Source organism: Lolium rigidum, chromosome 2 (assembly GCF_022539505.1).
Source record: "Lolium rigidum isolate FL_2022 chromosome 2, APGP_CSIRO_Lrig_0.1, whole genome shotgun sequence".
Classification (NCBI taxonomy): domain Eukaryota; kingdom Viridiplantae; phylum Streptophyta; class Magnoliopsida; order Poales; family Poaceae; genus Lolium; species Lolium rigidum.
In genome coordinates, this window is record NC_061509.1 from 161819685 (window position 1) to 161891773 (window position 72089).

A 72089-nucleotide genomic window follows, 5' to 3' on the forward strand; every position below is an offset into this window, starting at 1 on the left:
CAAAATTCATGTCCAGATGATGCTCCTCTAGTTGGATACATAACCACAAATATGTCTAATGAGTAGCAAGAGAGAAAACCTGCAAAAGGAAAACATGTTTTGATTTATTAAAAATTAAGTCATTGTGATTATGCCATATTGTCCGTAAATACAAACTCTTGTCTGGCTTCTCACTCTCTTTCGAAGGCCATTTAGCCAACTTCCATACAGTTTGCAATATTTTTGGGAGGAGATATTCCGAATGACATGTGAACAGTCCACCAAATGACCTTGGCATGAGAACACTCAATAAATAAATGCTATATTGTTTCATCTTTGTCACCAAAATTAAATATGTTGTCCTTAGTACAAGCGGCGAATCCTAAGGTAATGATGCGGTACACGTACCGGCTTCTATCAAGGATGCGGCTAATTCTCAGTCGTTGAGAATAACTTATTTCTTAGTCAAATCCCGTCAACAAATTTCAATTGCAACCAATATTGCAACTCATGACTGACACGAACCATAAAGCAAATCTAGCAGTTCAGATTTTGCATCCTCACATAAAACTGAAAAAAAAAAATCTTATTTACAAACTCGTTTATAAGTGTGAAAAACTCAGTTTTAATCCAACTTGGAGCTCATATGCACGTATCATGACGCAAATGGAACCGTATATGACTTGACTGGAAACTACAGTAATTAGCAAATCCGTTCAATTGAAGCGGTGATCCTTTTCTCTGATACACCACACATGTACAGATCCATGTAATCGGTCGTGATCTCTGGGCAGATCTCGACCGCGCGCACGTCTCCTCCACGCCTCGCGAGCGACCCGACCTCCGCAGTGCAGGCATCTCCGGAGCTCCGACAGGGCCGCATAATGGCCGGGGACCCGGCCCGCGCGCGGCCGCCCGTGGTCCTTCCGATCCATCCATCCATCGTCTACTACTGCTGCTACTCGGATTCGCGCGGCGGCCCTTTCACGGGAAGCCGCGCGCCTAGCCAAAAGCGGCGCTCAGTGCCCGTGAGCCGTGAATCGATCCAGCTACCGACGTTTTTGCCGATGTCTCAAGCACTACGTAGCCACACGTACGTACGCACACCGATCTCACGCACTCGCCCACCTGCTCACCTAGTACGCCGTACTACTACGGCCGCCGGAGGAGGAGAGAGCGCGCCGGTCAGATCGGCGGCGGCGCTCTGGTCCCGGCGCTAGCCGAGAGATGTCGGGGGCAGACAGGTCCCGAAGCCGCCTGTGGCGTTCCGGGCACGCCGACGCCGAGTGGTCCTGGATCCTGGCAGCAGGAGCAGGCTGCGTGTCGTGCATGTGGGCGTATGATGTGGTCTTTGCGTGCCTGGGAGCGGCACGGCCTAGCTACCAGGAGCAGGGCATCGTTTCCCTTGCTTGCCACCTAGTGCCTAGCTAGCTAGATCTCTGTTGCGCTTTTAATCCCTTCTTTTTTCAGTTCGTTACACTGAACGAACGCTGTCTAATCAACGGTGAAAGCTTCGTTCGTCCGTCCCTCCGTCCTTATCCGGCCGTGTTCCTTTAAACAGCTTCTATTGTTAAGTGATTTATGCATATAAACTTTGGAAAATTTCAAAACATTAAGTGATTGAAATTCCACCAAAGGACTAGTTCATCAGGCCGAGTGTTAAAACTTTGAAACAAGCTTTCGTAAACATTCTAGTACTCCTTAAGTAAGAAATAACAATTTGATGCTTAACTTATTTTATCTAACCATAAATTAACATATGTGATGAATACTTCTCTAGCACATGATCAATCACCTAATCACTGTTATTCTTGCATTAGTCTATATCATCCACCTTACCTTATCTTGCCTTGTCTAAACATCCTAGTATCTATCATCACTTGAGCTAAATAACTTGTCATGTATTCAGTAAAACATCAAAGTCTATGACTCAAATCTCGACTTTCCAAATCACGATCCTTCTAAACTATGTTCTGCTTAGATATTTCTATCTAAAAAAACTATCAATCACGATGTTCCGAGGGAAGAGCTTCACTATTTCTAGTGTTACCCTCAACTCTATGATAAAGAATCCATTTAGAAGTTGGAAGAGGTGAAGCCTATCCTAATTTAACTACGAGTGTAAATCTTGAAGTTAAGGTTATACAAAAGGCAAGGATAGCAAAGCTTAGTCTCAGGAAGGAAAGCGGAAATAACCAATGAGTAGTTCTCTTAGTCAAACTGTCCTAGTACTAAGAGAATAGAGGTAGAATAAGTTTAACCACATGTTATATAAAGGACCATGATTATGTAAATGGAACTTAAGAGAATACGATCAAAGTATTATAATGATCGTTCTTAAGTCACATGTGATTTACACATAATATAAGGGTAACATTTATGGAGAGAATTTGATATAGTAATAATTAAGTAAACAACCTATCTTATGATAGCTAAGTATAGACAAGCTAGCATGAGTTCAAGTGGTGCATATGAACTCTTTGGAAGGGATACACAATCCTAGTACTCCCTCCGACCCATGAAGCATGTCGGAGGTTCGTCAAAATTTGGATTTATCTAGATGCTATTTAGTGTCTAGATACATCCAAATTTAGACAATTCTCCGACATATTTCGTGATGCCACTTAACATTAGGGTCTAGAGTCATGATCATTATGACTAAGTGATATATAAGAGCTGCAATGAATCCCATGATTTGTAGCTATCGTTATAGATGAAAGGACCAAAAGAGATATAATTCCTATGAGTGAGTACCCACAAATTGGTGGATACAACCAATCTTAGATCGGAAATTAAGTGAGCTGTCAATAGGCGAGACCATGAAAGAGTTTCCAACCTTGAAAGAAAGATTACAAAGGTGGAGTAATTAAATTGTTAGTGTAAACAAGAGGAAATAATAGTAGATACAGTCGAGGTGCAACTCGAAGAGATCAATGAGACCATTGAGAAAGTTGGAGGTAGTGTTTGTTTATCACGGAATCTTAAAATCTAGAATAATAAATAGATACCATTAGATTCTTATTATGATGTACTATATTTTATATCGTATATATTTGGTATTCTACTAGATGTAGATACTTTTCTGAATAATAATCTTGATCAAACGTTACTACATCTGTTGAACATTTTTCTTTAGAAAATGGATTATGGAATTTATGGAATTAGTAAGTGGATTGAACCAGAATGTGCGTCAAATTTTGGAGCGGCATACCGTTGGTAAAAGCCCTAGGTCCGATGGAGAGGTGAGGTCACATTGCAGAGGGTCGGAATGGTACTGCCATTTTACCAAGTTGGTTGGTTGTTTGTGCGGAGAGCCAAATGCAAGGAGATGAAGCTCCAAAAACACTACTATATAGTAGCAGAAGAAGCGAAGCGCAAACAATGGTACGTGCACCTGTAAAGCCAGAACAAGCGTACTAGGCGCAGAGCCGTGGATTGCAATCATCTCGTCACCCTGCCTGTCCGCGGAGGAAGAGGGACGGCGTCGTAAAAACTCGAGCAACACGGCTCCGATCCGAAACGGCGCGAGCGGCTGTCGTCGGGCCGGACGGAACAGAATTTACTCCGGCGGGGTTCTCGCTGGCTGGCAACCCGCGAGAACGCTTCGCCTTTGGGTGGCCTCCACCAGTTACCACCGGGGACTGTAGAAACCGGCAGGCGGCAGTAACGACACCGCCACCACCACCGTGGGCGCAGGCGACGGAGAGGACAGATTTACCGCGATGACATCCACGACGGCGACGCTCGCACCAACCAGCCAGCCTTAAGTAAGACGCGCGGGCGGAGGCAACAGCGGGTCGCGATTAAGCTGTCGCGCGCGGCCAAACTGCAACTGGTGGTGGTGGATCTGACGCCACTTGCTGCTACGACTCCACCATCCCCTTCCCCACTCGCCTCGCCCACGCCGCCCTTCTCCCCCCTCGGGCATCCCGCGCCCATCTCCGCGACGGCGGCCAATGCCGGCGGCGCCATGAGCGTGGAAGACGAGGTGGTCGGGGACGAGGAGGACTCGGAGGAGCTCTTCTACGAGTCGCTCGACCGCATCCTCTCCTCCTCCGCCTCCTCCACCTCCGCCTCCGCCTCCGACGACGACGCCCCGCGCCGCAGCAGCAGGCGCGGCGCCTACGATGCCGCAGCGCTCGACCTCTGGACCTCCCAGCCCGCGCCCATCCAGGAGCGCCGCCACCGCCTGCTCCACCTCATGGGCCTCGCCGGGGACCCCGCCCTCGCGCGCTTCGACACGCCCCGATCCGCCCACGATTCCAGATCGGACACGCCCGCGACCCTCTCCGACGCTGCCACGCCGGAGGAGGACCCGAGCTGCCTGATCAGGAACCTGGACGACGGCACGCAGTTCGCGGTGCGGGAGGAAGCCGGCCTCCGCGAGGTGGGCACCGGGCGGCAGCTCACCGTGGAGGAGTTCGAGCTCTTCATCGGCCGCTCCCCGCTCGTGCAGGAGCTCATGCGCCGGCAAACCAACTCCACCCCCAACTCCGCCCCCAACTCCAACTCCCAGAGCGGGGCCTCCACCCCGATGGAGCGGTCCAGCTCCGGGTCCAGCAACGGCGGGGCGCGCTCCAGGCGCCGCGGCAGCGGCTGGCTCCGCACCATCCGCTGCGTGGCCGCCTACGACGCGTCCTCCGACAGGGGCGGCCGCCGCTCCAGCTCCGCCACGGACGACAGCCAGGAGGGCGCCGCGCGCCACGGCCCCGACCGCGTCAAGGTGCGCCCCTACGGCAAGTCCGGCAAGGACTTCGGGGGCCTCTTCATGAACCAGGAGATTCACGGCCACAGAGGCTCCATCTGGACCATCAAGTTCAGCGCCGATGGCCGGTACCTTGCGACTGCTGGGGAGGATTGCGTCATCCATGTCTGGGAGGTGCTGCAGTCCGGGAGGATGAGCGAGCTCGAACATAATGGGACTTGCAATCCGCTTGTTACCATGGTATGCGATGATGAAGGAGAGGGCAGCCATTCGGAGAAGAAGGCTCTGAACAATGGGAGATCAGCGAGCTCAGAACAGTTGAGGGTGCCAGCCCATGTGTTTGCATTGTCGGAGAAGCCTGTGATAACTTTTGCTGGGCATTCAGACGATGTGCTTGATCTCTGCTGGTCCAAATCTCAGGTAATGTAGCCTTCCTTCAATACCTATGTGCAAATACTCCTAGTTTTGAGTTTAATCTCAACATCATGCAAACAGTGCTGCAAGTGGAATAGAATTCGGAAAGAATAACAGTCGTAGTATTTAATTACTTATTAAAATTTGTAATTACAAAAGAAAAAACTAGGCATAGTCATCAGATTAGGGACACCACCTTGTGTAACCTTGTCAAGCTGGCATCCTGATCTGGTATACTGCAGCACACTGATACTGAAAATGTAAAACTAGCTGGTTCAGGATTGGGCAATATGATGTTGAAGCAAAAGAATTATGAACTATGGCTTTGGAGAGAGGTAGAAGTTGTGCTGTTTTCTTGCTGGAATTCAATGGGTACACAATAGGTTCATTATATAGGACGTGTCACTTGATCCACAAGGCGGATAGGACTTGCATTCTCAATCTTGTTCTTACCATATATGTATTCTCCCTGATTTAACAGATATAAACTACCCCAGGCCTGTCATATTTGGGTTCTTTCTAATTTAAAAGATAACTACCAAATCGGGAATTAAGAGGATCTGTGGTGCTGTGTGATCCATATACTACACATACATAACAATGACATTGTCATGTTCAATTATTTGAAAATAAATATGGCCAGAGCTAGATGCAAGACTACACTATACAAATTTAACAAAGTTTGATAAATAACGGAAGCAGTTAACAAAGCTTGTTGTGTGTCATATCTTGTGTGTCAAGCCTGGATATGTCAATTTTGCAATGTTGGCCAGCTGTTTGCATTATTACTTGGACCTATCACATCAAGCCTTAATATAGCCTCAAGTACATGTAAACACCTCAAGCTCTAACAAATGGCATTATCTATTTTTTTTTTTCGTGTCGGTTCCATTTGTTGAAACACTTTATCCAGAGCAACTATTTCCACGACTTCATGGTTTGTTGTTCTTTGGTTCCATGCTCTGCTTGGCGTGGAGGTTCAGGGCTTCATAGATGCTCCATGTCAGATTGTATTGGCTAAGGCCAACACACTGGGATGAGAGGAGTGCGTTAGAATTTCTTGGATACAGAGTGACAGGAGAGGAGGCTGGTTCAGGGTTTCTTTGTTGCTGGGTCGTGAGAGGTGGCAGCGCGTGGAATCTCTAGGTGGTATGTGACCTCCCATGTGCAGATGAAGGGGTTCACTGCTGTGAGGCTAGGAGGGATGAGGGCTTTGTGGAATACTAGCTTCGAGTGCGGCTGATTTGGTGGGAATGGGTTTTTCAGTTGGACGGTATTGGATCCCATGACACCTGACTACAGCTCACTTGAAACAAACAAAAAGTACAGTATTCAGGTCACACTGTAATCAGACTACAGCACAAAATGACCAACCGGCACCTCCTATGTGCAAAGATTTCTTTATTTGTTAAAAACTAGGTATTGTGCACAACGTTTCTAAATAATGTAGTTGAGCATCATTTCCAATGGTCGCAACCTCTCTCTTTCTCTCTCTCTCTCACACACAAACTCTCTCTCTCTCTCTCTCTCTCTCTCTCTGCAAGTTATTGTTGTCAAACGCTCATCAGAGATATAAATTCAGATTCCGGAAAACTATTATGATTTTCTTTAAACAGTGAGCAGGTTCATATTATTTTGCCATACTGACCACGACACACTGTCACTCGCACACACATGTGGGGACTCACACAAAGAAGAGAAAAATGATAAATGGGGATTTTCTTGGAAGTACCATGAAATTACGTCTGGTTAATTACTGCATCAGTTCTCTACATAACTAAGGTTTCTTGACCATTTATACTTTCCTGACATCCCTAAATTTACATATATGGTGCCAATTCTATATTGTGTGTGATTTAACTGAACTTCAGCTTGCAGTGCGTTATAGTTTAGTAACTAGGACATTGGCCATCTCACCCAAAAACATTCTCTAGTTGAATTATCTGCTGCATTGTGCATACCGCATGCTCATATACAAGGAAGAGAAAGAAAAAAAATGCAATTAGGATTTTCCTGGAAATAACATTAAAGTACCTCTAGTTAATTACTCCATCACTCCATGGCGTGCCAATTTTAACTGAACTTTCTTGACATGTCTAAATATACATTTATAGTGCCAAATCTCCATGGCGTGCAATTTAAACTGAACTTCAGTTTGCAGTGTGTTATAGTTTAGTGCTAACTAGGACATCGTCCATCTCGGTCAAGAAATATTTGCAATTTTCATTAACTACCATGTTGTTCAAACTGCTGTGCATGGTAGGGTTTCTTCTGAGAATTCTAAAATGAAAATACAAAGAGCCTTCTGCTTTTGACTATATAACTATATTGCATTGTAGACTTTAGCACGCAGATAAATTTTATTTTGGTTCCGAAACTTCAAAGTTCGAAGTAGGTTGATAGGCCCGTAAATTCGAGCCATGGAGCAAAAGGTTGATTGGCTGCATTGAAGACAAACACCAAATTTTAAAATTAGCTGATTCCATCTACAGTGGTGGCTTATCGTTGAATTTAATGTATTCCAAGCTAATTCTGAAATTTGCGGACCTATGTCGAACTTGGGTGCAAGTTTAAGGAACCATAATGTAATTTACTCTTCGATTCTAAATCTGTAAATGTAGGAATATAGCAGTATAATTTGTTACGAATTTTTCCTTGTTGCCAGTTATTTCAGTCCCTGAGCTTTATTTTTAAACTGATATGCAGTACTTGCTTTCATCATCAATGGATAAAACTGTACGGCTGTGGCACATGTCAAGCACTTATTGTTTGAAAGCCTTCTCCCACAGTGACTATGGTAAGAACTATGCTTTCAGAAGATTACCTCTCCATGTGCGCATAAACGAACTGATAGCACTGCACTGAAATTTCTCATACCAATTTCTTGATTCAGTGACTTGCATCCAGTTCAACCCTGTTGACGATAGATACTTCATTAGTGGTTCCCTGGATGAAAAGGTTCGAATCTGGAGTATACCAAAACGTGAAATTGTTGATTGGGTTGATCTACATGAAATGATTACTGCTGCCTGCTATACTCCCGATGGACAGGTTTGAATTCATAGTTGTATAATTGGTCAACAAGGGTTATTGGCTTATTGCTTGTTCATCCTCACATTTATGCATTTTCTGCAGGGTGCACTCATTGGCTCGCACAAGGGCAGTTGCCATGTATATGACACGTCTGGTATTTCTCTTCCTCCCTCTCATTTAGTTGCACTATTTTACACTGCAACCTTTTATTCTGAGGACTCAGGCTAGTTCGGACTATTATCTAAAGAGTGCATTGTACTGGTGTTATCCTGTTCTACAAACTGAATTTATATGCTTTTCCGTGTCTTACAGGCCTTTCTTTTTTCTGTTTTCTGAGTAGATAATATGCTTCACTACAAGAAACAAATTGATCTGCAGCTGAAGAAAAAGAAATCCAGCCAGAAGAAAATCACAGGATTCCAGGTGTTTACTCTCAAGAACCATTTTAAATTTGATATGAATCATATCATACTGCACCTGACATACTTGTCCTCTCCCATAATGTACTGACACTGAATAATAGTTCCTCAATAGTTTGTCCCAGGGAGTTCTTCAAGGGTCATTATCACATCTGCAGATTCACGGATTCGAGTTGCTGATGGCTTCGAACTACTTCACAAGTTTAAAGGTAGGTGATACTGAGCTTATTGAAGTCCACATTGGTGCATATCATATTATCATGTTCATTCCACTTGCCTCCGATGGTTGGTTCTGTCCAATAACTCCCCACACACCCAACTCTTCTGCTGCTGAGGAGCCTGAGTTTCGCATAATTTTTTCCTTTGCATGACACTCTGTTATCTGTTTTTAAGAAAAAACAACTCTATTCTGCTTGTTGGTTACTGTTGTTACTTTTCAGGGTTTCGGAACACAAGCAGCCAAATCTCAGCCTGTTCAGCTGCAAATGGGAGGTACATAATTTCTGCAAGTGAGGATTCAAATGTATATATCTGGAGATACAGTGATGATTCCAAACCAAGCAGAAAGAAGAACATCATATCTGTCACAAATACCCACGAGCGCTTCCACTGTGAGAGCGTGACAGTTGCTGTTGCTTGGCCTTGTACCAGCGCCAGAATGACTTGGAGAGCTAACTCCTCGAAGCAAGATGACCTGGACTGCGTGTCTAGCAATGGCCATATACTTGATTCTGGACCTGCTAAAGAGGATGGTATCTCTGCTGTTCAGCAGCAGAGCAACAACTCAAATCACAATGGTGACAGGGCATATGCGACTTGGCCCGAAGAGCTCATGACAAAAACGAAACAGAGCCCCAAGTCTAATACCAGCCTTCCGGATGAGGTGGACCAAGCTCTGAGTGAGTCTGCCTGGGGCTTAGTGATCGTGACAGCAGGCCGTGATGGTCGAATCAGAACATTTCAAAACTTTGGTTTTCCAAGTATAACATCAATCTGAGTACTCGTATGACACCCATTGCATTGCAGGACCTTAGTTTTGTGTACATATAGGTGGAGATAATGGGTGAGTTGCACAGCATTCAAGGATTGAATTTGGTTGCTCCTTGGTGCGACTGCTTCGCAGTTCGGAATCTTCGACTAACATATTCTCAGGACTCAGCTACTTTGGTATGACATTCATTTACTCTAAATTGTACATGAAAGTGAAGCCCTAGAGTGACGCCTGTCAGCTGGTTGGAGTGAGATATTTCTCCCTCTCATCCAGTAGCTTCGACCTTTGTAGCATTTGTCTTTTGGCCTTTTCCGTTTTTCCTATCATTATATTATATATTCTTGTAAGAAAAATCTCAGTGCTACAGAAAAGAGAAAATCAAAAGAGTAACATACCTTCGTTATGCTAGCTTTGTTTTCCTTTGTATCTTTTATAGGTAGAAGTGGAAAGTGATCCTCTGAAGCTTTTAGATCATTCCATGAAACCCATTTCTTTTTTGTTGCTTTATCTGAACGACGAGTTTTCTGAATACTTGTTCGTTTCTATGATGTCTGAATTACCTACCGTGGTTAAAGTTTCAGGAAAAAAGAAATTTTGATTAACGGTCTGCTCTAGACATTACCGCAGTCTGCAGGGCATGCAACTCTCTAGGTCTTCCAGCCACGTGCCCTATGGGGCTCTTGTGTCGCAATATTTTTTTTAATAATATGATATTTTTTTGTTAATTTTGAATAATAATACAAGTTTTTAAGAAATTGCAAAACTATGACTCCACCGGCTGGCTGCCACCGAAGACGAAGCCGGAGGGGATGATAGAAGAAGAGTGGGACGCCATCCTCTTCTGGCAGAGGTACCCTCCAAAGGCAGCAGATCAAGTGTGGCATGAAAGAGGCGATGGATATGATGACCCCCAACATTTCCTTAATTCAAGGGTTCGCCATGGGCAATGCCTCTCCTGCCGCCACCGGAAGCCAAGGGATCACCACGTCAGTGAACCGTTTGAGGAGCATGTCCCGTCAACCCTGGCATACTTCCACGAAAGCGCCTAGTCGACGATCTTGTAAAGGTTTCCATAAAATAAAATAAAAGGATTCATGGGTATTTTGAGAGCATCCGCGTAATACCGAATAGCAGGTCGAACGACCAGGTTCCAGTAAGTGATTCTTTAAATTGTTTAGAGCAATTCCAATAGTGTAGCCTGCTGCCTGCTGCTGGCTATAAGAGCATCTCCAGTCGCGTCCCCCAAAGCGATTTGGGGCGCGCCGGACAAAAAAAGCGTTCCAGCCGCGTCCCCCAAAGCCCATTTTTATCCGGCGCGGCCCGATACGGTGTCCGGCGCCCCGAGCCCGTCCCCGTCCCACAGGGGACGCTCCGGGGACGCCGGACACAACGAAAAGCGAGGCGGGGAGTGGCGGGGCCGACGCGTCGGCGGCACGATTAATTTTAACCTAATCGTCGCCTACCTCGCAGCGGAAGTTAGTCGCGCGCAGTGACACACGCGGCATCTTTGCCTTAATGGCGACGGATGGGCAGGCGAGACGTCTCGTCGGTCGTCGCGCGGCCTCCACGCGTCGCCGGCGTTCGCACGCCACCGCCCGTTCCCGCGCGATCTTCCCGCCTCTTCTCGTCCGTTCCCCGCGCTTTCTTCCCGACGCCGGCGTCTATAAAAGGTCTCCCGGCTCATCAATGGTAGCCACCACACCCCGCCGGCAACAAACACAGCCCCTCGTCGCTCCACGGCCCGTCTCCTCCATCACCGGTGGCAATGGCGAACCGCCCCGCGATGGCCACTTCCTCCACCGCCGTCTCCTCCATTGACGAGCCGGCCGGCGGCGTGCGGCACTCGAGGAGGCACTCGAGGAGGAGGCCCGCCGGCGGCGTGAGGCGCGGCGGGCGGCGGATCTTGCGGCGTTCTCCGCCCTCGCCTCCGCGACCGAGGAGGCCGCGGCGGCGCAGCCGGCGTGGCGAGAGCAGCGATGCGACACCGTTGCGGCGTTCGACGCCTCGACGGGACAAGAGGCGCGACCGGCGCCGGTTCGGGAGGACATGGAGCGAGCGATGGGCCGACGAGCGCCGGCGCCGGCCGCGATGAGCGGCGGCGCCGTTCCGTGAACGGCGTGACTCGATCGAGCGCCGGCGGCGTGAGTCGATCGAGCTCCGCAGCAGAGCGACGGCGGAGGAGCGTCGGCCGGCGGGAGTCGGCGCTACGGCGCTATGGGGGATGCGGGCGGAGCGAGCTTGGCGGCGGCCGACGCGTTTGCGGCGGCGATGATGGAGGCGCCAACGGATGTGGAGGAGGAGGCGCCAATGGAGGAGGAGGCCGAGGCGGAGGAGACCGAGGTGGAGGACGACGACGACGACGACGAGTTCGGACCGGTCCGACGACGACGCCCCGCACCCGGACGAGACGGCCGATCAGCAACGCGCCCTCGTCGAGTCCTTCGAGTCGGAGAAGAAGCTCCGGGACGACGCCCGTGCCCGCGAAGAGGCGCGGATTCGTCGCGCCGTCGAGCTCTCCCTCCGTGCGCACGGCGGGGAGGGCGGAGGAGGACTATCGGCGGGAGCGGCACCGTCCGGCCACCGCCGAACGCAAGGAGAGGAGGCGCGCGCAGGAGGAGCTGCGGCGTAGGGGGAGGCGACGACGGGGCGGGGCCGTCGAACGCGCCGCCGGCGGTCGCTAGCCTAGGTTTAGATGAAATCTAGCCGTTTTCATTCAAACTTTGTAATATATAATCAAAATTGAATGAAAACCTTTATTTTCCTGCACAAATATTCATTTGGGGGCGGCGCTTGGGGGACGCGGCTGGGGAGCGACGTCCCCCAAACGCGGCACGAGCAAAACACGTCCCCCAAACGCTCAATCCGGCGCGGTTTGGGGGGCGGTTTGGGGGACGCGACTGGAGATGCTCTAAGCTCAGTGCCATGTCATCTATAGCCAATTTAGAGCTAACATATACAATAATGAGTTATAAAAATGTAGTACTTTATCAATGTATGACCCACCATTCATTCTCACAAAGTGACTAGGAGCACGTGCTAGAGCTGGCTCTTGTATAAGAGCCCACTCTCCTTCTCTCTCCTCCTCTCTCTTCTTCAACTCTTCTCCAACTAAGCAATAATATACTATTTTAGTCCTTATAGCCAGCTGATTAGAACTTATTTTACTTGCTTTTAACGCGAGCCTTCCCAAATAAATAAGTTTCCAAAACTCGAGATAATTTATGTAGCTATTTGCAGATGCCTTCAAATGAATGATCAGCCACCTCTTCCGGTCCTCCCCCTATCGGTAAGAGCATCTCCACTCGTCTCCCCGACGAGGCCCCAGGACCGCGTTTTGTCATCCGGACGGCGAAATTCGGCCCAGTTGCGTCCCCGGTTCCTCGATTTCGTCCGGATTTGGGCCTAAATTCATCCGGCGATCCCACGACATCCCCGGCCCCCCGGGGAGCGCTCGGGGAGACCGGACGAAACGAAAGCGCGGGAAACGCCGAGGAAACTTCCCGCGCGTCTGGTGGCTCCAACTTGTCGGCGAGAGACACCGATCGTCGTCCTCATCGCATCGTCTTCCGTGCGCTGTAAAAGCCTGCCGCCGGTCAGCATTCGCCGGCCGCGTAGCTTCCACGCGGCGAGTTAATGTCGTCGCATCGTCTTCCGCACACGCATCGTCTTCCGCGCTCAGTAGTCGGTCAGCTCGCCGCGGACGCGTCGCATTCCACGCGGCATTAATCCCCGGCGCCAACCGCGCCTATATAGGCCGCTCCGCTCACCGCGACGCGTACCCCTGCTCCCATCTCCCTCCACTCTCCCTCCACTCTCCCGATGGCGTTCTACGATGACGACGACGCATCCAACAACGGCTTCCCCCGCCGGTCGCTCCACGCGTGGGAGGGGCACCTCCTCCACCAGGCGGGGTACCCCTGCCCGCCGGACACGAGGCCTCCCGGCGGCGGGTGGCGGCTAAGTGCTGGCGGCGTACCAATCCCGCCGCCGCCTCGGGGTCACGCCCTCGACGTCGCCATCGAGGAGGCGCGGATGACGATGACGGACGAAGAGCGCGCCGACCCGCGCCACCACCCCGACAACTATACGAGTTGGAACTCGTACTTCCTCCGGCGGTGGGAGCGGGAGCGCGGCGGCCTACGACGGCCCGCCGCCTCCGCCTCCGCGCAACAATGCCGCGGGCCGCCGACGTTGGTGGAGCGCGCCGGACGAGACGCGCGGCGAACGTCCTCGAGCACATCGAGGGCGGCAACTTCCCAGTGCCGACGATACCCCTCCATTGAGGGCATCGGCGAGCCGCCGCCGGAAACATCCGGCAGCCACGCGCGCATGGCTGCCGGCTCGTCGTCTTCCTGGATCGGCGCCGAGGCCATCCTTGGCGCCGGTGGAAAGGAGGCGACGTCTCCGTCGACGCCGGCGCGCGTCAAGAAGGAGCCGTCGTCTCCACCGCCGACCGGAGGGCGCAGCAGCGGCGCCCTTGTCATCCGCGACCAACCCTCCTCCCCGCAGCGTGGGCGGAAGAGGAAGACGGCGAAGAAGGAGGACGCCGCCGCCGCCACCAACACCGCCGCAAACAGGCTCGCCGAGGAGGAGGCGAAGCGCGCGGAGGATGCCGCCGTGGCGGAGGCTATCGCCAGGTCGCTCAAGGACCTGGTGCCCGCCGACAACGCCCTCCCCGTGGACGCCGCCCTGGAGTGGTCGAGGCGCGACTGGGAGCGCGAGGAGGCGGAGCAGCAGCGGCGGCTGATGGACTCGGCCGCCGCGCGTCAACTCGCCGCCCGGCCGCCGCTCCAACCTCCGCCGACGACGTCGCTCGCTACCGCCGGCACTGCGACACCTCCATCCGGCGTCGTCTGTCCCCGTCGTCCACCTCGAAGCCTCCAGACGACGAATGGTACAAGCCATCGCCGTCCCCGCCTGCACCGGCGGCCGGTGGGAGACGCCGGCCAAGGCGGCAGCCGAGGCCGCGCCGCCGCAGCTTGACGACGACGGCTCCGACGACGATGGCGACGACGGCGGCGACTACACGGTGTTCTACCGCCATTTGGGCATGTAGAGCGCCGTGTTTTAAAATTTACTAGGTTGTATTCCCCTAGCCGAATTCGAAATATAGTCGAATTCGGTCTCTATGTATGAACTTCGCCCTCTATATAGTAAATATCATTAAATTTAGTCTAAATTCGCCCGTTTTAAGCCGTAGTTTGTCAAGTTTCCGTTTTTCAAATTTACATCGTCGTCTTCGCCCGAGCACGCGGCTGGGAAACTACTCCTCCCCACACCAAATTTACATCCAATCCGAACGTAAATTTTCCCGGATTTCGACGTGAAGAGGAAAAACGAGTGGAGATGCTCTAACCAGCATGGTAGCACCACTGCGTACAGCCCCGTTGCGGACGGACGGGCGAAGCTTCACCGTTGATTAGACAGCGTTCGTCCGGTTAACGAACTGAAAAGGAAAATGGATTAAAAGCGCAACAGAGATCTAGGCGCTAGGTACTGCCACTAGGTGTCAAGCATGGGATGATGCCTTGCTTGCTAGGCCGTGCCGGCCCCGAGCACGCAAAGACCACATCCTACGCCCACATGCACGACACGCAGCCTGCCGCCAGGATCCAGGACCACAGCGCCCCATCTAGTGATGACCTCTCGGCGTCGGCGTGCCCGGAACGCCACAGACGGCTTCGGATCTGTCTGTCCCCGACATCACTCCATCGAGCGAGCTAGCGAGCGTCGGGACCAGGCTGCCCAGCGCGCGCCGCCGCCGAACTGAACCGCGCACCCTCTCCTCCGGCCATCGTACGCCGTACAACGTGGGTGACTGTTATCGGTATACGCCGGCCGTCCGTTCCATGTCAGCGGGGCACTCGCGCCCGATTCCCGGAAGCATCAGTAGGCGATGGATGGATCGGAAGGAGGACCATAAGAGCATCTCCAGCTGTTGGAGACCCCCGGAGCACAATCCGGATGAAAATTGATCCGGATTGGATCTATTTTTGGTATGTGGAGCAACGATTTTCCAGCCGTCCTGTGGAATTTGCGCGGATCAGAGCGCGGAACCTTCACTGACGCGCGGGTCAGAGCGCGTAATTTGCTCCATCCGGAGTTCCCGGTAGCACCCCGGGAAACCGAGGATGGCCTGGGGAGTCCGAACGGATTTAACCTAAATCCGGACGGAAAAGAGAAGCTGGGGGTGTGACTGGCCGTTTTCGTTCGTCCGGATGAAAAAAAGAGAGGTCCTGGAGGTCTTCCCGGGGAGATGGCTGAAGATGCTCTAACAAGTGAACCCTAATCCAACATGTACAAGCCAGGGCAGGCCGTCCGTTCCATAACAAGAGAATTAATATGTCTGAAAAGTGAACTCTAATCGAACATGTACAAGCCAGGAGAGGCGACTACGAGGCGGCAGCAATGAAACATATCTATGGTTTAGGTTTTCTCTTCGGCGATGATGTTGGTCCACTTTATTTTCGGTGGGTTTGAGGTCTTGGAGGTGTGGCGGATCACGACCCATTACCGATGGCGAATTTTCTTTCTTCTTTTGAGATTGTTTTCAATGTATTCTTCGGTATGGTGAGACGACAACTACATTCCAAAGTCAGAATAAGATTGGTTCTCCCTCCTTTCCTCGCACCGGTGGTGCTTCTTGTCGCTTTTCGTGTTCGTTCGTGTGGTTTCATGTCGGTCTCTTCCATTCTACAGTCGTCATCATTGGTGATGGTTGCTGCTCTGGTATGCTGGTTCTTGAAGGCCTTAGCACTAGTACGAAAACTTTATCTGATTTTTTTTAGATGTTGTCTGATACTGTGATGGGGGATGAGGATGGCGGCGCGCCTTTCGCTTGTGCTAATGTCTATAGCTGTTGTTGTGTGCTCTAGGTACCTATTTACCTATTTTCCCCCTCCCCCCCCCCCCCCCCCCCCAAAAAAACAACTCTTGTTATTTATGTGTCATTCGGCCGAGGATTAAAAAACAGGCTCGGTCACCAGGATATATGTGGTCATCGCTTATGTCATCGGCACAACAGGTGCTACCTACATCTCAGTTCAGGATAGCCATGTGATCAACTACCGATTACAAAATACTAGCAACGCTCCAACTTGCACACGTCGACAGGAGGATGCTGATCAGATTAGTCCTAAAGCAGCTGCCGATGAGCTTAAGGGCATGAGCAATGGAGGCAGTTGTCCAACTAGGCTTGGAAAAAACTTTTGACATATGCACACCATGTTATGGTCCCATTAATATGTCTTTCTCTTAAAAGCTGATTTGGTTTTTCTCTCTCTCTCACATTTGCACTGAGTTTTCACTTTATGGTACGGAGAGGTTGCCTCCTGATGGAGAGGCTGCCTCCTTGTCCAAACCTAATTTGGACCACCCGAATCAAGATAAAGCTGCGAGACAACACCCCTGAGGCTATGCATTGGCCATGCCCTAAGATGCCCTTTTGGCTAGTCTGAATCTCGTGGCTGATATAGTATTTTTGTTGCACGTACAGGAGTTGTCAACCAAGAGGCCAAAATGCAAACGGGATTAGGGTGGGCACACACCGAAAAGTGTCTTTGGCTCTATTTAAAAAAATAGAAAATCATACATATTTGTTTTAAAAATATATAAAAATAAATCTGAACATAGTAAATAACGTAACCTACAAGCCTGTAAAATTTTAATATGAAATTCTTTATATTTTAGGCTACACAAAAAAAGACAAAATCTGTTGAGATTGGAGATTTAAAATATGCATACCTAGAGCCACACGTTTGTCATTTTTGTGTACCCAGAATATTTTGTGTTTAAAATTGAAAATTTGCATGTTTATGGGATAATTCATTGGCTAAACTATGATTTTTTTTTGAAACACATAAGTGTGATTTTTTATATTTTTGAAACGGCAGAAGCACAGGTGCCCAGGAGCCAAAAATCTATGTCCGGGCACACACCAACTTCAATCCAAACTAACAGGTGCTACCCCTAGAGTAACCCGTGATATCAAGGAGGTACTAGCGCTGCAATTTGCTTGTTTACGACGACTAGCAACCGGACTGATGGTGTTGATCTTTGTTGGTCTAGGATCTGGAAAGCTTAGTGCCTCCCAAGGTTAAGGTATTTGCCTGGAAGGCTGCAACAAACGCCTTAGCTACAAAAGTTAACAAGAGACAATGAAATATGAATGTAACTGGTATATGCAAAATTTGTTGTGCCGAGAATGAGGATATATATTGTCCATACGCTTACAAGATGCCCACATGCTTCTTCTGTGTGGGTTAAAATACGTGGAATATGGCATATTCCAGTGGCTTCTCAACATCAATTCAGTTCAATGAAGTGGATCCAATCAGCCTTGAACTTAATCCCAGCAAGTATGGTTGATATGTTTCTGTTGGTGGCGTGGCCTGCCTGGTATGCTCGGAATGAGGTAACTCATGCAAAACCTCTGCCCTTCACTGAAGGTTCTAAGCGGTTCCTTGTTGGATATTTGAATACACTGAGAAATATCAAACATCTGTCTACTGAGGAGATTATCAAAGGAAAAATCCCCATAGGAACCAGTGCGATTGCAGCAACTGTTCACCATCCGACACTATCCCCTGTGAAGCGGTGGCATACTCCAAGGCTGAGTTGGGTTAAACTGAACATTGACGGTTCTGGTATGGTCCTCCGAGATGAACTGGGTCAAGTTATCTTGTGTGCTTGCCGGCAAATCCGTGATTGAATCTGCGATTGTACTGACCCTTATGAATCAGAAGCTAGAGCATGTGAATAGGGACTCAGGCTGGCGCTACAACATAGCCACAAACCTGTAATCGTTGAGACCGATTGCTCAAACCTTATTGTGGCAGCTAAAATAACAACTCAAGATCGTTCTCCGTTGGTGCACTTAATCTCAGAGATTAGATTTTTAGTGAATGGGGTAGTAGACAAATTTCTTTTGTAAAATTTGATCGTTCACAGAATAGGGTAAATCACTGTCTTGCAAAATTTTGCAAGACCGGAGTTTCAAACTAGGATTTGGCTTGCTCGGGTAGAAAATCCCTTTTCATCTAAGGAAAAGCAAGGCCGAAAGGGAAAACGAGAAACATGTGTTGACTGGAGATCTTCTGATCTGGGGAAGGATACCCATTGGTCATGAACTTGAAACCCTTGATCTCCCAAGCCTCAATTTTGATCTTTACCACTCACACATTGTGTTGTGGTTGTGGCTGTATGCGTCAACCAGAAAGTGTCCGTAACCAGCACTTGCCGTCATGGGCGTGGCCCACCCTAAAATTTTGAAGTTGCACTTTTACCTGCTACTATCGTATGAATTGCTTTCATGGAACATCTCATCGGCTAGGATGGCTCGATCGAGCCCTCGTTTCCTCTCGTTTTTTTTTTCTCTCGCACTGGAGTACATGTTAGCCAGCTCACTTCCGTATGTACATTACTGAATATAGAAAATCACAACTACTCCGTACATGATATGTGCATGTTATATTTATTACTATAAATCCACATTACATCACCAAACAAACGTGAAAACTAAAGGACATACGAAAAAAGAGTTGTTCTGAAAACTTTGCAGAGAGATACCAAAAAACTAGAAAATTACGGATCCAATCCTAGGGTTTTAAGCCCTCACCAAAGCTAGCAGCCACTGCGAAACTCAAACACCGCCTAGATGCACGTTGGAAGAGACTTCAAGGTCCACCAGATCCATGTAAACACTATCTAAGTCGATGAATAGACTTGTTGCAAGTAGCTAGTTGTTCTATGTGTTCTTGAAATAAAGAATAATTTACCTTTGGCAAACCATAAAGTCTCTCCCGTGCGGTACAATGTGACATAGTTACCGATAACATAACAACACCAAAACATAACAAAACATATATAAATCGCCAAATAATCGCTCCAACAACCGCATCCAAGTGCGGCGTGCCTCCGTGTGCCTCCTCCTAGTTTGAAACATATGAATTAAACTACAATATTGTGAATCGACTGGCAGTTCATATTTTTATTTAGCCATTTTTTATGCACAACGGCTAGTGCAAAAAAATCGAGTATGACCACCCTCAAGTTTTTTCATGAGTCCGCCACTACTTGCTGTGTCAGGCTCTGCTCAATGTCACTGTGTCAACTTCAGTGGCTAGCCACGCACACGCACCAAAAGTTAAGCAGACTTTTTTGTTTATGGAGCATGCCGTTCTAGCCCACGGTACGCAGTACGCAGGCACAGGATGTGTACGTGGTGACCGGCAGGAACTAAACATCCGCGTGCTCGTGGTACGTAGATCGATGATCGACCGATCGATCGCCAATCGGCCTTAATAGATGGCAGCGCCATCTCCGATCGAGCTCTCGGCTTTTATTGTGTGTCATGTGCAGTTTGTTGGTGGGTCTCTGTACTATACTCCTGCTGTCAGCTTAATTGTCTGACAGTTCCGCATAAGGATGTCCTCTCCTGTCCATCCGATACGAGGAGAGACCATCATCACAGTGAGATCAAGCGTGACGCTGTCCTATATATTTCAGGCTTTCAGCTGGTGAAAACATATGTAATCTCCTCCAGGGGAAATCGTGGTACTCTCGTAGGCGATGGTGCGGACCGGCTGCGATGTGACGGGTGAAGATCGCCCTGTACCCGCCGATTCCGTGCCGGTGTCCGGCTCAGCAAACAGTACAAAGATCATGACCCGGAACAATCTCGCGCTGTCGTGCTACATATGTCCAGAAACCGAAACCGTTTTTCCTCTGCGCACTGTAACCACGGCTTGCTAACTGTACCAGGGGCAGCGCTGTGTTTAAATCCAGTGCCGGTTGGTTGGTTGGCTGCTGATCCTCGTTCCAATCTACTCCTCAATCGGTTCCAATGTGAGGAATGGAAAAAAAAAACCGATTGATACGAGGCTCAAGCTTATCTGATATCGTGTCATTTCAAGATGGTTGTGATCTTTTTTTTTTACGAAAAATTCACCGATATATTAATAATCATCAACACTAGTACAAATGTCTTAAAAAGAAAGAAAATTACAAATTGGTATTCGGACCACCTAGCGATGGCGATAGACACTAGCACGAGCCGAAGGCGCGCCGCTGTCCTCGCCCCTCCATTGCCAGAGTCGAACAAAACTTGTCGTAATAGAGTTTGTTGTAGTAGACAGACGATAAGTCATCGTGCTAAGGTTCCGAAGAACCAGCGCACAGACCCAGCCCTGGGGGGTCCAGCGGGGCGGCCGCCCCGGGCCCAAAAAATTTAGGGGCCCAAATTTTTTACATAGGCTTACTATAAGTTGCAAAAAAAATTAACGTTTTTAAATGGGCTTTCTATACTTTGGGCCTTTCTTTTTTTTTCTTTCAGTTGCCGATCCGGTCGGCCGGCCATGAATACGTGTTCTAAATTTTGATTAGTAGTTGTTGTTCTTATTTGTAGGAGCTAGGTTAACTGATCATGGAGCCCGAATTCGGTGCTAAAAAAAGAAGAAGGAAAAAACAAGAAGAAAAATTAATTGAATCACAGAGATTGATATTGATTCCATCGTCAGTGACTTTGCATCTAGGAATTGGCGCAGAAAATTTTAAGGTATCATGTAAACATTATTATTTTTATATGAATATTGCAATTAGATATACTTAAAGTATTTATTTTTCATCAACTCATACATGTGGGTAAAAAAGTTATAGTAATTAGTAAGAGGGGCCCAAAATTTTAGTTCCGCCCCGGGCCTTCGAAATCTCAGGACCGGCCCTGACAGCGCACCAGAGCAGTAACCATCGCCAATGATGACAACCGTAGATCAAAAGAGACTGACATGCAAGTTTCGGGCCGGGTAGGGCCGAACCGTTCAGGCCGGGCTGCCCATGCCCAGCTGTACATTAAACCACACCAACAAATACGAAAACCGACCGGATCCCAGGAGATCCGATGGGCACACAACTCCACACGTCCTCCGTCAGTGCTAGAGCACCATCAGAGCGAGGATAGGACGGAGAGAACCTTATTCTGACTTCAGGATGTAGCTGCCACCTCACCATCGTTCCAAGAAAGACACTGAAAAGCAAACTAAATTAAGAACATAAACTCCCCCACCTGCGAGGGACCGTGGTCCGTGGCACCTCCAAGGCCCCAAGGCCACCGGAGGTGAAGCGGACCGACGGTATCGCCGGTGAGGAGGACTGAACCCTAGATGAGTTTTGTGTCTTCCCGCCGCCTCCTGCTTGTCTCTCCTTACAGGTACCGGTTCGGTAGCCAATTCATGGGCGCTTTCTGCCTACACTTCTGGTTGTGGTCCTTGTCGAGTGATCTTTTTTTTTGAAACGGAGGCAAAAGCTTTGCCTCATCTATTAATTAAGAAGAAGGTGCCCGGTTTTTAGGAGAAAATCGGGCAAAAACCTACAACAACCAAGTCAAGCCCACAGAAACAACACACCCACATCGTTCTATCTTTTCCGCGTCTTATCCAGCTCCAATATTTTACCATCGCATGGCATCCATGGATTTGTACCCGTTAGATCGAGCCACTGTTCCGCCGATGACGACCGCACTCTTCAGTTCTCCACGCTCGACTCATCAGCCGTACCTTTACACAACCACCGGTGGACCCAACTGTCCCTAAGCCCGCCCAGGTTTTCGGCCAGCATCGCAGTTTAGTTTGATCAAATTTTAATGAAAATTTTGTTAAAAATTTAACAGAGTTTACAGGGTGTCCAGGCTTGATAAAAATCTTAGATTCACCACTGTTCACAACAAAAACAGCTACAGACGAGGATGGATGTCGATCTGCCCGCGCGCGTTTGTAGATGGATGTACATACCACCACGTGATCGATCGACGCCGCGATTCAAGTGGCACCGGCGTACGCACGTAACCCATCCCAGATCCGTTCCCGTGCGCCGGAACTGAACACGTCTAGCTAGCACTCTAGCAGATCGATTGGCACATCCAGGTAGGCATGCACGCACAAGGGGATGGTCGACGTGGGTGACAAGCTGAGGAAACAGGCACGTGCATGGTGTGCATCCATCATCTCCGCCACTCATCCATGTCCTATATGCATGATCGATGCACCCACTCATCTTCCGATCTATGGCTAGCTAGCTACATTATTCGCTTCCGTTGCTGGTGGCTTGAGTAGTGATTGTTGCGAGCATAGCAAGTGCACAGAGATGCCGCCGGCCACGCGCGGAGCCCGTTGCATAAAACCTCACATCCAACTGATTGATCACCGGCACGTCTGCCACTGTGCGCTGGATCTCATCTAATCTAAGCATGATGATGCTGCATGCTCCGTTGACGTTACAAGCTGCTGCTATCGTGGTCACGTGGTGGGGATACAACGATCAATGATGAACCGAATCAACCGATGCGTCTTCAGTTGTGCAGCGCGTGTAAGTCGAGTTGTTCTCGGCCAGGGTACGTAGCGATCAGTTCCCTACTGCTTTTTCTCCGATCCTCACTTGCTTGCCTGTCTCTCAATACGCGCGAAAGCTGCTACTACGCAAGTAGCTCAGGGTGTGTTTGGATTGCTACCAAACCATGCCTTACCAATTTTTTGTCATGATCAAAAGATTGGTTGTTGTTTAAATAGTTGCTAATTTTTTGGCTTGCCAATATTTCACTACCAACTCTAGTTCAAATTTTAACCAATGTTAACTAACTTGTAGGCAAGGAATAGCTCACCCAAAATATTGGCTAGCCAAAATTTTGGTAGAGCAATCTTGAACACAAAACAAACACACCCTCAACTACCTCGCCTTCCGTGCACGCTGCGTCGCTGCCCCGGCGCGCTAAGTCCAACGGCCGGTCCGGGCCTTCCTCGATCGGTCGCGTGCAGCTCTGGACACGTTGCCGGTGCGCACTCTGTTTTGTTTTTCAGTTTACTCGTCAGGACATCTCCAGCGGCGCGACGTATTTTAGTGTCCGAAAATGTTCGCACGCGTCCGTTTGCGTCGGTCGAAATGGTCGAAATCGACCGTGCGTCCGTTTGCGTCGCCAGCTGCACGACGCATTTTTTGGCAGAAACATTTTTTTAAACATGAAAACATAATTTACATAGTTTAAACATGAAAAAAAAACCCTAACGCCTACTGCTGCTCGTCGTCGCTGTCGAGCATGATGAGCTCCGGTATCGCCCACGGCCAGTTGCCATCCGGGGGAGCGTACGCCGGGCGCGCCGGCGGTCTCGGAGGTGGAGGCGCCCAGGGATGCGGCTGTGGCGGCGGTGGAGGCGCCCAGGGATGCGGCTGTGGCGGCGGTGGAGGAGCCCAGGGATGCGGCTGTGGCGGCGGTGGAGGAGCCCAGGGGTTGTACGGCGGCGGTTGTGGCGCGGCCGAGTCCTGTAGCGCCTGTCGAAGGGCTTCATCCTCCGACAGGCCCGACGGCATGACGTCGGTGGCGTAGCGGGGCAGCGGCGGCTGCACAGGCGGGTCGTTCTCGGAGACGAGGATGCCGAGCTTCGCCATCTCGTCGTCCGTCATGTTCTCGGGGAACTCAAAATTGCGGCCCTCTGCCATGGCCTGCTGCCATTCGTGGAAGACGGCCGCGACGTAGTCATCGCTGTCGTCCTTCACCTCCTCGTTATGGTACGCGAGCGCCTTGATGTAGTCGTCATCGTCGTCGCCGTGGGCGTCGTCGTCGTTGTACGGCGCGCGCGTCGGCGGCTGCTAACGACGCGTCGGCGCCTCCTGTCTTCGTGGACGAGTCGGCGGTGGACGCTCGAAGGGAAAATCCCTGTCGCCCATGAAGCCCGCCCTCCTCCTCCTATCCATCTTGGTCGACAGATATGTACGCCAACTTTCAGAGTTGATGGCGTACGCCGCATCGGCGCGGAGGTCCGGCGGAAGGTACCACCTCCCTCGCCGGATCTCCGCGGTCCGATCAGGCTCGCGCACAGGGCTGGAGGGATGGGCACCCGGCGGCAGCTGAGCCGCCAGCCGCCAGGCAGTTGCACGCCGGACCAGGCCTCGCACGACAACCATTTGCCGTGCATGAGCCTCCCCAGCGTGACGGGCAGCGGCACCCTCTTGCTGCCGCTGCCAGAGGCCTCGAAGTCGTTCTTCTTCCCCATGGCGCTGCGGCGGTGGTGGTGCGAGTGGAGGTGTGGGCGAAGGAGGAATGCGGCCGGTGGACTTTTAAGGGCGGCCGCGCGCGGGAGACGATGTCATTGAAGGCGGCGCAGAAGCCTAGCCACCGCCCACCAGTGCGCGCGCAGAACAGGCAACCGCGCCACTGATGGTGAAGGCTGCGGCGCAGACGCGGAAGCGCTAACCGCCGAAGCGATGCCCTCGATGCAGACTCGCTGCCAGGCGGGCCCGGTGGAGACGCGAGCGGACACATTGCGCGTCCGCGCAGCGTCCGCAGAGACGCGACGACCCGGTCACTGCGTCTCGTCGCTGTAGGTGGTGCCAGATGCATTTTCGGTCAAGGCGGATGCAAACAGACGCTCAGGCTGGAACGCTCAGGCTGGAGGATGCTAAATGCTCCTAGTAACTCCGGTGCAGAAATCCACGACGCCCAGCAGCAGTTACTTCGTCGCATCTTACAGGAGGATCACTGGATCAGCTGGAAGAAAAGGAGGAAGGATGGCATCCAGAGACGATCGAGTTGCATATGAAGATATCAACAACACAAGACAGTCAGAAAAAATTCACTAGGGCTATATACATGTGGCAATCGAGCACTGCTATTTGTCAATTGCAAAAAAGTAGAGTACTCATATTATTTGTCTATTTCTTGCCCGTATATATCTACACAGGAACATATGCAGTCTTGGTTCGGCACCAACGATTTCGAGCTTCAATGATCATGGCAGGTTCTGCAAGATCCAAAGAACTACTGTAGATCGTGATGTGGCTAATATTAGGTCTATAGCTAGTTGCCAGGAGAAACATGTTGGCCGGAACGGCAGCCGTTGCGGTCGGGTCATTGCATATCTCCGCACTTCTTGGTGATGATCAGTTGATCAGCTCGCGATATAACACGTTATTTCGCAAAAAGCGACAAATCGAGCAAAATTACTAAAATTTAGCGTGGACTATCAAAGTATGATATAGCGCACTGTTAGCGAAGAAATAGCGTGCTATTTTAAACCTTACCCAGCCGGATCTAAAAGGAAACTCCAACCGTGACCCAAATTCACCATCATCAGTTTCCCGTAAATCTCCTCCGAACATTAGCAATAGGCGATGCTGAGGATCTCGCTTTCTTCTGTTGATGTATGTTGGTTGTTGTTCCGTTATCCTTGATTGCGGAACCTGACACTGTTATCGGGCGTGTGTAAAAAACCATTTTCTTAGGGCACCCTACGACGAGAAAGCGAGACCGGGTTTCAGCGGTCTACAAAAATCATACAGATATGTTGCAGCATGTTAACAAAATATTGCAAAAAAATCGAACGTATGTAATAAAAATCAAACTTATTTGCAACAACCCAGTGGAAAAAAATAACACAACAAACGCAATGGAAACAGACTCAAAGCAATTTTGTGAACAAAAAGACATTTGCAACAAGAAAACACTTGTTCACTTATTCCAACATCGTAGTTATGTGTACGTAACAGCCATAGGTGCTTGCAGGTTGCAGCATATGGAAACAATCGCACAAAACATAAAAATGGTAAAGTCCGCTTACCATACACCGACAACATTTGAGGCGCCGCTCGTCGCTATTTGGGATTGCAAACATTATTTTGGCTCACCCGAGATCCCTCGGAGATAGATCAAGCGATCCCAAACTCGTTCCATTCATTCACAGGAATATTAGCTACAGCAGTTTTGAACTTCTAGATTTCTGTGAGGGTATTTTCAGAGATGAGCATGTTGTTCTTAACTTTCTAAAACACCACTCAAATGCACAGGTACTGACTGAAACCTGAACTTCTACCAAAAACGAGTTCTATCTGTCAAACACAAGACTCTGAACGATTCATATATGTACAGTAGAAGTTGCTCCTGTATAAGGATACCAAACTCTGAATACTAAAACTTGAACCAAGAATGTAACAACACAAAAGCAGTCAAATGATTTCAACCATGAAACCAAACATGGTGTCACCAACACGAGTGTTACCTGTACTAATGGATGTCTAAAATGAGTACTTGTTGTGATTTGGCTTCCTAAACTCTCATGGTGCTCTCACTACTCTGTTCCGGACGTCTGACCACCGGTTGTGTACTCCTCCTTTGCCTGGCCTTCCTCTCCTCTGCCCTTGCGACTGAACCAACCTTCTAGTCCTGGTGTACGGCTCCCTTAGGTCACCGCCATGGCTCAGCTTTGAGGTTCGGTTCTTTGTTTCTCAGGGTGAGGCGATAGGGATGGTCGATGGATGAGGGTACGCTACTACGGTGAGGTACACTAGCACTACTTGGTCACATCTCTTCCTTCCCAAAGTCGGCTCATGCTAACCCTGATTCTTACAAGGACCAGTGTGTCACATCTGCAACAAGGCTTGATCCTAGAGCTTGCCAGCTCCTGCTGGTAGCATGGCATCAGGCGACTCACCTGCTTGTGACTCTCGGTTGTTTTGAACCACAGTCCATATTTTTTGCTTAGGTACTTCTGTGTAAAGCAAGTTTGCCTCACGATGGGTGATGCCAATCCAACCATTTTGCTATTTAGCTCATTACAAATACAATCTTGACAAATAGAGGTAACTAGACAAATGGTATAAGTAAAAATAATTTTCACCATTTACCTCTCTTGTATAAAATACAAATATTTTACATTGTCCAATTAGGGATCATATCCATGTAGCCCGTTGGATATTTTCTAAAACAAAGATGTTTTACTAGAAACCATTTTCCAGAATAGCATAATGTAATTTCCACTTGTTGCTATTTTTCCCTTGTGATTATCTTCGTGAGATAAGCGAAATTGTGCAAGAGGAAACTTTAATATTTGCAAATAAAACCTTTCAAACAAAAACTCAGATTTAAAATCATGTAATCCTCCTGGCCTCGAGTGCGCAGACCCGACAGTCACGATCCAGCTTAGCTTCAACGAGACTACTTGTACAAAGCAAGAATTACACTCTTGTAACGTTATTTTCCTTATTTTGTTTAGCAGATCATGTTCAATTGTTGAGCATTTGTTGTTTTGATGCAGTCGGGTTCCTCTAATTTTAGATTCAAGTGTGATGTATGAATATGAGCATGTATGAGATGTATGCACAACAAATGAGCCTACCTCTAAACCGTGTCTCTCAACTACGTCTACGAACCTGGGTCGTTACAGAAGTCCAACAATTCATGCAGATACGTGTAACAATGTCTTAAGATCCTCTCTTTTCTAGTATAATTTTTTTGGGTCCGGCAAACAGGATAATTGTCGACATAAAATGAACAACTAAAGTCAAGCTATCTTATAACAAAGTATGTTTTGATTTAACACGCAAGGTCATAGAAATGCAGGCAAGAAACTTCAAAGCAGAGATTAATCTACTTTGACATCTCCTTAAGAAAGAGACAAAGCCCAAGTACCTTGTGTTCCTGGTTCATAAGATTTCGAAGAGAAAGAAAATAACTAGAGAAGACCATGCCTTGGCTTCAATGGACACATCTGCCTTCTAGCAAAGTACTTCCTGATAGATAAGTCTGGTAGTCATATACTAAGAACTCATGATTGCTACCTGACAATAAGTCTGAAAACGAACCTGGGAGCTAAGCACCATTGCTAAAACAAGAAATATCATCGCTAAAGCAGCATTTACAACTAAGTGAAGGCCAACATGGCAATCAGCTTCTTCATAATAGAAGGGCAGCTCCTGCTAAGATGATCAAAGCCATCGCTGTCCAACAGAGCCCTCAGGTTTGCAGGGGTGCCAAGAAAATGCAAGCATGCCTTCTTTAGTCCTTCGCAATGGTGCTGCTCAGCTAGCGCCAGGATGGTGGCCGTGGCTACTGTGCCCACGTCAATGTAATTGCACAGCTTTTCCTCACAAATACTCTTGAGCCTATCCATGTTATACCTGTCGGCCGCAACTAGTAGATGCTGGTACATGACATCTTCCTCTTCTGGTTTTGGTAAGGAGTCGGTGTACGCAAAACAGAGCAATGCCTTGAACACCTGTGCCTCCATGTCATCTATGCGCACGACACCTGCGGTGTTGCCCTCCTTCATACCGCCAAAGAGCTCCGCACTGAAGACTGGCGATCGGGCAGCAAGCACACACCGGTGGGCTGCGAATGTCTCACCACCAACCTCGAAAACCACATCGGCGCCCTTCTCAGTCTTCAGGAGATCGCCAAGGTGCTGGTGCAGGTCAGATGGTGCCACAGAAACGAATGCTGTAGGTGTGAAATCCTCTGCACGGTACTCTTGAATTACAACAATGTCGCACCTGATGGTGAAAGAGTCATCCTTGAGATGATTTGACTTCTCCAGCTCTGCCCTTTTGATGAACGTCCATGTCCCCCACCCCCAGCCCTTTTGACTAGTGTAGTTGTTTATTGATGCTGATGTCAGTGAAGGAGCCTGGCCCTTCACCTCGTCGGCAAAGCAGAATCTCTGTTGTGCCTTCACCGCCGTGGTGACGTTGTCGTCAAGAACAAGGAACAGAGATATGTAGTCGGCGTCCTCTGAGTTGAAGCCATTGGGATGGTAATCGATGTGCCATTTATGACCTCCAACGGTGAAAGGGCGGGACTTGATCTTATCTCCGGTGCGGACGCCCTTGGTGCGGGTGTAGCCATCGATCTTAAGAAGGTGGTACCCGCTCGCTGTGGACGCGACAATAGCGGAGGCGGACCGCGACGGCTTGCTGCTGGCTATGGCCGACATGGTGAACTAGCTCCGGGAAATATTCAGCTGTAAATCCTACCGCGGCGGATTCAGCTGTAAACTCGCCGCCGCCGCCGCCTCGGTAGGGTTTAGCGAATTGTGGGGGGAGGAGGACTGTAGTAGGAAGCGAGTAAAGCGATGAACCACGAGCCCGTAGTCATCGGGCCTACACAAAGGCCTTGTTTGGATACGCGATACTATCAGAACTTGTTTTCCGTCACCTCAAATAACTGTATATAAGAGCATCTCCACTCGTTTGGCCTGCCCACGACGAAATCTGGACGAAATAACCGCCGGATTGGACAAAATAAAGTCGTGGGGAGTACGGTATTTCCAGTCGTCCACCCGGAGTTCGGCGGACATAGTTTAAATTCAAACAAACCATCGTCCCGCGCTACAAATACGGCCAGTTGATCGGCAAAAGGACCAGCAAAAGAATCAGCCACAGATCGGCGATAGGATGGAAATTACATGGAAACAGGCTCATCGGCCGTCCCAGCTGGCACGGCGGTGTCCGACGGACCAATTTCCTCACACGCCGTGGTCGAAGCGGCAGCAGTCGACGACGAAGCAGCGGCAGTCGACGTCGAAGCAGCGGCAGTCGACGGCGTAGACGGTGAGGAAGACGAGGTAGGAGCCGGCGGAGACGATGAAGAACTGGCCGGAGTGGGTCGGAGGATGTCGCTGCGGTGGCCCTCGTACCAAATCCTCGTCTCGTCGACCATCAATTCCGTGTTCCCGCCCATCAGAAACACCAAGTCAGTGTTCCTCTTCTTCGCCGCCGCCGTCGTCTTCAGCAGGGCGATCCGGACGCCTTGGTTGGCGAGCACCTCCCGCCACCTGCCGTCGAACTTGTCGTCCCTCCCGGCGGCGTGCGTCCTCGCGTCGGCCCAGCACTTGTCAAACGACGCCTGCAGCCTGTCGGCGGGATTGCCCGTCTTTTTGAGCTCTTTGAGCTTCTTCTGGCCGAGTTCCGGGCGCCCATCCGCCGAGCCAGCCGCCGGAGCGTCGGGGTTGTACTGCTCGGTCTTGCTCTTCGAGAGGTTCTTGCGGGTTTCCGCCCACTTCTCGCACTTCTCGATGCGGGCGTAGACGTTCAGGAACTTGAACTGCATGCCGGTGTCGTCCATGTACATGTCTAAAGCACGACGCAGCTGGGGAAAAAGAGTACGGCGATAGGGGTCAGCTCACGACGATCACTACACGGTGCATAGCTAACCTCGGTGATGCAGGGTCGACGGAGCATACCTTTTGCTCCAAGTCGTGGCCGCTCATCGGCCGTTCTTTGATCTCCTCCTGTATGCCGTGCCATTTGCTGCACGCCGTCTGTATAATCCCCCAATGGGTGGCAATTGCCTTGTCTCCCCGGATCATGTTCATCTTCCTGAAGTAGGGATCGACGAGTTTGCGTTCGTCGAACGCCTGCTTCACTCGAAGCCAATATGTATCAAACGACTGCTTGGCCCCGGTTATGCCATTCATGGACACGGTCATCCAAGCTTCGGCGGGACACTCCTCTTCCTTCGGCGTCCATTTGATACGCGGTTCGGCAGGCGGCGAGTCCTTCTTCCTCTTCTTCTTTCCCTTCGACAGGTTGGCGTCGGCGACCTCGGTTTGAGTTGGCTGTTCTTCTACGTCTTCTTCTTCGAAGGGTTGGCTTCCGTCGGCCACGTCCTCCACATACTCGTTGCGCGCCGCGACAGCTGCCGTCGCCCTCGCCTCCTCTTGCGTGAAGAACCCCGGGCTCGCAGCGGCGGCGGCCATGAAGAACCCCGGGCTCGTAGCGGCGGCCATGGAGCCGGAGGTGATCATCTCGTGGATCTTCTCGTCGTTCAGCGCCAGCATCGCGCCGAACGGGAGCGGCCCTCGTCGCAGGGCCGGCGAGGTGCCCTCGTACTGGTTCCCGCTGCCGACGGCGAGCTCGGACGGCGACGGCGTGAACCTGGACGGTTGGACGTAGGTGCCCTCTTGGAACATGGCAGGCGGCGACGGCGAGTAGATCGAAGGGGAGAAAGTCGACGGGGAACTGCATGTACCTTGCGTCGGCCATTGGCCGGGGAACATGGTTCCGCCGCCGTGAGTATGGCCCATGCTCATGGCCATGCTGATCTTCCTCGCTTGTTCGTCCTGGGCCACCGCCGCCCTCTTGGCGGCGGCTTTTTTCTCCCTCTCCACCCTGCCGCTTGTTTCGACCTGGCGCCGGATCTCGTCCGCCGCCCATTCTGCATTCGACATACCCGGCGACCGCTCCTTCTTCGCCCGCGGCTTCCTCGCCTTCGGCGGCATGGTGGTGGACGAGAAGACGAGGAGGAGAACGGTGGTGGACGAGAAGACGAGGACGGGAACTGGAACTGGAAGACGAGGAGGAGGATGGACAAATTCGGCGGGAGAGATTGGGGATATGCAAGCAAATTGGAGGGAAATCGATAGGATTTGGCTTTCCTATCGCCGACTACGAGGGTCCACACGACGTTTCGCGCCAAATTCTTTCGTCCGGAGTCCCCGAGCGCGCCCCGGGGGACCGGGGATGGCGTGGGCTCGCCGGATGGATGAAGGGCCAAATCCGGACGAAAACGAGGAACCAGGGGCGCGACTGAGCCGAATTTCGCCGTCCGGATGGAAAAAACGTCGCTCGGGGGCCTCGTCGGGGAGACGAGTGGAGATGCTCTAAGGGCATGTACAATGGGTGACCTTCCCTTAGCAAATTAATTTCTTACTAAAAATTAATTATTTATCATTAATTGGTAGGGATGATAATAAGAGATAATGATATCTCTGGATTTTCTCTAGATAACGTGAAGGCTAAGAAAAGACATGCCTTCTCTACCATTGTACATGCCCTAACAAACCAAAATATTGTTTGGGTGCGGCAACGAAAATGAGAAAAATAGGTTTGTTTGGTGGTATCCCTCCTCCTGACGTGGGCACTACCCTTCGGGTAACCCACATTACCCTATCCTGTATTGACTAATTGGAGGCCCATGAAGACACCTGAAGGCGAGATGGGCCACTAGGACGGCGCACCAGAAGGTTCCTTGACGGGCAAGACAAGGAAGCGATCGAACAAGGAAAGATCGGATCTAAAACTACTGTAAACCTAGTCGTACTCGGTGAGACCTCTTGAGACCTAGCCTCCTATATAAAGGCCAGGAGAGGGGCTGCCGGGGGACACAATCAATCTTAGCAATCTTAGCCAGCAAAAGCTTAGAGCTAGGTCACCTTAGCAATAGCCATCTCGACGAGATCTCAGCCGAACTATTCGGCCCCCCATTGTAACCCATTATCATCATAATCAAGAACAGACAGGCAGGACGTAAGGGTTTTAGCTCATCGAGGGCCCCGAACCTGGGTAAATCGCTCTCCCCGCTTGTCTGTGAACCGATGTCTCGTGTCAGCTTGCAGGATTCCATCAACCCTAAGCCCCTATCGGACGGCATTGGCGAGGAGCACCCTCGACAATTGGCGCCATCTGTGGGAACCCTGTCGGCACAAGATCGGACATCGGCTGAACCCGACATGTCATCGACAGCTTCATCAACACCGTCATCGCCTCGTTTGGGAAGCCCGATTCGTTTCGGTTCCTACGAGTTCACCCCACATAGCGATTCGTCTCCCTCGACTTTCTCCGGTCTACAAGGCAATATGGAGATGGTCTTCGGGAGCGTCCACTACAACGTCAACTCAGAAGGAATTCTTCGGCTGCTAGAATCTCCCATCTCCAGGTCGACGAGTCCAAGCGCATCGTCGTCACTCGACCTTTCGGCTGGCCTGACAAGCCCGTCGAGTCCATCCGCACCTTCGGCTCCCCGTTCGGCATCCTCCATGTCAGTCGGATCCGATAATCCCGCGACCTCGGAGTTAACCTCGTACTACTGCATGAACTGCGACACCAGGCACGGACTAGGGTCGAGCGACACGCCGTTCATCCGCAATGCCTACTATTCATCGGGAGAGGACAGCATCGACGGCATCACCCAAGGAGACACCCGAAGAGTGGCGCCCCTCCAAGTTTATGTCGCTAACGGGGAGACGGAGATCGCACCCCCGTTCCAGACGGGCGAGCTAGTTTTGAGAACGGCGCCGGCAACAACAACAGCGACCACACCATCGCGGAGGAGGAGTGGGCAGCGGCCAAGGCAGCCGTGCTTAACGACACACCACTTCCGGCGGGAACCACGGTTGGCACTCTCAATGCTTACCGCTCCATATTGGAGAAAAATCGTGAGCGCCTATCTAAGGAGCAAGCCACCCTCGAGAGACGCCTATCTGCGGCAGACCGATCCAGCGAACGACGAAGGGGCTCGCAGGGAAGTGCCTCTCGAAGTACCCACGGAGGAGGCAAGCATCGATCAAGGATGTCCAGGCTTTCGGAAGATGATGCAAGGGAGATAACGTCAAACCTGACCAAGTCCTTTATGACTACGGACACCGCGGGCATGCCACGGCCAAAAACCGTTGCGGGAGCAATAGCCAACCTTGCAGCATACCTCATTAACCGGCGTCCCGAAGGATCCATGGCACGGGCTCACCGTGGTGCCTTAGAAAGTCTCGCGATATTAGGAGATAATCTAGTTCCACGGAAGGAAAAGACCACGTTGCGGGCCGGTGGCTCAAAACACCGCGCAAGGGATGCTCGGGATGAAATTACTCGGAGTAGGATCGACAAAGCAAGGCGGCGACGCGCCGCCGAGAGAGGAACTCGACAGCGATTCTTCGGATGAGCACCCGGGAGAACGACGGCGAGCTTAGGGGAGCCGATTGTTTAAGCTACAAAATTCGGGAGGCGATGCCACCTAAGAAGTTCAAACCCACCCCTACCGACGCCGCCAAGTACGATGGGCAGCAGGAGCCGAGATCCTGGATAGAGGACTATCTACAGACAGTGATCCTGCAAAAAGGGAACCAGATAGCAGCAATGCAGTGCCTGCAGCTTTACCTAAAGGACTCAGCGCGAGCCTGGCTAAGAGGTCTGCCGAAGGGTTCCATCAAGTCATGGGACGACCTAGTAGAAGCCTTCGTCGCCAACTTCCAAGCAACCTACAAAAGACCCGTCGGGATCGAGGAGTTGCGGCATTTGTCAGCAAAAGCAGAAGGAGTCGATGCGTGCATACATCGGGAGATTCACCAAGCTCCTGAACGCTGCGGAAGACGTATCTGTCGACAGAGCAATCGACGCCTTTAGTGATGGCATCCGACGTGAAAGCTATATAGAAGAACTTGGGCGCAAGAAGCCGAAAACCATAACCAAGTTAATGGAAATCGCCAACAGCTGGGCCGATGGCGAAGACAACGTTCGAAAGCCACGACGAGCGCGGCGACGATGAAGAGGATGACCAGCCGAAGCATGATTCGGGTGGTCGAAGGGATCGCAACAAGAGAAGGAAGAACCGCAGCTACGATGACAATAACTTGGTGGCCGCGGAGCTACTCGATCGGCGAGGATGATCGGTACGATGACGGGCGAGATGATCGACGGGACGGTAATCGGAACAACTGCGGGAACCGTGGCAACTTTAAACCACGACAACGAGAGAACTCCCGAACTACCCTACGCTGAGCGAGATCAACGCCCCTGCTACCTGCATTCGTATACCGATTCCAAGGATGGTAAAATAAAGTCTAGCCACCTGCTCGGAGGCGCTCGGCGGTTCATCGATATGCATAAACTCATCCGGCGAGCGGAGCCGGCAACAGCTTCCACCGCCACCACCACCACCCCCACCACAACATCAGGTCCAGCAAGCTCAACCTCATCAACCCAACGAGGCATTTCCACCACCACGTGGGCAGATGAGTATGATCCACAGGACAGGCGTTTCAAGGAGGGAAATGAAGAAGCTCACCCGAGAAATCAACCTGGCAGAAAGCGTCATGGCGAACATCCCTGAGTATGTCGAGTGGTCGTCTCAGAACATCACGTTCAGCCGAGCGGATCACCCGATGACTATACCAAAACCAGGACACGCCGCCCTAGTGGTCGAAGCACGGATAGGAGGGTTCAAGATGAGCAAAGTCTTCATGGACGGAGGAAGTGGACTCAACTCTGATATTCCTTGACACAATTCAAAGTATGGGGATCACCATGAGAATGTTAGAAGAATCGGACACCCGCTTCCATGGGATTCTCCCTACTTCACCGGCGTACTCTCTTGGCAAAGCATACACGAACGTCGTCTTCGGCAAACCCGACAATTTCGGGAAGGAGAAGATCGAGTTCGAAGTCGTGAGCCGGGAATCACGAGTATCACGCCATACTCGGGAGACCAGCTTATGCCAAGTTCATGGCTATGCCGCACTATGCATACCTCAAGCTGAAAATGCACGGGAACAATGGAACGAACATCACGGTCCATGGAAGTTTCTCACGCTCGGACAATTGTGATCGTGATTTTCAAAGGATTGCTCGCAAAGTTTGGGCCACGGCGAGAAGCGTCGACCCTCCGCCCAAGCCGACGATACGAGAAATCAAGGAGGAAAAACATGACGAGAGAAACCAAGAAGAAGCCAGCCAACCTTGCTCTTGAAGCCTCGGCAGCAAAAGCTTCGGCAGCACAAGCTTCGGCGATTGCCGATGCGGAAGATATAGGAGGCGGCAAGGCACCGACAATCGCTGCCCAAGCCCCCGGCGAAATCAACAACGCTGCGAGCAACCACTAGCATGACGAAGAAATCGAGAAGATGCTGTCGAAGATGAGAAGAACCCCTTCCTTGATAAAGCACTTCCTTAGTCTTTAAATTTTTTCCCTTTACTTTACACGGGGCCTCCTTTTTCGCCCTCTAGTTTCGTATTTATCCTATCAATGAGCACTTAAGTTTCAATTCTTGTTAAGCATTGCGGTAATTTAAAGCATCTATGACCGCGCCACCGTGAACCTTGCTTACAAGTAACGGTACAACGTAACGCGCGGCAGAAGATTGCGCCCCAAGGGAAAAACTTCTACGAGTGCTGCAAAGAAAAACAAGGACATTAATCCTTCCCTACGCTTCGAGATGCCTCTACGAGTGCCGCAAAAAGCAAGAGTTTGGAAAACATAAAACAACCCACGTTCGATATTTCACTTATGGAAATATCAAAGAACAACGGGCTCATTGGCAGAATCATTGCACCCGAAATATTCGGGAGTGACTGTCGAAACTTACAATCGGTTGAAAGCAAAGTTGCGCATACAACAGGTTTAGCAAAACCTGCAACACGAGTTGATCACTCATAATGATTTGCTGACCAACCAGTATACATGCATATAACGGGCAACTAAGATTTGCTCCTTCAAAAATTTGCCAACGGCACGGTAAAAGTACATATTCATGTATTTACCAACTAACAAGTTTCGGCTTAACAATCCTAACACTTGGATGGATTAGCCAATGCAATTCATTTTACAAAAATAACTTTACACCCTAACATCACCCTTGCGGAGTTTCCCTTTCTTCAGGTACCTTCGACTCCTCCTCAAGCCTGTCGACAATTATGTTGGCAGGCAATAATACCTTCGGGTACAGTTCTTCAAAATCGCCAGTTGCGTTGGCAATAGATAGCAAACAGGCTGAGGGATAACGAGCAAGCACAAGGGCAAGCGTACACTTGGCCCCTGCAAAAACTTGAGCTCTCACCAAGTCCCGAATCTTCTTGGCGTTCCCAAATTCGGACATCAGAGTTAAAAGCGTAGGCGGAATTGCATTCAAAGGAAACATCGTCTTCCAAACCACCCTCATAGCTTTGTAACACTTGTCAAAGAATTGGTGGACTTGTTGGACCCGATCCTGAAATTTCGCAACAGCCGAAGCCTTCGAGTGTTCTCGCCAGAAAATCTCTTCGGATGAGGAAAGCTGGGTTAAAGCATGCACTCGCTCGTGTATCCGCTTGTTCTCTTCCGCACGATTCAAAGCTATGACTGGCAAAAGAATCAATAAAGAGTCAGACAAGGCGTTGCTGACAAAAGGGCAAAGGAATCAGGACACTTACAGTTCAAACTCTCGGTAGCTTTATGCAGCTCAGTAAGAGTGTACCACTACTAGGGAAAGGCTTATAGCCGCACTCCTTACCGCCGGCAAATACGAGCTGAAGATGCCGGCGGTAATACCTTCCAGGGGGGCCTAACAGTACCGCTGGCGAACAGGTAGGACGGCGCCGGTGGTGGCTCCATTACCGCCGGCGAAATGAAAACGGAGGCGCCGGGGGTGCAATGGGCCGCGGGATCCCATTTGGGCCTAGCCTTACCGCCGACGAATAGGGCCCAAAGCGCCAGGGATACTTGGCTGTACCGCCGGCGAACGCGCGCAGTAGATGCCGGCGGTATCGCCGAGCCAGGGTGGGCCACCAGGCCTTAACTTACCGCCGGCGTCTTCGGCCAGCAGATGCCGGCGGTAACGTGCCCTACCGCTGGCAATTTATTTTGTAGGCGCCGGCGGTAACCTGGGCATGTCCATTTAGGACGACCAGCCACCTACCACCACCCACACACACACTCATATGTGATGGCAAATCAACCCAAGCACTAGTTAGCTCATTCCCCCACCCATTTTAGCTATTTCAACCAATAAAATATGATGTATTTGAGCAAATCATGCACTACCTAGCCCCTCTAGCATGATTTGCATAATCTAGATCTAGATCTATCTCCTCCCACCACCTTTTCCACTAGATCTAGCTAGATCTCTCCATTTCTTAGATCTCTAGATCTCTCAAGCATTAAAGTCGACGTGTGGCGTCTCTCGGGTGCTTTTGGACGTCGCGTCAACTAATAGGTACATAACTAAATGAGTGGAATGTTCATGTGTTGGTGAAAATTCGCGGTTATATCACTAGTACTAGTGGTGGCAAAAGGTGGTCCATATATGTAAATGCATTGTTTTGCATTTGTTTACGCGTGCAGGAACATTGAGTTGCCAATGTTTTGCCGGAATGTTGATTAACTTCCGTTCCGGCGAATTTTGGAACTCCGGCATGACAATATTTAGCAAAGGTCATGCCGAATTTTTCCGTGAAAACCGAGACGGCGGTGTAATCAATTATCTTGTCTTGTAGGCGGCGATGGTCATCGCGATGAGGGAAAGCGTCGTGGATAGATACGTGGAACGCGTGACGGCCGACATGTATCGAAAAAAGCGAAAGGATATAATGTGTCCTTGTCGAAGATGCAAGCTAGGATCGTTGTTTGACCCCTTCTCAGGCATAGTGAATCAACACCTGCTCAGGTATAGTTTCATGGAGGGGCATACTCGGTGGATGAGTGATGATGGAGATGATGATATCGATGGTGATGATGATGGAGATGATGATGGTGGAGATGATGATAACGAAGGTGATGGAGAGGATGCCCCACACGACAATGGAGACGAGGTTGAAGAGGATGGCGCACACGTTGATGGTGATCAAGAAGGCCGGGAAGAACATGCGGCCGACAAGGACATGAGTAGAAATACCCTGCTAACCGCGGCCGTGCAGGACCGTCATGTTCAAGAACTTCTTCTCAGCAACACATCGACCGACCCCAAAATCGCTGGTAGACGGAAGGCTAAGCTGGATCAACTCGAGGTAGACTCGAGAACTCCGTTATACGATGCAGCTCGTGGGACGGAGGAGAGCCGTACGAGATACGCTCTCGATATTATGGAGATGAAGGCAAAGCACAAATGGACGGACACAAGCGTGGACGAACTCTTCGGATACTTGAAGATCCACTTTCCGAAAGATAACACGTGTGCCGGTAGCCTACAGGAGGCCAAGAAAATCGTGTGCCCTCTCGATTTACCGCACCAGAAATACCACACATGCATCAGTGACTGCGTAATATATCGGAACGAGCCTGCCAATCTCGATACATGCCCACAGTGTGGCGAATCTCGATACAAGAGAGGGACAAGAAAATCTCCTCGAAAAGTTGTGTGGTACTTCCCGCTCACGCCCCGTGCGCGGCGGTACTTCGTGGACCCCAAGGAAGCAAAGCTCATGCGCTGGCACACGGAAAGAAAGGAGGCGGTGATGCGTGATGTGGAACGGGTTGAAAACCCAGTGCTAACACACCCTTCGGATGCAAGCTAGTGGAAAACATTAGACGATGAGTATTACGAAGAATTCGGGAAAGAACCAAGGAACATCAGGTTGGGTGCGAGCACCGACGGACTCAATCCGTTTGGGAACCAAAGCAGCAAGCAAAGCACCTGGCCCGTGTTTGTATGGATGTACAACCTCCCTCCTTGGCTATGCCCTGAAGAAGAAGTACATACACATGAGTATGCTAATCCAAGGGCCGACGCAGCCAGGGAGCGATATCAACCTGTATCTGGAGCTATTGAAGGAGGAGCTAGTCACTCTGTGGGAGGAAGGGATAGAAACTTGGGACGCCTACGGACAAGAAACTTTCCGTATGAAAGCCGCACTGTTGACGACGGTGCAGGACTATCTTGGATACGGATATATCGCGTGCCAGGTGTGCCACGGACACAAGGCATGTGTGAGGTGCATGGAAAAGACGCCGTTTTTACAGCTGGGTAAGGATCCCGGGTCTTCAAAAACCGTCTACATGAGGCATCGAATGTGGCTTCCCAAGAATGACCCGTGGAGGAAGCGTGGAGACCTGTTCAATGGGAAGGATGAGGTCGAGGGACCTCCACCTAGGAGAAGCGGCGAAGAGATAGATACTCTGTTGAAAAACTGGAAAGAGCTGCCCTCCGGCGGGTAAGATAAAGATCCGGAAGCGGAAGAAAGGAGTCAAGAGAAAGAAAAAGGAACCCGGGCCGCTCTTGGGGGTATGGAAAAGGAGGTCCGTGTTTTGGGACTTGCCGTACTTGGAAGATCCTCGGTACGCCTCATAGCCTTGATGTCATGCATATCACGAAGAACGTGTGCGAGAGCTTGCTTGGCACCTGTGCTCAACATGCCGGAGAGGACCAAATACGGGTCGAAAGCAAGACACGACCTGATGGCCCTTGATATCGGAAAAGAGCTTCATTTCGCCCGGGTTGACCAGGAAACCGAGGAGGAGGAAACAGATGGTCGCAAACGCAAAAGGGTGGCCAAGCAGCGCGAAACTCCTCGCCCCTCCTGCTTCACTCTAAATCCCGATGAGCTCGAACAATTCTTCAAGTGCCTACTAGAAGTAAAATTTCCCCTAGGCTACGCGGGGCTGATACGCGAGATGGCTGGACCCGACGAAAAAAATCTTCGGCGGGATGAAGTCTCATGACTGTCATGTCATGATGACGCGGATACTTCCGGTTGCTATCCGAGGGATAATGGAACCGCACGTTCGTGCGACGGCCGATCGACCTGTGTAACGTCTTCGACGTCATCACTCGAAAGTCGATAACCGTCAAGAAACTCGGGAGGCTGCACGAAGAGATCGTCACCATCCTATGCGAGATGGAGATGTACTTCCCGCCCGCATTCTTTGACATCATGGTCCATCTGCTGGTGCATATAGTGGACGATATCGAGGATCTTGGGCCCGCGTTCCTTCACAACATGATGGCGTTAGAAAGAATGAACGGCTTCATCAAAGGATACGTTCGTAACAGGGCACATCCGGATGGAAGCATCGTCCAGGGCTTTCTCACCGAGGAGTGCATCTCTTTCTGCAAGAATTATTTAAACGAGGACGACCCACATCCGGTTGGATTGCCCGCCAACAAGCACCTCGGCAGATTCGAGGGAGTAGGCCACAACGCCGCGGGGAGGGAACTCGACGCGGATCAAGATGATAGGAGAACAGACTTTAACAGGGCCCACTTAGTAGCACTACAGCACATGAACGAGGTAGAGCCTTGGGTGGATCAGCACATAAACATGATCAAGAGCAGGGCTGACAAGCCGATGACGGAAGAAGAGGTATTTAGAGCGCACAACTCCTCTTTCGCGAGCTGGTTCAAAGACCAGATTGATGCCAATCCCCCACCAATGGCAAGCGGCGTAGACAAAATGATATTGGCCTTGTCTTGTGGGCCCGCCCCCAACCTCATGACTTATCAGAAATACGACATCAATGGTTACACATTCTCCACAGAGGAGAGAGACAACAGAAGCGACTATCAGAACTTGGGTGTGACGATGGAATCGTACACGGGTGAAGAGAAGAAAAAGGTACTACGGAAGGATCGAGGAAATCTGGGAGCTCGACTACGTCGGGGAGAAGCTACCGATGTTTGGTTTTTTATCGGATGTCGCCGAAAGGACTTTGAAATCATTCAAGAATTAAAGTCCTAAATTTATGTCTTGCAATTTAATTATCCTTCAAGTATATTCTAAAAATGACTAGAAACAACAAAAGAGGTCTAGGAAAGGGATAAAAAATGGGTGGCTTTTTTGCGCCCTGTGGGATTCGAACTCCTGATGCTGCAGCTATGCCCAATTGAGTGGAACCACTGCATTCGATTCGTTTTTGAATAACAATATGGTTTACAGAACAAAAGGTGTATCGCGCGCCCTGTGAAAAAAAACTAGTTACCCCCGGCGAATTGGTCGTTTCCGCCCGTGGTAACTCCAGATGGACCCACCTATAAGTGGCTGAAACGTTACCGCCGGCGGTTTCGCAAAAACGCCGGGGGTACGCGTTCCAGGACTTAGGCGTGTGGCCGTCGTTCCCCACGGCCAAATCAACCACGCAGTCGATCCGCCGCCGTCGTTGCCCCTGCCGCAGTCGATCCGCCGCCGTCGTTGCCCCTGCCGCCGTTGCTGCCCCCTGCCGCCGTCGATCCCTCCACCGCAGGTGCGCCCCTCTCCCCTGCCTCCCTCTCTCCCTTACCGCCGTTCCCCTCTCCTTCTTCCTCACCGTCGCCGCCTCCCCCAGACCTCCGCCGCCGTGCCACCAGTTCGTCGGCCACCAACAGGAGGAAGGAGGCCGCCATCAGCAGGAGGAAGGAGGCCGCCATCGTCGACCACTAGCAGGAGGAAGGAGGCCGCCGTCGCTGCTGTCCCCCACCCCCACGGCCGCTGTCGAACTGCTGCCGTCGCTGCTGTCTCCACCGCAGGTGCGCCCCCTCCCTCTCTCCCTTGCCGTCGTTGCCCTCTCCTCCTTCCTCACCATCGACACGGAACTATCTAAGGCTCCATTTTCCATCACTGTGATTTTAAGTAGTGCAAGATCTCCACTTGTGAATACAGCATAGAGCTAGCAATTATCTTGTGAATCCAGCATAGAGCTTGCGGCCAGATATTTCAGACTTTGTACACCTGGATGATGTTTGTACTTGTAATGAATATTAACTGGTTTCTAAGGTTTCATTTTCTTCATCAGTTGCACTTCTCTGTCTGAGCCCGTTTTCATTTTTAGTATGGTGCTTGTCAATTGTCATGCATGTATTACTTGGTGAGAGTGATTTTAATCTGTCAGATACGCATCTAAATGTAGCTTTGTTGGTATGATATAGAGAGTTGCTAGACCTGATTGGGCAAAATGTACCTGGTGCATGAATGTTGCCAAGTATATGGGCATGACACTAAAATTTCTTGAAAATGTCTGATGACATCGTTCAGAGTGATAGCAACTCATAGTGCACGAAGTGCAGTACAAGCAATGACGCTACACAAAATGTATTTATCAGAAGGATAAGTTGCATCAGAGGTTGTCAGGCTTACTGTTTGTATTTAGGTGTTTGAATAATATAGTAGTTCAGTCTAAGTATTCCATGCTTCCTATTATCGAAAATCTGATGTAGCAAGTACGAACTGCCAAGATTAATTATGTTGATGCAGTATTGTGCATTCTTATTTGACATTTCTAAGCCCAAATAGGTGGATGCATTGCTCTCTTGGTTTGCCCTGATCTCCACTTATTTGAATGGGGAATTTGTGTCTCAGGTGACTGGGATTTTACCGTTTTGATGATAACATAGCCACTGCTTGCAGTTGCTGTTGACGCTAATGGTACCCCTGTTTCAGTTTATTAAAGTGGTTGTGCAAGAATGAACATCATCTTGTGGATGGACCAAAGAGCTGTCGATCAGGCTGATCGAATTAATGTTCGCAATTCCCCGGTATTTCAGTACTGTGGTGAGGGTGTCTCCCCAGAAATACAGACTCCAAAGTTATCTGCTTCCCTGGTGTTGCATTGTCCAACATGGGCTGCTTAATTTAAGAATATGTTATGAACAACATAGTATATTTAAGTTACCTAAATACATACTAGTGCAATAAGAGCTAAATTGTGATGTTGATTTCCTCAGAAGCTGGGTGTTCAGTTCATTTATTCTGGAGTGTAGAAATGTGATCTGCAGGTACATTGAGTGCCAATGTTTCGCCGGAATGTCGATTAACTTCCTTTCCGGCGAATTTCTGGCACTCCGGCATGACAATTTTAGCAAAGGTCATGCTGAATTTTCGCCGTGGATTTCCACCTAGTAGTGTTTTAGAACAAGTGCTATGTAACTACCTTCAGACATACTGATGGAGCTATTAGTTCAACGCTGGACTGCTCTCATAAGATCCTAGGCTGTTATAATTATGTTTAATTACTGCCTGTTTAATTGAGTACTTTTGATGCTACTGGTTGTTTTAGCTAGTTTAATTACTGGCTATTTTAGCTACTGGCTGGCTATTTAATTGATTACTTTTGATGCTACTGTATGCTAGTTTGTGCAGTGCTAGGTACATATAGCTAGCGATGTCGTCTTCTGCGAGACCCCAACGAAGACGTTGACGGGTCTTCTCGGCGGAAGTTGGATGAGCACTACGGGCTCATGGTCTCGGATCAGGCTGGAGGAACTTCCGGGCAGCGATGACGGGTCCTCGGAGGAGGGGGATGATGAGATGGACAACGATGGTGAGGATGAGAGGGCCGCTGCCGACGAGACCACCGACAGGTGGCGTTGCCGGGGGTAGCTCGGATACTACTACCGAGGCCAAGAGGAAACGGAAGCGGCGGCGCCCAAACAGGGTCGGCACCACTCGCGACATAATCACCGCGGTGGACGCCAAGACCGGTCTTCCTACCGAGCCCAAGCACGTGGCGAAGGGGTACGGCCTCCAACCGGGAGCAATCCTTCGGGACGTCGTCGACGTCAACGAGACGAAACTCCGAACCAAGAAGAAGCGAGCATCTGCGGGCCCAACTCCTTGCGCGGCTGCACGCACGGTATGAGTTCCCTGTGGAATACAGGAACGAGGATCCCAAGGATAACATCGTGAACAGACGAGCCCTCTCTAAGTTCTCCAAGAACCTCAGCGGTTATAAAACCATGCTGAGGGGGATGCTTGGTGACAATGAGACTTGGGAAGAGATCCAGCGCCACTTCCCGCGGATGACGCTAGAGCAGTATAATAAATTCTTGGAAAACGAGGAGCTTGAGTACACCAGACGACAATCGACCTGGGGGAAGGAGCTGGCGGATAAGAACATCGGTCACCACAATCTCGGTTGCCGTGGCTTCGAAGGCAAGCAGCCGGTATGGGACAAGGAGGACCAGGCCTACATAAATGCTGGCCTCGAGCCCCCTTTTGCCAAGTACAAAGACCCACTCTTCAGGGCATATCTCAGGTCCCGATACCATAGAGAATTGGCTGAGAAACGTGTCACGAAACCTGATGTGGTGGTGGGAGTTGAGTTGGTCGCCGACGTGAAGGTGATGGCACTAGAGAAAGCAGTGGTAAGCAATTTACCAGCTTATTAATTTGATACTTCTCACCAAGTCCATTACATTCTAAAATTGTTCATGTTACTTCTGGCAGTTGACGGAACAAGCAGCCGCCGAATCAGTCGGCTCCTCGTCCCGTACGTCGACGGGCAAAGTCCCGTGGGACACGCCTTTTATCGGGGTCCGAACACCGTGAAGGCGCGACCGCTTTGGACAAGCCCCACCGTGTCCCCGGCGCCGGAGGAGGTCGCAAGCTTGCCGACTATGGCTTGGACGTGCCCGCAAGCACTAAGGAGTCGCGCCAGGCGCAGAAGGACCGGGAGCACGAGGCTCTTCTGAAAAAGGTGGCCGAGTTGGAAACAACCATGGAGCAACGCGTCAGTGCCGAGGTTCAGCAACGAGTCAGTGCCGAGGTTCAGCAACGCGTCGGTGCCGAGGTTGCTAGCAAGGTCGATGACGCGCTGGCCAACAGGGTTAATGAAATCATCCCTGATCTTGTGCTGTCGATGAAGAATTACTTCGCCGGCGGCCAAAAGGGACAGATGCCGGTTATCAGCCTAGGCGCCAGCAACTCGGACAACCGGCCTCCAACTAGACACGCTCAATGCACACCCAACTTGGTGACTCCACCCGCCGGCAATGTCGGCGCTAGAGAGGATTCGCCGGACCTGGGGGGCCACAGTACTAGCCCCTCAGTCACATGCACGCCTAGCCTCGGTCCTTCAACGCGAGCCGAGCTCGACGCCCTCACGGTAATTAATTTAGTCTCTCAAGCTCTACAAATTAGTTACTTTGTCGTCGCCCCTCTCTGACCTACACATGTTTTCACAGGAGAACGCGACTCCTTGCACCTTGCTACTGAATGTGGACAACAAGTTGAAGGCTGTAGCGAGCGGCAGTGTCATCCTGCCAACACAGCGGATTATCCACTGCGTCAGGATGGATGATAGCGTGAGCTGGGTTCGCGTGAACCGGTCGTTACCGGGATGCCAAGACCTCCATCCTCCTTATCAACCCCCGGAAACGGAAACCCCGCTCACTCTCGAGGACCTCAAGAATCACATCCTTCTATTGCCGAAAGCCCTAATTCGGCTGAACACCGCCGCCTCAGGTTCGGAGGCAAGCTATGGCATGGTCACTCCTCAGGATGCGACGGCTGCCCCGAGTCCTCCACCGGCTGGTGGTCCTTTTGGGCCCGATAGCCAGCCCGACAGTCAGCCCGAGAGTCAGCACGAAAACGCGTTGGACATCGATCAAGCTCCAATCGATACGTTCATCGCTAAGATGGAGGGCGACGGGGTTTCTCCTTACAAGCCACCCGCCGATCGTACGCTAAAGAAGAAGTTGTTCCTTTCACAAGAAACTCCCGAGCAGGAAGACACTACCGCCTTCACCGCTCCACCCCGAGTTGGGCTTACCTCGAGGACACTCCTTGGTGCGACCACGGAGGGTATGAAACAAAACGCCACTCCCAGTTGCAGTAAGAAGAAGGCCAGGAAGCGGAAGAAGTCCGGAGATGTTGCCGCAAGCAAGAAAGTGGTTAATGACAAGTTGCCGACCCCGTGGAGGAAGATGCATCACATAGGCCAGCCTATGCTGCTGGCACACATTGTCCAGCAGGTGACGCCGGATATGAGGAGCTTGCATGATGATGTTCTAATGAAGGAGGACCTACTTCTTCGAGATAGAAATCCCTCGTACCCGGTTTTGACGGCGAAGGTTCCCACTGGCTTTGGCTTTGTCACCACATACCCTGCGGACTTGATGTTCATTCGATATGAAGACATCTTCAGGCTCTTGAACATGCAACAGCTCGACCGAAACTTGGTCCGCCTCCTATCGCTCAGCATGGCGCACGATATCGCCATGGAGCACACAGCGCACATCGCTATCATGGACCCCTTCTACATGACTCCAGCTGTCGTCCAGAACGAACAAGCGTTTCTAGCGAAGTACATCAAGGATTTCTTGGTGTTAAACAAGGATAAGAAATGCTTTGTCATACCATATTTCCGCGAGTAAGTATTTGGTTACTAGAGTACCCTCTATTACATTCTTTCATGAATTTCCTTCATAGTTGATCGAGTATGATGGTTTATTTCCATTTTGCGCAGATTCAAGTACTGCACCCTCCTCCTCTTTTACTCGTATCATTCAGATGTCAGTTACCTCGACTCCGGGCTTGATCCGGACAAGGACTTCACCGACCTTAAGTCTACACTTGATAAAGCCCTCAGCGGCTTCATAGCCGAGGTTGGCATCGACAAAATCAGGCATGAGAAGAAAGTGAAAGGTTGCTATGTGTGCAACCACATAACCAAGTTCCCCTGCCTCAAGCAATCGGCGCATGACAATGGGATGGAGGCCTGGTTTGCCATCCTATAGATCAGGTCGATTGTAAGGTCTCAGAACGATCTCTTGTTGCCATCCAGTCTTCAGCGGATGTTCGTGAACATGGCGGACACCACCGATGAAAACGTGAGAGCCGAGTTCCGTGCCATCCAGCGGACCATTTGCACAATACTCTGGAGGGATGTCTGCGGTAATGGTGGCTTGTTCCACTATGGTCCCGCACTTTCTAAGGCCGAGATAGAAGGCCGATTAGAAGATGGATGTGACTTCAGAACATTCAACACGCTCGAGGGCATTCGTCCCTTCCCGCCGAAGCCGACTTGACTCAAACACTTTTGTCCTTTCCAAATGTTAGTCATAAAATTACTTAAGTAATTTCCATGCTTTTTCTTTGAACTACTCTATGTTATATCTCTCTCTACTAATGTACTAACAACTTTCATTTCTTTTTTCTGTGTTTGCATAGATGACGTACTATGTCGTCTACCACGGCAGGGTTCCCGGAGTCTACGAGGACTCGGGAAGACCGTAGGAGGCAGGTCCACCGTTTCAGCGGCAACGGCTACAAGGGGTACACCACTTTGGAGGAGGCGGAAACTCGATACGCCAACTTTCGAGCGGGACGAGAGGAGGGAGATGTGGAGGACCCCTTTCATCGTGATGATGCTTGCCGCCACCGTCTCTCTAGTTTATTATGTCATTGTTGTTTAGCTAGGTCATCGACACTCGGACTTATATGTATTTACGTAACATGTGCTACTTCGAGTCGTGATGTTTGAACCATATGGTCAACTATCTACTATCTAAACTTGTCTTATTAATGCATGCATGTTTTGAACATTTGGGACTTTCTATATAACTGTGTATCTGTGTATCTGGCTGTATTTCTAGTAATATATGTGTTATACTTTGATGTGTGTATTCTTGTGTATGTACTGTGTATTCTGGTTTGTATTCTGGTGTGTATTCTGGTGTATATACATTACATTTCGAGTTTTATTTTTTTAATCCTGTGATCAATACCACCGGCGCTCCTAAACTATACCCCGGCGAAATTGGAATCGCCGGCGGTGCAGCCGATTACCCCGGCGAATTGGTAAGACGCCGGTGCTAAGCCAGTACCGCCGGCGATTTGAGAAAAGCGCCGGGGATAATGACACTTACCACCGGCGATTTGGAAAACGCTGGCGGTAAGGGGTTACCACCGGCGAGGAGGTCGCCGGCGAACACGAAAACGCCGGCGGTAAGGGTTTCTGGTGCGCCGGCGGTAGTACATTTCCTAGTAGTGTACCGTTCCACGTCGGCTGCAATCTCGCTCTTCTTATTGACAATAGCAGCCAAGGCATAAGTGCTGCGCAGGTCCTTCTCCATCTGCGTAATCCGATCCTTCATACGCTGGATCCGATCACTTTCAGGAAGGGCACCCGAAGAGTCATCAACAAACGAGGGCACTGGGAAGACCTGCAGGGAACACCGTTACAAAAGGATGATGGATATGGTACAGCTGAGCATCCGAAGTAACTCCCATCGGGAGAAGTACAAGAAGAAATATCATAACAAAAGTGTGCTAACAACATCGCTAGCACGGAGTTTATTACAAGCATAAGTTTTGCGGCAGAACAATGTTTCACATCAGCTCAAGCACAAGTTTGCTACAAGAATCAAGGGGCCTGGGTCTGAGTCGATAAACTGGGTCCAGTCGACGACTTCCTTGATGAAACCAGTTCAAGGAGCTGGCGAGCACAAGTAAGGGCAGACGCTTTAAAGGCGCTTAGGTCAACGAGCTGCCCGTCTTGCTCTTTCGGCAGCTCCTTGGTCATTTCTTCGATGTCACCCTTAAAGTCGTAACCCATCATAAGCTGGAAGGCAAGGACGGCACCATAAGTGCGTGATGTACGCTTGAATACCTCGATAACCTCCTTGGTGTCAACCGCGAAGGCATCAACCAGCTGCCCCAGGGTCTTCTCCTGCTTGATCTTGGGGAAAATCATCGAGTGCATCCGCGCCAGGGCACCCTTCCCCTTTACAAGAAGCTCCCGCGTAAGCTGGTGAGAGGCAAGAATCATCGACATAGCATTTGCTGGAGAGTTGTTTGGAACTCTGTCCGGGGCATCGCGGGGATATTCGCCGCTTCTACAGGAAAAAGAAAGAAAAAAGTACATTGGCAAAAGGATCGAATCCATAAGTACATCAATCGACGAGAGGTGTATAAAAATTACCAAGCAAGGCCAAAGAAGACTGACGAAGGATTTCATCCTTTTCGGCTGCCCGAGCTTCAGCCACCAGCCTGGATGCTTCCTCCTCCTTCAACTTCTCTTTCAGCTTGCCCAGTTCCACCTTCAGAGAGTCAACCTCTTGGCGAGCCTCGGCAGCTATCTTGACTGCGCCATCCAATTTCAAGGAGGAAGATTTGACTTCCTCTTGTAGCCGAGCCTTGTCAGCTTCCAGAGAAGTGAATTGGGAGGCAAAGGCCTCCAAAGAGGAAATAACGCCTCGCAGGTCCTTAAGAAAGAAGGACGTTTTACCAAGAAATTGTTAAGCAAAGCACGCTCCAAGAGATTTGCATCACAATTAGAAAAGGACTTACAGAAGGTGGAGTCACGGCGGCAGTAGTTGGAGAAGCATCTTTCCCCTTGGAAAGAGAAGAAGCTGTTGATGCTTGAGTCGTAGGGGCTGCCTTAGGAGCCGAAGCTTCGGAAGCTACTATGGTCGGCGGGGCAGCGTCAGATTTGGCTTTCTTAGTCGGAGGCTCGATAAAGCCTTCATCGCTGCAAAGAGGAAAGCTTGACAATGGTTATAAAAGGAGTATGAAAAATAAAAGGGAAAATGTAACTTCAGAGAAGCAACTGCTTACATGTCGAAGAGATCATCTTCATCGGCAAAGCCGCCGGTTGACCTCTTCGCAGGTGAAGCCCTGGCCTCCTCCGCAGCTGCATCAACAAAGGTATCACGATCAGCGTTGTCATTACGCATTGATCCATCTGCGTCACCAGCGTCATCGGCTGAGGAAGGAAGGTCGGAGTGAGCAACTTCAAAATCTATCGGACCATTATATTTGTCCTCTGGGCCTGTGTGCTCGACAGTGTGAAAATCTACGGGGATTGAGGATCCTCTCCCCTCAGAAGTATCATCCGGTGAATCATGCATATTTTCAGAAACTATGGGGATTTGTCAAAGAAAATAACAAGTAAGAACAATGGAAACCATGTCAGCCAAGAAAAAGCAGCATAATGAGGATGTGAAGAAAGAAAAAATACCTTTGATGGTGGATGGTCAGCGTCAAGGGGAGTGTAAGAAGAAACCAAAGAAATCGAATCTTCCCGGGTAAAGGAAGTAAGACGACGGACTTCATCAAGCAACTCCTTTTCCAACAGATCGGCAGCGTTAATCCTGGTCTCGTCCTTTGGACCTGAGTACAACCACATCGGGTGAACTCTCGCCATGGCTGGTTGCACTCAACGTTTCAAGAATATTGCTGCCACCTCTGTGCCGATCATAGTTTGGCCATCGGCCTCTTTGATTCGAAGGAATTTGGTAAATAGTTCTTCGGTTGCTACTCTTTCATCGGGTGAGAGGATATTCTTCCAGGAATTCTTGGGCTTGGCTTCGCAAACATCGGCAAAGCAAGGAAGCTGAGATTCGGGTGACAGGGAGTCCTTGATGTAAAACCATTTCAGCCTCCACCCTTGCACAGACTCTTTCATTGGGTAATTGAAGTAATTGACCTCTGAACGAGCTACAAACCCCACTCCTCCGGTGACAAAGTATCCATTACTGCTGCTGTATCTCTTCACATAGAAGATCTTTTTCCACAGCCCGAAATGAGGTTCGATACCCAGAAACGCCTCGCAAAGGGTGATGAACATAACAACGTGGAGGATTGAGTTGGGGGTAAGTTGCCATAGTTGAATTCCGTACGTCCGCAAGAGGTGGAGGAGGAATCCATGAGTAGGAAGCGAAAGGCCTCGGTACAGGAAAGATAAGAACATCACGGTAAAGCCAGCAGGGGGATCAGGCCGAGAAATCGCACCTGGAAGGATCACGTTTCCCTCTTCGGAAGAAATCAATCCCAGGCTTCGGGATCTCTTCTCGTCACGCTTGGTGACGGTTGATGCCACCCAATCTCCGGGCTTGACCTTTGAACTCGACGAGGCTGGCGGCGCCGGAGGCTGGGGAGGAGCGCTTGGAGCGCTCCCCTTCGGAAGAGAAGAAGAGGACTTGGCGGCGGCGCCTCCGCTGGTGGAACTGGCAGCGGCGGCAGGATTCTTCTTCTTCACCATTGTGAGATCTGATGAAGATTGGAAAAGTAGTGGTGGCGGCGCAGCAGCGGCAAAGGGAGGAAGAAGGAGAAGAATGAGAAGATGCTACGGAAAACGTGGAGAAGATTAGAGATTTCTCGCCCTTTGGAGATTTTGAGGAAAAGATAAGTGCTGTGTAAGCACGTGGCGCTTGAAGAAAGAGTGGAACCGGCGGCCCATTATTCCCATGTTGTGCGAAAATCGAGGAGATACCTCGATCGCCACGCGTGCAATGGTCAAGCCCTAAAAACTGCCCGCGCAGAGCTAGGGTAGGCCCGTCAGGTCACGTCCTATCAATCAGCCCACAGCAATTACACGTCATCAGTGACGTCAGAAAAAACCTAGAAGCATTCGAAGGGAAAATGGAAAGTTATCGGATGAAGGACTTAAGTCTACGCACGGATTGTAAGCATCCGTACCTAGACTCGGGGGCTACTCCCATCGGGAGCGCTGACGCGCACCCGATAAAATGAAGACTCGACAGAATGAGCAGTCAAAGGAAGAAGGTTTGAGTCTGCACTCGATTGCAAGCGCTCACACCCAGACACTCGGGGGCTACTACTCCCATCGGGAGCGCGTGATGCACACCCGATAGAAGTTTTTTGCACTCCAGGATCATGCCCGGGGACTTGATTCTGTGTAGGGTAACGTTGTTTTGCCATCGGCAGTTAACCAAACAACAGTTGAGCACGTTACTCATTATCCTTTGCATAAAGAAAATATACTGGATGACTTATGAAGACCTGTGGAAAACATCGGCAGAGGAGAATATTCGAGTGGTACAACTTGAGTCTACGCACGGACTGCGAGCATCCGTACCGAGACTCGGGGGCTACTCCCATCAGGAGCGCTGACGCGCACCCGATAAAATGAAGACAGAGCAGATTCAAGATGAACGAGGACAATGAAGGAGAAGAACATCAGGAGAAGACATGCTTTAGTCTCTACCCGAACTATCTTTGGTTAGACACTCGGGGGCTACTGACGTGGGCACTACCCTTCGGGTAACCCACATTACACTATCCTGTATTGACTAATTGGAGGCCCATGAAGACACCTGAAGGCGAGATGGGCCACTAGGACGGCGCACCAGAAGGTTCCTTGACGGGCAAGACAAGGAAGCGATCGAACAAGGAAAGATCGGATCTAAAACTACTGTAAACCTAGTCGTACTCGGTGAGACCTCTTGAGACCTAGCCTCCTATATAAAGGAAAGGAGAGGGGCTGCCGGGCGACACAATCAATCTTAGCAATCTTAGCCAGCAAAAGATTAGAGCTAGGTCACCTTAGCAATAGCCATCTCGACGAGATATCAGCTGAACTATTCGGGCCCCCATTGTAACCCATTATCATCTGTTGACTGCCAAAACCCACCGGCGGGCAGCGGCCTTGTCAACACCGTAGAGCCGGGAAGAGCCTAGAGCTGCGGCTGGCTGAGACCCCTCCGAGCGACGGCCCGCAATGCTCTTCCGGTCACACGCGGCGTTGCGAAGTGCAAGGGCGTGCCACCTGACCTATACCTGGTCAGGAAGGTGATGGGGATGCCTCGCTTAGTTTCCTGCAGGGCATACATGTAAACATTAAATACGAGCCTCGATCGGCTCTCGGGTTATCCTGTGAATCGGCTCAAAGAGCCGATCCACCCATGATCCGTACGGGGTGCACGAATACTTGGTGGTCCTGCTTGATCAAGATGAAGCTAATGAGATCTACGATGATTTAGGGTTTTCACCGCATAATCGGATCATCCTACTCCAGGTTGGGCCTCGCGGCCACGCACGGTGCTCGTAAGCCGATCCTAAACAAGGCCTAAAAACCAACATGAAGTTGATCGTCGGAACATCCCGTTTAGGACTTGCGAACGCCACCCTACGTGCCACTGGATCCTCCCTCCCTTCGTAAGGCCTAACTATTGCAGATATTAAACTAATCCTTGTAGAACAAGGAGCAATCGTAACGGATCAGATCTACTAAATAATGATCAAGCGGGGTGCCGCCCCACACCTGAGATAGGCGTGAGGGCGGCTAGATATGCAAGGGTTGCACTACGTAAGCATGCTTAAACGAAGAACAATGCTAACCCTAACACATCTAATGATAACTACGTTGCTCGCCATCAAAAGCGCTTCGATACGAGCAACGCATGAACAACGTGGGGCTTGTGCTGCCTAGATCGCAAGATGCGATCTAGGCAGCATGTCGCTTACCTGATAGAAACCCTCGAGACGAAGGAGTTGGCGATGCGCCGAGATTGGTTTGTTTTGGAGTTGAACGTGAGTTGTTGTTTATTCCATAAACCCTAGGTACATATTTATAGTCCAGGGGACTTTCTAATGAGGGCGTGCACTAAACCGTGCACGAGTAAGATTCTATCTCTAAACTAAAATAGATCTAATATGTTACATATACACGGGCAATTAAGCCCAACTTGGTATAACAGGCCGATTCATGTAATTCTCCACGTATATTTCCTTAAGCCCATCTTGACTGCGGCCCACCTCCGACTCGGTCAAATCTTGGTGATAACACATGCCCCCTGGTTTTGGAATTGGTAATTCCAAAATCACTCGCTTTCCTTCGTCGGGTCATGTCGTGGCGTAACCGTCGCAGTGTCCCTCATGATGATGCCTTGCCTTCTCAACTTCTCCGCGTGACCTGGCAGTTTTTTTTTCTTTTTAGGCACCACTTCCTCGGAAACTGCTGTGGCATTGAATTTCCACTATATCCTCCTTCGATTTAACCGCTCTGAACAGTTCTTCTTTGTATCTCCTCCGCATTAGCACTCCAAAAAACCCTCCCAGCCACCATGTCCTCCTCCTCCTCTGCCCCATCGGATCTTGCCAGCCAATCCTCCACGTCCCGTGAGCCGACGCCGGAGTACAACGCGGCGGCGGTCCACGCGGCCAACACCCGCCGCGCCATTGCGGCCGGGGAGGAGTCGGACCACGACTTCTCCATCTGGTCCGAGGACGACCAGTCCTCGACGGACGGGGAGAGCGACCTCCGCTTCCTCGCCGTTGGGGAAACGGAGGAGGAGAGTGACGACGACGGCTTCTCCTCGCGACTTCACCTCTTCCGGGGAGGAGGAGGAGCAGGAAGAGGAGGAGGAGGACGATGACGAGAGCTCCTCCGACGAGCCGCCGGCCAAGCGGTTCTGCCCTTGGCCGGGCAATCTTAGCGACTTCGACGGCGACGAGGACGACGCTGACGAAGAAGATGAAGACAACGAGGGCCCGGTCGGCGGCCATTGGAGCGACGACGAGCCCGCCGGGAGCAGCGCCGATAGTGGCGACGACGGCGGCGACGAGGGCAGTGATGGCCCATAGATAGGACCTCTAGAATAGGGCCAGTAGTAGTAGATGGGGCAATGGATCCCCTAGTATTTCCCTTTTGAGAGCAATTAGCTCTTTATGTAAGAAATCTCATCTTAATCAATGAAGAACTTTTCCCCAATCTTGATTTTGCCGATTCCTTTTAATTGAGCCGATTCTCTCTTCTACTGACCTTGCCGATTCGTCCCCTTTGTCAATGCGTAATGAACCGATCGCACCGCATCGGTCCTTTGAAATTCACCCTTCTCTTCTTCAGCTGATGATTTTTCTAAATCTGGTGGAAGATGCCGGATTTTCAGGAAAACCTTCGAACTTTTCCAACCAAACCCAATAATCCTTTTCAGTACCCATCATTGTGAAGAAGGTTGCAATGAAGGATCAGCCGATGGTATCCTCACCGGTTCTTTAGACAGGGTAAAACAGAGCATTCACCAGGCCTGCTGCCCCCCGAGCCTTGTTCAAGCCTGCTGCCCCCCGAGCCTTACTTGAGGCGAGAATATCAGAGAGAATGCGCCAAAGCCCGGATCGGCTCGAAGCAGCCGAAGAAATTTCCATTGTTTTATTCTCTCGAAGCAACAGAAGGCACCGCCGCTGGCCTGGACTTGGTGGAGACTCGATAAAAATCGCACAATTCAACTAGAGTCGATGGCTACGCATCGGCTGTCTCTCGATTCTGAAGTCGATGCCCATGCATCGGCTGTTCCAAAAATGTTTTTTTTTATTTTGGCCGATTTCCCTTAATCGGCCCCCAATGTCTCCTTGCACGTACGTTCTCACATGTTTATCTGCACATGTTCACCTGATTATATGCCCCCCGAGCCGATTCTGTCAAGAAAATTGATGGTATCGGCTGCGTTGGATAACATGTTGAACCCGGGCGGAATGGTGGGTGAGGATAATTTTGGCCGATTGCTGGAATCGGCCTCCACGTTGCTTGCTCGTTGAAGGTTTTGTAAGTCCCCTTCATAAATTTTTTGGGGCCGATCACAAGGATCAGCCTCTCCTGGTTTGCTCATTGGTTTGATCTTTCTACTTGGTCAGGCTGGATAAAACCAACCCCACCTCTGACTTGATGCGCTTGCTGTCGTCCACCTTGAGTGCTCCGTAGAGTCGTGGAGCGCTAAGCTCTGTCGGCAAGACGAGTACCATGTTTGTGCCAGCCGATGTCTCATCATCGGCTTTCCTCGCTTGGGGCGCCACTCCATTTTCCGTGGACGACCCTCTTCATCCAGGGTTCGCTGAACCTTTGCAGCCGGATCAGGCCGTGCCTTCCTTAGCGTATGCAGGTATAACCTTTCGGCTTCCTCCAGGCCGCGCAATCGCTGAACCCTGCGCTTTTGGGAACGGCTGAGTCCATCAGGGCACCACCTTGGCCGGTGATACCTGTCTTCTTCTACTCCTCCCTCGTCTTCTGAATCCTCAAGATCTGCCCAACGAGGTGACTCAGCGCGTTTGCTTTGTGGCGGGAGAGGCCCTAGGCGCTCGAACACAGACACATTGGCTGCCTCCTTCTTTTCTCGATTGCATTCGGGCAATTGCCGATTGTGGGCAATCGGCTCATTCCTGAATCCCAGCGATGTCCGAAGAAAGGGCAGTCCCGGTGTCCGGCGTTGTCATCTTGCTCCCTTGATGCTTCCGTGGCACGGCGCTCGTGCTCCTCCTCATCGCGATCCCGCCGACGATATCTTCCGGCTTCTCTAGCCGGACGATCTCCTCTATCATCATAATTGGACCGTCGGCGTTGGTCATACCGACTCACATATTTGTTGAGGAGGTGATCGAGAGAGGGTCGCTGATATCTTATATTCTTCACCTCTCCCTCTGTGACATAGCGCTTGCCATCACGACGGAGCCGATCGCGTGGAGCGGCCTCCTCTGTATCCTTGCTATGAGAGCAGCTGCCCTCATCTCCATCTTTGCCAGAGTGGTTTCCAGGCCCTACCATGTTGATGCTGAACGAGGGACCCGGCTGGCAACCTTCGGGGTAGGTAATTTCTACCATGTTAACGGCGGGGAAGGGTTGGGTGTCGACCTTCATGGCGTACTGGTTGAAAATTAGCCGCCCCTTCTCTATCGCCGCTTGGATGTGCCGACGCCACACCCGGCGATCGTTGGTGGCATGGGAAAGCGAGTTGTGGAATTTGCGATACGGCTTTCCGTTTAGCTCTTTTGCCGTGGGGAACTTGAGACCTTCGGGAACCGTCAAGCTGTTTCTCCTTGAGCAGGAGGTCGAAGATCTGTTCGGTCTTGGTTACGTCAAAATCAAATCCCTCGGGCGGCCCCGGTGGCTTTACCCATTTGCGGGCCACGGGGTTCCTCCCGAGTCCACTCAGCCACTGCTATTTCTTGGTCTCCCGCGAGCACTCCATCTTCCTCTCGTATCGACCATAACTATCGCACGCTTGAACTTGTCTTGGTACGGGTCGGGGTGGCGCTGTTCATATGCCGATAGTTTCGAACCATGTGCGCCGGCGAGGGATAATCTGCTTGGGAGGCCATGTCCTTGAGCTGTGTTGCAAGGCCTGCTACCGCCAACTCGATCGCTTCCTTTTCGGTTATACGAACCGAGTAACATCGGTTCCTAAGATTCCTGAAGCGCTGGATGTACTCTGTCACCGTTTCCCCGCGCTTCTGACGTAGTTGTGCTAGATCGGCAATGCCAGACTCGGAAGCTTCTGAATGGTATTGCATATGGAACTGTTCTTCCAATTGCTTCCAAGACTGGATGGAGTTTGCTGGCAAGGAGGTGTACCATCCAAAAGCCGATCCCGTGAGGGACTGTGAAAAGAGCCTCACGCGTAGCTGATCCGACACTGAAGCCGGTCCTAGTTGAGCCAAATATCGGCTGACGTGCTCGATGGAGCTGGAGCCATCTGATCCACTGAATTTGGAGAAGTCGGGGAGCCGATATTTAGGTGGCAGCGGGATCATCTCGTAATCGTCGGGGTACGGCTTGGAATAGCCGATCGCCCTTCTTTTCGGCATCATGCCGAACCGGTCTCTCGGTATGGTACCGATCTGATCCGCTGTGCTTGGCCGTAGGAGTTGCACTCCGAAGATTCGCCGGGGTGGCGTACTTGGCCTGCCATGTTTGCTTTTCCAGCTCCGAGCCATCTGCAGGAGCTGGGCTCGGGAGTTTCGTCGGTGTGGCGTATTTAGTTAGCCACGTCCGCTCTCGTCGCCGACGTTCCTCCCGTCTTCGCCGGAGTCCCCGATGTTATGGCCTGGTTTGTGAGTGCCCGGTCACCACAATCCGGCACATACATGCACGCGTATCCATGAGGGATCTCCTTAGGCGCCTCCATTAAGAACTCGGTAGTCACTAGGGTCGCCACCAATCCTCGTAGACGAGGAATGCCGGTGTAGTCGGCACTTCAGCGAGGTGCTGCCAACGCATATGGCAGCGGTGGACGGGACCGGAGTGGCAACTCTCCTTGATGAGTCCCGAGAGCTGGTCCCGACGGCGAGTACCGGTGGCTCATGATCTCCCGGATCACGCGCGAGCGACACGCTCCAACACGTTGACCAAGTTCTCGAGTGGCGGTGTAGCGAGTGAGCCACCGGGTAGTTGATCTCTCGCCGCGGACCCCCGGTGCGTTCCTCCGACGGGGTAGAGAGGTCTATCCCTCGAGCGCACCTTGCGGTGAGAATCCCTTCCATCCGATGCCATGGGTACGGGTTCTCCGAAAAGAGCCAATGAGGTCGGCTTCGAGGGTGGCCTTGATCTCGTTGTATCGCTTCTTGAGCTCGTCGAGCGGATCCTCGTAGGTGACTGGCGTGCCGTCCGCCATCTCGGATGTAGATGGCGATGTGGTTGATGTTGACGATGGTCCCACCGGGCGTGCCGGAATGTGTTGACCGCCAAAACCCACCGGCGGGCAGCGGCCTTGTCAACACCGTAGAGCCGGGAAGAGCCTAGAGCTGCGGCTGGCCGAGACCCCTCCGAGCGACGGCCCGCAATGCTCTTCCGGTCACACGCGGCGTTGCGAAGTGCAAGGGCGTGCCACCTGACCTATACCTGGTCGGGAAGGTGATGGGGATGCCTCGCTTAGTTTCTCGCAGGGCATACATGTAAACATTAAATACGAGCCTCGATCGGCTCTCGGGTTATCCCGTGAATCGGCTCAAAGAGCCGATCCACCCATGATCCGTACGGGGTGCACGAATACTTGGTGGTCCTGCTTGATCAAGATGAAGCTAATGAGATCTACGACGATTTAGGGTTTTCACCGCATAATCGGATCATCCTACTCCAGGTTGGGCCTCGCGGCCACGCACGGTGCTCGTAAGCCGATCCTAAACAAGGCCTAAAAACCAACATGAAGTTGATCGTCGGAACATCCCGTTTAGGACTTGCGAACGCCACCCTACGTGCCACTGGATCCTCCCCCCTTCGTAAGGCCTAACTATTGCAGATATTAAACTAATCCTTGTAGAACAAGGAGCAATCGTAACGGATCAGATCTACTAAATAATGATCAAGCGGGGTGCCGCCCCCACACCTGAGATAGGCGTGAGGGTGGCTACATATGCAAGGGTTGCACTACGTAAGCATGCTTAAACGAAGAACAATGCTAACCCTAACACATCTAATGATAACTACGTTGCTCGCCATCAAAAGCGCTTCAGTACGAGCAACGCATGAACAACGTGGGGCTTGTGCTGCCTAGATCGCAAGATGCGATCTAGGCAGCATGTCGCTTACCTGATAGAAACCCTCGAGACGAAGGAGTTGGCGATGCGCCGAGATTGGTTTGTTTTGGAGTTGAACGTGAGTTGTTGTTTATTCCATAAACCCTAGGTACATATTTATAGTCCAGGGGACTTTCTAATGAGGGCGTGCACTAAACCGTGCACGAGTAAGATTCTATCTCTAAACTAAAATAGATCTAATATGTTACAGATACACGGGCAATTAAGCCCAACTTGGTATAACAGGCCGATTCATGTAATTCTCCACGTATATTTCCTTAAGCCCATCTTGACTGCGGCCCACCTCCGACTCGGTCAAATCTTGGTGATAACATCATCATAATCAAGAACAGACAGGCAGGACGTAAGGGTTTTACCTCATCGAGGGCCCCGAACCTGGGTAAATCGCTCTCCCCGCTTGTCTGTGAACCGATATCTCGTGTCAGCTTGCAGGATTCCATCAACCCTAAGCCCCTATCGGAGGGCATTGGCGAGGAGCACCCTCGACACCTCCCTCTCTGGATGCACGTTCAAGCGAGCGGATTCGTAACCAGAGTAATGCTGATGCGACGCAATTGGAGCGTGCTAAAGCCCTGGCAAAGGCCAAGGATACTGCTTTCTCTCCGGGTACAAAACAGCCATCCAAATTCTCTCTTTCTTCTTTTTCGGAGGACACTGTTTTGCGTAGAGCGAATAAATTGGGGGTCTTATTAGGGGCGAATTCTGCTCAAGTACAAGCGTCAATTGCTAAAATCAAAGAAGTTGATAATGAAAGGACCCTAATTATGATTCAAAAAAATATAGATGAGGCCAATAAAAACAGTGAGATGGATCTTAATGAAACCATTCAACATGCTAATTTACTATCAACGGATCTATGTGATGACGGGCAGAACATCTCAAAGGAGACGAGTCCTGTACGTGAGAACAAAATTTTGAAGGTTTACACAAGAAAAACGAAAGTTGTTCCAAAAGTTGTGCGTCGTAGTGCACGCTTGAGTAAGAAAAACAAATCGGTATCTTAAATTCAAAACTAATGAGAGGTAGCTTTTGGAATAGTGACGGTTTTAAAGATCCTGCAAAGCATATTTTTGTTTCCGAAACTATTAAAGAACACAAACTAGATTTCTTTGCTATTTTAGAAACTGGTAGAGACAATTTCTCAACTCCTTTCCTCAAACATATTTCCGGAGGTCAGGACTTCCAGTGGTATTGCCTTCCACCTCTCGAGAGATCTGGGGGGATGTTGGTCGGAATCAATACAGCCTCCTTAACCATTCAGAGTGTCATAGCTGGAGACAGATGTGTCAAATTTTATGTAACATCAAGAGAAGATAATTTTCGATGGGCCTTAGTAGCAGTTTATGGAGCTCCACAAGATGAGCATAAGCCAGAGTTTCTTGCTGAATTAGTTAGAATTTGTGAGGAAGAACCTCTACCGATTCTAGTGGGAGGAGATTTTAATATTATAAGACGGAAAGAAGAGAAGAACAATGATAATTATAATGCACGTTGGCCGTTTATGTTCAATGCTATTATCGAGAGTCTAGCTTTGAGAGAGATAGCTCTCTCTGGAAGACAGTTCACTTGGGCTAATCGTCGTGAAAAACCAACTTACGAGAAGTTGGATAGGATTTTAGCAAGCGTTTCCTGGGAACAAAAATTTCCGTTAGTGTCGGTTCGTGCCCTTACTAGATCAGGATCGGATCATACTCCTCTTCTACTGGATTTGGGAGCTCATGCATTTAAAGGAAATGAGTTCCACTTCTCCTTTGAATTATCTTGGTTAAAGCATGAGGGTTTTGTTGAGATGGTTACCAAAGAGTGGTTCTCTGTCTCCTCGGGTCTTAATCCCATTGAAGTGTGGCAAAATAAAATCCGTCATCTTAGAAAGTATTTAAGGGGATGGGCGAAAAATGTAAGTGGCGTCTACAAAATAGAAAAAGAACACCTTCTTAGTATTATTGATTCTCTTGACCGTAAGGCCGAAACTACTCCTTTAGATGAGGAAGAACGAAAGGATTTGCGTAATGCCCAGAATGCTGTTACAAAACTACGTCGTGTTGAGGAGTCTAAATGGGCTCAAAGGGCTAAGGTCAAGCATATCCAAGAGGGGGCGACAACACAAAATACTTCCACCTTATTGCAAATGGCAAACATCGGAGGAAAAAGATTTTTCAACTAGAACAAGACGAAGGGACTATTATTGGTCAAGATAACTTAAAACATTACATCTCGGAGTACTATAAAGTTTTATTCGGGCCTCCTGATATGAATACTTGTGTTATGGATGAGTCTTTCACACAAGATATTCCGCAGGTTTCGGTGGAGGAGAATGCCATTTTAGTAGCCGATTTTACGGAGGACGAAGTCTTTGAGGCTATTCTTCAAATGGAAAAAAACAAGGCTCCGGGTCCTGATGGATTTCCAGCTGAATTCTATCAGCGATTCTGGAATGTTATAAAAAAAGACTTTATGGCTATGTTCGTTAGTTTTAAAAAAGGAGATTTGCCTTTATTTCATCTAAATTTTGTAACTATCATTTTATTGCCTAAAAAGGAAAATGCTACTCAAATTCAACAATACCGTCCAATTTGTCTCCTTAATGTTAGTTTTAAGATATTCACAAAAGTTGGGACAAATCATGCAACTGGTATTGCAAAGAGTGTTGTTCAGCCAACACAAACCGCTTTTATGCCAGGGAGACACATCCTAGAGGGTGTAGTTATTCTTCATGAGACCATTCATGAACTTCATAGGAAGAAATTGGATGGGGTTCTTTTTAAGATTGATTTCGAAAAGGCTTACGATAAAGTGAATTGGAATTTTTTGCAACAAACAATGCGTATGAAAGGTTTCGATCCGATTTGGTGTAATTGGGTCCAGCGATATATTGAGAAGGGGAGTGTCGGTATTAGGGTTAATGACGACATAGGCCATTATTTCCAGACAAAAAAGGGCTTCGACAGGGTGATCCGCTTTCCCCTATTCTTTTTAACTTTGTTGCGGACATGCTGACAATAATGACTGAGCGAGCAAAAATGATGGTCAAGTTGGTGGGCTCATTCCACATTTAGTTGATGGTGGGATTTCTATTTTACAATATGCTGATGATACCATCCTTTTCATGGAGCATGATTTAGATAAAGCTCTTAATATGAAGCTCGTTCTGTGCATTTTTGAGCAGCTATCTGAGCTCAAAATAAATTTTCATAAGAGTGAAATTTTTTGCTTCGGAAAAGCTAAAGAGATGGAGGATGATTACAAGATTCTATTTGGTTGTGATATAGGTTCATTGCCTTTTAGGTATCTTGGAATTCCAATTCATTTTCGTAAGTTGAGAAATGGGGAGTGGAAACCAATTGAAGATCGATTTGAAAAAAAGCTTAGTAGCTGGGTTGGCAAGATGCTATCCTATGGAGATCGTTTAATTCTTATAAATTCTATACTTACGAGTTTGTAAATGTTTATGTTATCTTTCTTAGAGATTCCAGTGGGGGTTAGGAAAAGACTAGATTTTTTCAGATCCCTTTTTTTTTGGCAAAGTGATGGCCATAAGAAAAAGTATAGACTCACGAAATGGGATATAATCTGTAGACCAAAGGATCAAGGTGGTCTAGGAATTGAGGTGTTGGAATTAAAAAAATAAGAGTCTAGTCAGCAAATGGTTATTTAATCTTATGAATGAACAAGGTGTCTGGCAAGAACTCCTACAAAATAAGTACTTAAAATCGAAAACTTTATCCCAGGTTTCAGAAAAACCGACGGATTCTCCATTTTGGAAAGGGTTGATGAATGTAAAAGATGATTTTTTCATGAGAGGCTCAATGGAATTAGATAATGGTCAGAATACTCGATTTTGGGAAGATAGTTGGCTAGGGGATAGGCCGATTTGTGATCAATACCCATCGTTATATCGTATAGTTAATCATCCTAACGTGATGGTGGCTGACGTTATGGGTTCAAGTCCGTTAAACACAGGTTTTAGGAGGATTTTATCGGGTAATTTATGGGATAGATGGGTTCATCTAGTTTTGAGACTTATGAGGGTTCAACTCTCTGATATAGATGATAAATTTCGATGGAAACTTACTTCATCTGGCTTTTTTTCTGTCAAGTCCATGTATCTTGACTTACTTGACGGTCATACTGCTTTTTTAAAGAAGTACATTTGGAAAATCAAGGTCCCACTTAAAATCAGAATTTTTATGTGGTTCCTTAATAAGAAGGTGATTCTTACTAAGGATAATCTGAAAAAACGAAATAGGCAGGGTTGCTCTAAATGTTGTTTTTGTGATCAAGATGAGACAATACAACATCTTTTCTTTTCGTGTCCTTTTGTTAAAATAGTGTGGCGTATTGTATACATGACTTTTAATATTCCTCCACCAACAAATGTCACAAATATGTTTGATAATTGGTTAAATGGAGTTGCAAAGAAAGATAAGGGACACATTAGAGTTGGTGTGTGCGCCTTATTATGGGCTGTATGGACGGTCCGCAATGATGTTATCTTTAACAGAAAAAGTTTCCCATCTTTTCTGCAGGTTATTCCTTTGGCTACCCACTGGATCCATATGTGGTCCTATCTCCAGCCGGAGGATGTGCGCCAGGACATGGATATTGGGTGCAACCGTTTGGCGACGGTAGCACGGGATTTATTCAACCGGTGCAGCTGGCGTTCTGAGAGGCGACTCACATGAAGATCTTGTGGCGCCTAGTGTTCTCGTTCATTTTTCTTTGGCTTGTTTTTGTTGAGACTTTGAGTGATCCATGATTTGTAGCACTTTGTGAAACTCAGATTTTTAATAATATAATAAAGGGATTTCTATTTTCGTGCCCTCGGTTCCTTAGTTGTGCTCAGTTTTCCCCAGTCCCTTAGTTTTTCCTCAGTTTTCCCCAAGCCTTTGTCTGAAACCCGCAGAAAGAGCTCAGATGGAAGGAATCCGTTTATTTGAACGTTCCGTGCTGACGTGTGGGGCCGCGTCGTCTGTGGGGCCGCGTCGTGTGGGGTTGGTAGGAAGGGACCGCGTGGGACAGCACGAGACCGTGTTTGGTTGTACGTGAGAGCTGGGTTTTGTCTCTCTCGGCCCAAATTGGCATTTTTAAGAGCACCTTTTCCCCTCTTTCTCTCTCTGTCTTTTTCACCAAATTAGTATCAAATCTAGAGAAGTTTCTATTTCTGTCTTTCTTCATTTATTTATGTCTTTTGGCCAGCAAATCTAGTAGCAAATCTAGAAGCTATTATATGATAAATTCACAACAGCATAATCAGAAAACTAAGTATAATACATAAACTGCATACAGCAGCCAAAAGCAGCCAATAACATTGTTAATGTTCACGACAAACTAAGCTGAAAAAAAATACAAGACGCACGCAATGTATGGCCAACAAGAAGATTAGGATACCCCAGGATGAATGAATTTGTTATTCATTCCTCATATATTTCTGCGTCGCTCCATTCGTGCATTATCCCAAGGAAATATTCATTGAACTCCCGCCGTCTGTAGTGTGCGGCCAATACATCCTCCAAACGGTATGGCCTGTGTTCATTTCTCAGACCGTAGCTTTCTAATCTATTCACATATTGTGGCCACTCATCCCAGGACTTTGTATCATGAAATTACTCTCTGGTATAACCCAAATCCGCGTAGTAGATGCAGCCAGGTCGAAGTGTCGGTTGCACTCTGGTGTCGACGGAGATACACCGGATATAATCCACGAAGAAGGCATGAATGCCAATGTTACTGACCGGATGGAGAGAGCGGCTCTGAGTGTCCACACGGTACACCAATGGCATGTTGTGCATCAACACAAGCAGCAGATCACCATCCGACTTCACAAGGTAGAACTTGTCACTTCCATGTTCTGGAGATGAAATTAGTGTCTCTATCTTGACAGTGCTCGCGCGCTGCTGCAACTGTACATTGGTGCACACTATTCTTCCGGACTCAAAATTGTCCACAGCTATTGCATACAGTTCACCATTGAACGGGGTAATGCAACGCATACTATGGTTCTCGATCGAAAATCTTCCTTCTCCCCAATCTTCAGATATATCCTTAGTTGGAGTGCTCTCATCGACCCAACCAAGTTCCTCCGGGTAATGTCCGCAAGCGAAGACCATAGTCGGGGAGTTGATTACAGCGACTGAATCCAGAAAAATAGATGGCATCTGCGCCTCAAACATAGTGTTCAATGTCTTTGTGAGTGGGTTCAGAAGCCGTATCTTGTGCGGCGGGTTTTTCTGGGCAAGCACGATGACGCCACAGCAAAAGCCGACAAAGTAGTATCTAAAATATATTGATGAAGATAACATTCAGCACTAAGATTGAAAATAAGAATAGATTAACCCTATAGATATGGAGGAATTTGAACCTTGCACGAACTTCAGATAGATCTATGGTGACGTAGCGGGATGTGCCGAGTTGGAGGAAGGTGAACTCAGCGGCGCGTGGAAGGGCGTGGTCTACCATGATCCATTCGTGCAGGTGCACGTCAGGTAAACCTGAGCGCCAATTTCTACAGACTTGCCTCATAGCAGAGTAGGTGTCCACGTACTCCTCATTCGCCAGTAAGCATTCGCCGATCTTGTGAAGTGGTCCGTCAGCCGTGAGAGAGGCCCAGTTCACGGAGGCGCCGCGCTTCGATGCGCCGCCCTAGGAGGCGACGGGCTCGGATGCGACGGGCTCGGAGGCGACGGGCTCGGAGGCGACGGGCTGGGCGGCGACGGGATCGGAGGCGACGGGCTCGGGGGCGATGGCCGCCGGCGCATTCTTCTTCTCCATCGCCGGCAGGGGAGAGCTCGTACGGCGATTGGGGTTTTTTGGAGAAGTTGATGGGACGTGAGAGGGATGGTTTCGTGCGTGAGCGAGAATGAGACGTACTGTGTGCAGAGGGAGGGAGAGAGGGGCTTACGCGTCCTAAATGCGACCCGCGTCCTACGCGTCCACTATTGCACGTCTGCACCGCGACACGCGTCAACAATGGCACGTCTTCCACTTCTGCACCGCAACACGCGTCCTCGAGTCTAACCCTGGAAATTTAGATATACTCAGGTATACCCTCGAGTCATATACTAGCATTTTTTGTGTGCTCAGTTTTTGCCTTGAGTGCTAATACTGGCTAGTGCAATATACTCAGTTTTACCCTCAAGTGGCTGGTCAACAGAGAGTCAACAAATGGGATTAACTAGTTAAATGAGTTATTTAATGTGCAAAAAATTCCGAAAAAGAGTGGCACTTACTCATGGAGTCATTAGCACAAATTGCCACTTCTCAAATCATAGATAAATCAAGTTTTACCACAAATTGCCACTTCTCAAATCACCTAGTAGCTATGAAGGTGCATGGTTTTCCACAATAAGCCCTACCCAAAACAGCTTTCCCCAAAATATAGTTTGTCTGAATGAGGCCATAATTTTCACACTCATGTATATTTGTATTGCAAATAGTTTGAGGTAGGCCAAGATGGGTTTCATTATACCAAACACGCATTTTCCATTTTTTAAATCTCATATTTGAATCCCTTAGTCTGTTTACTACTCACTTGCCATTGGTTTCTTGATACTACTCAGTTTTGCCCTCTCCCTTCACAAATTCTCACAGACGCCCAACATTGCCCTGATTGGTCTAGCCGATGTCACGCGGATCGTGCCCGCCGACCGTTGATCGTAGGATTTAATGGGAAGGATAACCCCTATCTCTCTCTCTGGTTGGGGCCACCAACCTCTCTCTCTCTCTCTGTCGGCGGTTAGCTTCCACCCTCTATGTATGCTTAAGGGCGGTTACCCAGTACGCTAAAGTTTGGTTTTCTGCATTATTTTTCACGAGCTAAATTATAAACTCTTTTAGGCATTATTTTCACGCAAAAAATGATACACCATCACCATTTCTTGTAGCCATTACTTTGCGCGCAAAAAATCCCAAAATGATAAACCATCATCAATTTGTTGTAGCCATTACTTTTCACGCAAAAAATGATGCACCATCACCAATTTGTTGTAGCCATTACTTTTCACGCAAAAAATGATACACCATCACCAATTTGTTGTAGCCATTACTTTTCACGCAAAAAAATGATACACCATCACCAATTTGTTTAGCCATTACTTTTCACGCAAAAAATGATACACCACCACCCATTTCTTGTAGCCATTATTTTTCACGCAAAAAATGATACACCATCACCCATTTCTTGTAGCCATTACTTTCCACGCAAAAAACGATAAACCATCACCGATTTGTTGTATCCATTACTTTTCACGCAAAAAATGATGAACAATCACCAATTTCTTGTAGCCATTACGGTAAAATGATAAACTATCACGAATTACCATTTCTTTTAGGCATTACTTTTCACGGTAAAATGATAAACTAAATCACGAAGTTCCATTTCCGTCAAGATAGTCCGCATTACTTTTTTGTTGAGATATATACCCCCACAACGGTCATCTCCTCCTTAAATTATTGTGTAAACCCCCACAACGGTCACCTCCTCCTTAATTTATTGTGTAAACCCCTACAACGGTCATCTCTCCCTTATAAACACCCACAACGGCCATCCCTTGTGTCAATAGGTTCTGCCTCTCTCTTCTTCGTTCACATACACTTGATCACCCATTGCCATGGCTTCCACGTCTCGGACGCGGACCGGAAGGGGATGGGGAAGGGGAAGGGGCGGCCGGGGTGGTGGATCATCATCATTGCCACCACCACCGTCGTCAACACTGCCATTGATCATAGAGGAGTTCTTCATCGTCATCTATGAAGACCCTTTGGTCAAGAAGGTACGTACGCGTTCCCACATATATGATTAATTATGGGCATGTTCTAAAAAACCTTTAATTTCAAACGATCGGCGCTCGATCTCTTTGCAGGCACTCCCAAAAAAGTTTGCGGACTATCTTGACGGCCAGGAGCCAGCTAAGGTGTATCTGCGAGCAGCTGACTGCGGTCCTCGTCTCTGGACCGTGGAGGTCCTATTTGACGGACAAGGCCGGATGTATCTCGACAAGGGCTGGGAGAATTTCGCCATCGCGCACGGTGTGGATTTCGGCTGCTACGTACACTTCAAATATGAAGGCGATGATGTGCTCACAGTGAAGGTGTTCGACGGAACAATGTGCAGGAAGTACTACTACTCAGACAACAAAGATACTGACGATGAAAGTGACGACGATGTGAAGCCATGCATCCATCCCCTTTAGAAAAGGGGATTCTGACCAAGAATATATATGTTGCTTCATATGCATTGATTTAGAGATCTACTAGCTATTTTCTATATATTTAGAGATCTAGCTATTTTCTATATATTATGCACAATGTTTAGCATAAGAGTCACTTTAGATTAAGCTACGAAAATAGTCACCTGCCATGGGCTGAGGCGGCCCCACAGAGCGGCTCTATATTATATTCTCTAAATAAATAGACAACCACATCGGTCATTGGCTGCGGAGGCCCCACAGAGCGGCAATATATGATTTTCTATAAATAAATAGACGACCCCATTGGTCATTGGCTGCGGCAGCCCCACAGAGCGGCAAATATATGTCTTTTCCTGAAAAATAGACGACCCCACTGGTCATTGACTGCGGCAGCCCCTCAGAGCGGCAATATATGACTTTTCCTGAAAAATAGATGACCCCACTGGTCATTGACTGTGGCAGCCCTATAGAGCGGCCCCATTTGTCAGCACGAGACGGGTCAGAGAGGAACTTCCCTCTGTGCAGCCCCACCAGTCAGATTAACGGTAATGGTAAGGCCTCTGACCTGACGGCAACCCTCCCGTCCGAGCGTTTGCGAGTGGTTTCAAACTAGAGGGAGGGGAAAACTGAGGAAAAACTAACGAGCTGGGGAAAACTGAGCACAACTAAGGACCCGAGGGCACGGAAATAGAAATCCCTATAATAAAAAGTCGTATGCATTGATTGATGCAGAGACTGGGGCTTTCCCCATTTTGAAAAAAAAAAACAAAATTGGGAAAATACGTTTTGGCAAAAACCACTATTACTCATTTTTCTGTAAACCTGATTGCACAAAACTCAGATCACAAAGACAGGAGACGAGGTTGCGACCTTCAACACAAACGCCCATGGGCGGCACGATCCTGTCGTGCTCTAGCTAGGTAATGATGTCCACCGCTGATGTCGGGATCACCGTCACCAGAAGGGGACGACGGGCGGTATTCGCTTCAGATCAGCAGCCAGCCCATCCAGCGGGCGGCTCGGGGGACGGCGACGACCTCCATGGAAGGTTTATCACCCAGTGCGCACCGACTGCCGGCATGTCTCATGGTTGGGCCACGGCCACCCAAGAATGTGCTCGCTGGCGGCGGCCTTGTCGGCGGCGGCAGCGCGTGACTTCGCTCGGGCCTTCGGTGGTGGGGTCTTGTGTTCGATCTGGCGGTGGGAAGTAGTGAGCTCGGTCGAGGGAGAAGGGGAATAGCTGGACGACGAGTTTTAGCTGCCGTCTCGCCGGACGTGCCGCCGCAGCACTGAGAAAGCTAGTTTGAGTCTTGTTTCCAATGTATTCCTACCTAAGCTAGTCCGGGCCTTTTTGGGCCCCATCTGGGCTTGGGTGGGCCAGGTCTGGCATCCCGAGGTCTGCTCCCGGCGACTGGTGGAGCTTCTCTTGCTGAGTGTGGCTAGGACGGCGGCGCGTGGACTGCAGCGTGGCCACAGGACCTTCACGAGCCCGTTGGGCTCGGCGGGCCAGAGGGGCCTGGTTTGCTCCTGTAGCTGCGTCCGGTCTGTCACCGCTGGCGGTGGAGGTTGCGCCCTCCCGCGTGGCTGCTGTCCAGGCTCTCCTCGGCTCGGGGCGCCTCCTATCGGTTTCGTCGGTCTTCGTCTGTGGGCCACGGTGAGACGGCGGTGGTGGTTGTGTGACCATGGTGGCGCGATTTGGTGGGCGCGAGGTTGGTGGAGCATGACGGAGTGTCCGGGGCCGTGGGTCTTTGGGGGACGGGAGAAATCCTTGTCGATGGCCGACACCGACGCGGTGACGCTCGCGGGCGCTGATAACCCACAAGTATAGGGGATCGCGTATAGCCTTTTCGATAAGTAAGAGTGTCGAACCCAACGAGGAGCTAAAGGTAGGATAAACATTCTCTCAAGTTCTATCAACCACTGATACAACTCTACGCACACTAAGCGTTTGCAATATCTAGGAAATAAAACTAGAGCGATAACGGGTATGAGAGGTGACTTTGCAGAACAATAAAATACACGGAATAAATGTTGGTGCTGCAGCAATAAAACAAACTAAACTAACAGTACCATGAGTGTGGAAAGGCGGTGGTAATAGTGGTGGCTTTGTTCAAGATCAATTAGTGAAGATCTTGGGTTCAATGTCTTCGATGCAGCTTTCTATGTAGGAGAGGCTAAATATACATGCTCTCCCTCCGGGATTACAAGTACTATATGATTGGCTTGCTAGCAAACATCCGTAAATACTAGCAAGCATTAAGGTTTCCACAACCATAGCCTTAAGTAAATGGTCCTCTTACTCCCATACATGCAACTATCCGGCTCGCGTCCTTAGGTTTCTGTCACTCCAGCAGAACTTCCCCCTTCTAGTATACAAGTACTACCAACCCTATGGTGCTTGATCCATGCGCACACAAATATAATGGGCACCAAGGATGGTAACATATCAACATACAACTCTAATGAACCAAAGAGAAACAACCAATCAATCAAAGAACAAATAAACTATGGTAACATGACATAGATCATAGGATTATAACTTATAGCATCAAACACCATGTTTACATAGGACGGTACAGAGGTTTGTGAGAGGATGGACCACTGAATAGAATGAGGAGTTGGTGATGGAGATGGCGGTGAAGACGTTGGAGGGCTCAGCGAGGAGCGCCGGGAGGCGGAGGCGTGGGCGGCGCGGCGGCGCGGGGGACTCCTTCCCGCCGCCGGCATCATGGGGAGCGCCGCCCCTTAGCCTTCTTCTTCCTTGAGTTGGTGCTGGTGTAGATGAGTGTTTCCCCCTCCTTGGCTTCTGCCAAGGAGGAGGATTTTCGTGACAATGCTTGGGGGCCTCCAAAAATAGGGTTTCCCATCAATATATAGTGTTGGAGATGCAATCTAGGCCATGGGATGGATATCCCTTTGATCCAAGGGCTCTTGGGCACCTCTAGAACCTTCCTAGGACTCCCCTCTGTCCTTCATGAGCCTCACAACTCGTGGCTGGGCCGAAATATCCAGGTATGGAAAGAGTTTGTGTCAAATACGTCACCAACTTTCGGAGTCCCGAGACTGCACGAACCTCCGTAGTAATTCTGCTTTCCCGAATGCATTCGTTGTCCGTTCTGGACGAATAAGATGTCCAAATTGTTCGGTTTGAAATTATCTACAACTTTGCAGTTTACGACTTTTCCATTGGAAGTCGTTTTGATGGAGTTTCGAAGCGATCTTTGAAAAATGTTCAGCAGGGACAGATTCCGGAAAATTCCAGATTTCACCATAATGAGCTATTTCCTTCCATATTTGCCTATTTCCTGCACAACAAAGTTGAAACCAAGAACTTGTGCACTTTTGCAACTATT

At 49.7% G+C, this 72089-nt stretch overlaps 2 protein-coding genes across 2 annotated transcripts; one reads left to right on the top strand and one right to left on the bottom strand.

Moving 5' to 3' along the window:
* Positions 1 to 3943: 3943 nt before the first annotated feature.
* Positions 3944 to 9949, top strand: LOC124692517 (WD repeat-containing protein 44-like). Its single transcript, XM_047225914.1, has 7 exons — positions 3944 to 5104; positions 7805 to 7895; positions 7992 to 8149; positions 8234 to 8285; positions 8472 to 8554; positions 8666 to 8759; positions 8991 to 9949. The coding sequence occupies exons 1-7, from the start codon at positions 3950 to 3952 to the stop codon at positions 9545 to 9547; spliced, it is 2190 nt and encodes a 729-aa protein (XP_047081870.1). The 5' UTR covers positions 3944 to 3949; the 3' UTR covers positions 9548 to 9949.
* An 18272-nt stretch (positions 9950 to 28221) lies between these two features.
* On the bottom strand, positions 28222 to 29289 carry LOC124690261 (BTB/POZ and MATH domain-containing protein 1-like). Its single transcript, XM_047223668.1, has one exon. The coding sequence runs from the start codon at positions 29287 to 29289 to the stop codon at positions 28222 to 28224; it is 1068 nt and encodes a 355-aa protein (XP_047079624.1).
* Between the last annotated feature and the right edge of the window lie 42800 nt (positions 29290 to 72089).

What these genes read in the sequence shown, in the direction of transcription:
- LOC124692517 (XM_047225914.1), top strand. Translation starts at nt 3,950, where the DNA reads ATGAGCGTGGAAGACGAGGTGGTCGGGGACGAGGAGGACTCGGAGGAG. An exon ending in CTTCTCCCACAGTGACTATG is followed by an intron (nt 7,896 to 7,991) that starts GTAAGAACTATG and finishes TTCTTGATTCAG; the next exon opens with TGACTTGCATCCAGTTCAAC. An exon ending in GCTATACTCCCGATGGACAG is followed by an intron (nt 8,150 to 8,233) that starts GTTTGAATTCAT and finishes CATTTTCTGCAG; the next exon opens with GGTGCACTCATTGGCTCGCA.
- LOC124690261 (XM_047223668.1), bottom strand. Translation starts at nt 29,289, where the DNA reads ATGTCGGCCATAGCCAGCAGCAAGCCGTCGCGGTCCGCCTCCGCTATT.